General features: G+C 26.5%; 6 protein-coding genes and 1 long non-coding RNA gene across 13 annotated transcripts in view; 2 read left to right on the forward strand and 5 right to left on the reverse strand.

Moving 5' to 3' along the window:
- The window catches only part of LOC126895106 (uncharacterized), a 2555-nt gene extending 355 nt beyond the window's left edge, over positions 1-2200 (reverse strand). Inside the window, exon 1 of the long non-coding RNA XR_007701592.1 lies at positions 1961-2200. This is a non-coding gene — a long non-coding RNA (uncharacterized LOC126895106). The remainder of the gene's footprint in view (positions 1-1960) is intronic.
- An 8693-nt stretch (positions 2201-10893) lies between these two features.
- LOC126895096 (uncharacterized) lies at positions 10894-14104 on the forward strand. 2 transcript variants are annotated; one of them, XM_050666588.1, is made up of 3 exons: positions 10894-11788; positions 13312-13834; positions 13905-14104. In XM_050666588.1, the coding sequence occupies exons 1-3, from the start codon at positions 10905-10907 to the stop codon at positions 13932-13934; spliced, it is 1437 nt and encodes a 478-aa protein (XP_050522545.1). In that variant the 5' UTR covers positions 10894-10904; the 3' UTR covers positions 13935-14104. The 2 variants fall into 2 exon arrangements, with proteins under 2 accessions (XP_050522545.1, XP_050522544.1); XM_050666587.1 differs by having other exon boundaries at positions 13312-14104.
- A 14378-nt stretch (positions 14105-28482) lies between these two features.
- On the reverse strand, positions 28483-29944 carry LOC126895103 (sentrin-specific protease 1-like). Its single transcript, XM_050666602.1, has 4 exons — positions 29921-29944; positions 29660-29792; positions 29460-29564; positions 28483-29187 (listed from the first exon to the last, which is right to left on the reverse strand). The coding sequence occupies exon 4, from the start codon at positions 29180-29182 to the stop codon at positions 28601-28603; it is 582 nt and encodes a 193-aa protein (XP_050522559.1). The 5' UTR covers positions 29183-29187; positions 29460-29564; positions 29660-29792; positions 29921-29944; the 3' UTR covers positions 28483-28600.
- Positions 29945-38593: 8649 nt separating this feature from the next.
- On the reverse strand, positions 38594-44026 carry LOC126895095 (early endosome antigen 1). 5 transcript variants are annotated; one of them, XM_050666584.1, is made up of 15 exons: positions 43785-44026; positions 43620-43707; positions 42738-42848; positions 42452-42622; positions 42156-42397; positions 41385-41550; positions 41249-41314; positions 40995-41107; positions 40785-40930; positions 40430-40523; positions 40161-40315; positions 39674-39788; positions 39364-39516; positions 39208-39285; positions 38594-39096 (listed from the first exon to the last, which is right to left on the reverse strand). In XM_050666584.1, the coding sequence occupies exons 2-15, from the start codon at positions 43666-43668 to the stop codon at positions 38929-38931; spliced, it is 1827 nt and encodes a 608-aa protein (XP_050522541.1). In that variant the 5' UTR covers positions 43669-43707; positions 43785-44026; the 3' UTR covers positions 38594-38928. The 5 variants fall into 5 exon arrangements, with proteins under 5 accessions (XP_050522541.1, XP_050522538.1, XP_050522539.1 ...); XM_050666581.1 differs by having other exon boundaries at positions 40995-41188; XM_050666582.1 differs by having other exon boundaries at positions 40995-41188; positions 43620-43724.
- A 3786-nt stretch (positions 44027-47812) lies between these two features.
- On the reverse strand, positions 47813-49717 carry LOC126905301 (coiled-coil-helix-coiled-coil-helix domain-containing protein 2). Its single transcript, XM_050685268.1, has 4 exons — positions 49499-49717; positions 48318-48462; positions 48023-48254; positions 47813-47959 (listed from the first exon to the last, which is right to left on the reverse strand). Exons 1-4 carry the CDS (start codon positions 49537-49539, stop codon positions 47949-47951), a joined length of 429 nt encoding a protein of 142 aa, XP_050541225.1. The 5' UTR covers positions 49540-49717; the 3' UTR covers positions 47813-47948.
- Positions 49718-49942: 225 nt separating this feature from the next.
- On the forward strand, positions 49943-52658 carry LOC126904584 (transmembrane protein 120 homolog). The gene is made up of 7 exons (XM_050684124.1): positions 49943-50291; positions 50554-50672; positions 50742-50909; positions 50969-51279; positions 51555-51778; positions 52250-52360; positions 52427-52658. Exons 1-7 carry the CDS (start codon positions 50220-50222, stop codon positions 52484-52486), a joined length of 1065 nt encoding a protein of 354 aa, XP_050540081.1. The 5' UTR covers positions 49943-50219; the 3' UTR covers positions 52487-52658.
- Positions 52659-52760: 102 nt separating this feature from the next.
- Positions 52761-60095, reverse strand: LOC126903505 (obg-like ATPase 1). Of its 2 annotated transcripts, none has more exons than XM_050682898.1 (10): positions 59947-60095; positions 59687-59876; positions 59225-59285; positions 54780-54907; positions 54112-54287; positions 53954-54031; positions 53654-53892; positions 53371-53467; positions 53137-53259; positions 52761-53066 (listed from the first exon to the last, which is right to left on the reverse strand). In XM_050682898.1, the coding sequence occupies exons 2-10, from the start codon at positions 59865-59867 to the stop codon at positions 52956-52958; spliced, it is 1194 nt and encodes a 397-aa protein (XP_050538855.1). In that variant the 5' UTR covers positions 59868-59876; positions 59947-60095; the 3' UTR covers positions 52761-52955. The 2 variants fall into 2 exon arrangements, with proteins under 2 accessions (XP_050538855.1, XP_050538065.1); XM_050682108.1 differs by having other exon boundaries at positions 59687-59880; positions 59947-60090.
- Positions 60096-72089: the final 11994 nt, after the last annotated feature.

Below are 72089 nucleotides of genomic sequence, written 5' to 3' on the forward strand. Positions count from 1 at the left end.
AATATTGTTGAGTTATACAGAGTGAATTTTTTATCATAACCCACTCAATTATTTATAGAATAAATATATTCAAATATTTTTTTTTTGGTTATCTTTAATTACACATTATTCTTGAATTATTAACTATGTAATACTTTTTAAGTTCATCCCTTATGCCTTGTAAGGGGGTCAACTTTGTTTTTATTTTGCATTGTTATTATCAATGGTAGTAATGCACATTGTTGTGAGTTCATAAATACAATAACTGACTGTATAAAAAGTCTATCTATTGATAGTCATAATTGATAATAAACAATACGTGATTGACAGCAATGTCATAAAAACCATTTAGCTACCTGTATTTGTAATCGCTTGTGTATTATACATGTACATTATCTCAAACATTTGAAACTTTAAATGTTTATCTAATAAACGAATAAAGTTACATTAAAAATTTAAACGTCATTTACTATATATATTTTTTTCTAACTCAAACAGAATTAAGAAAAAATTCAGTGCCACAGATGTGAAAGACCCAAATGTTACCGTTTCAGAAACCGTACGTCGCATTCGTCACTTAATAAAAATGGAAATTTAACTAGTTCAACTCTTAAAGTTATTTTTCTCGACTTCAAAGAAACAAAAAAATTTAAATATGTTTCACTTTTTATACTATGTCAATTAGATTGATATAATATTTATGAAAATCAGTGTAATTCCCTTATAATAAATAAAATACAAAACCTAGAATTTTAACACAAAAATTGCATATTTTTGAATACGGTAGCTATTTTCATCATGAAGACAAAATAAACTCAGAAATTTTTTTTTTATTATTAAAGTATATTACATAAGCTTTAATTTAAGATATATATAAAAGTGTCAGTATTTCCGGGACACATTCAAAAATTAAGTTGAAAAAGTTCTACTTTCTATATGCATTTTTATGTTTTGAACCCCCCTTGTATTAAGGGAAATGGTCTGATTTATAAAGAAGTATATCGAATGAATAAAGTGTATAAATATTATTTCTTATAGAAAAATTGTAATGATCCATACATTTTTCAAAAAGTTATAACATTTTTAAGTTAAAAATGTAAAATATAAAATCGAGAATTTTAACACAAAAATAGCATAAGGTAGCCAAAATAAAGTCCGATTTTTTTTTTTTTTTTTATATATATAATAAAGTATATTACATTATCTTTAAGTTAAGATATATATAAAAGTGTCCGTATTTCCGGAACACTTTCAAAAGTTAAGTTGAAAAAGTTGTCATTTTAAATCCCCCCCTGTGGGCAGGTAATGGGTTACATTTATTAAAAAAATACACTCAATGATAGGTAAAGACGTCAAACATCTATAAAAAAAAAAAGTTATATTGGTTTGTTCATTTAAAAAAATTATAAGTTTTAAGTAAAAAAATTTCGAAAATTAGCGATTTTTAAATTTGTAATTTTTTTGGAGGTTCCCCCATTTACGGGAAACGAGGGAAATATTTTCAATTTTTAAGGGTAATGTCTTCGACTACATACGATTTGTGATCTTTTGACGTATCGTTGAAAGAAATCGGTTCGGTGAGAGCTGAGAAAAAGTGGTAACAAACACAAAAAAAAAAGTAAAACTTAGTAAAATTAATACCTTCTCAGCTTCGCATTTCGAAGCTAAAAAATGTTTAAATATATTTATTCTGTAAGTAATTGAGTGGATTATGATAAAAAAATCACCCTGTATAAACTCTACAATAATATAATTCAAATAATTTTTTTATTATTTATAAGAATACATTATGGGAAGTTAAGCTTTATTCGAGTCATTTTACTCGCTATTTTGCTATTAGCTCAGACCAAATGAAATAAAAATTATACATATTTTTATCTCATATGTTTTATTAATTTTGTATTCATGTCCAAAAGGTCTGGAACAATCACACCAATTGCACGGCCTCCGCTGGCATTGCTCTTATTGAATAATAACTTACCAAGTAACTTCTCATGATCGACAACTGCATTGATGCAACATAAGAAATAAATATAGTAAAATAATAGACTAATTATAAATTTCATTATTTTAATTATTAATGCTGTCTATGATAAAATTAATAATTTTATTTTTTTTTAAAAAGAAGAAGGAAAACAAATTTGGAATTTTGATTTAATGGAAGCATGCAAAATTGAATTATGATTAGTGTGTTTTATTTTGTATTACACTATTTTTTATATATAAAATACAAACCAGTACAGAAAAATGGCAAATTATGTAGAAAACTGCTGTTTAAAAAACCTATGTCATAAATTTAGTTTGTTAGCAGAAAACAGTTAAATTGTTTAGGATAATTATTAAAATAAATATGCATCATTTTTAAGAACAAATATTTTTTTTTAATTTTAAAATGGTTCCATTAATACCAGAGGCACATGTCTCTGGTGTTCTAAAATAATCTTCCCAAGTTTTATAAAAATTTCAATAAAAGTTAAAACCAGCAGAAGAACAATACAACCATTGAAATTATTTAAGTCCTGCGATTAACAGCCCTACCAAATCAAACTTACAAGCGAGGTGGATACATTAATGTTAACACTTGCTATCCTCAACGTATAAAATGTTTATTAAAAATATTACATCATCACTTATTTTGACCACCAAGAGTTCTTACTACTCGAGTGAAAGGTCATATTATTTCAATAAACATACAAAATATATTAAAATGTATATATTTTTTTACTCATAAGTTAATATATTAATTAATATAGTAATGAAGAACTAATTTTGTCAATAATCACATAATGAGGTAGCACTAATTGTTGCTTACAGATTACCGATATGTATCATGACTTTTAAAGTGTATTTTAACATGGCAAAAATAATAATTTTTATAATAAAAATGATTGAAAATTTCCAATCATTATTTTTTTCTCCTCTATTTATTAAGTCTATATATTGTAGTTTATTTTTCCACGCAGTCAGCTACTGATTTACTTAAGGAAGCAGTTATAATACATATTAATGTGTACTCTTTATTGCAATATATATATGTAATTAAATAATATATGTAATAAAACAATGAATTTGTTCCTCAAACGAATATTGACAGTATTAATGATTAATTTAATGTCAAAGTTTTTCAATGTATTGTGAATATGAAGGTAGATAATTCCACATAAGTACGACTATATTTATGATTAATGTCTGAAAAAAATGTTTATTCTAACAATTAATATTTTTGAAAACATTTCAATGTTTCCTCAAAGTTCAAATAGATATATGACAAAGTATATAGAATGGAATAGATTTAACTGACAAATCTTATAACTTTTGATCTACAACTCACATTTCGTTGTAACTTTTCTTATGATTTGTGCGTTCTTAGACTATATTAAAATCAATATTTTTATTATTTGTTTTTAATAATACAACATTTTTTTTTTTTTCAAATTAACCTGTTTTTAGAACTTTTCTTACGAAAATGACTAATGATTCAATAATAATTATAAAAACAACAATTATTGAGTATAACTTTTTTTACATTGAGTGGGTATATGATGCAGGTGGAATATGCGTAATAAATATACAATAAATATCAGTAAGAGCTGTAAATATTAAAATGTTTTTTAAAGTAACGAAAAAGATAAAATAAATATTTTTGTTTAAGTGTACATACATTTAGAACGTGATTGCTAATATTATTATCATTTACAAGTTCAATTTACTTATTCTTGCTAGGAAAATATATAATATTTTAAATAGTATATTAAAATTTTTGGTAAATTAATCAAGTATGTTAGAATAGAAATTAATATGTTTTACTACTACAAGGGTGGTTTTAAGTAAAATTTTTAGAAGGGAGATTTGTACATAATAACAATACAAATTAGACCTATTAGAATATTTTGATGACTAAATCCGCTAATGTAATATTAATATCGTGTTCATGTAATAAGTTTTTCAGTAAAATGAAATATTTAATAATTTTAAGTAGTCATTAAATTTACCAAGGAAATGTTTTCGGCACAATTTACTACTTTATTTTATGTAGTTAAAAGTAATTTACGCGATTAATAATCACCTGAAAATATTAAATAAAAATATTTTAGCTTAGTTAATTTATGATACGTATACGATATCGATATTATCAAGAAGGGATTATATTTAAATCCTATATTTACATGGATACCACCGAAAGAAATGAAATTGAAATGATGACTTAACTACACCTTAATTAACTTTTAATTTTCAATTGTGTAGTATTCGTACACGCTTTTCTTTTGCAGTTATTTACTAAATTTTCTCTTTTAATTTGAGAGCCAAAAAAAATCATTATAAAAAAGATAGCCTTTTATAATAATAAATTTATATAATTATACACAACCAAGATTTTGACTAAAAATCCGCTTATGCAATGCCGGTGCAAGGTCAGAGCATATGCCCTATATATGTGCATATACCGTGTACCAATTGTATCGTGTAATAATTTTTACTGAAAATATCTATCACACTTTAACCTCCTCACTTTTAACACAAGGGCTCGCAATTATGATTTACCCGGGCCCTGAAAAACCTAACGTCGACATTACACTTATGATAGTAGTAGCACAAATAAAATTGTAATTATGTAATTTATACTTTTGTTCGGTCATTTATTTGATTTATTAACCTTTTATCATAATTAAACACGAGACTCCATCTCAATACTATAATCTACTTTAATTTATTCACAAATACTCTGCGTTTCTCAAAATTTTTTACAAAAAATAATATTTTACAGAAGTTTAAGTGTACAAAATGGAAAACCCTTTTCTAATTCAATTGAAATATATATATAAAAAAAATTAGTATCCTGAAAAGCAGAAAGACTTTCTGTTTTAAGGGCTCTATTGTCAATTCATTTTTCATTTGCTTTTTTATGCCACAAACATTGCTTGTTAAAAATCATTTTTGAAGAACTACGAAAACTAAGCAAAAAAATACAAATTTTTATAATTATAATATAATAAAATCTATTAATGTTGTTACGTGACAAAAAAGTATCTTTGTACATTTTATTATAAATATTTGATATTTATAAATATTTTATTATAAATATTATATTAAACAACAGTAGCACAGTAGGGCCGTGGCACAGTATGAGCGTGACATAGTTGGGACTAGTATAGATGATATCTGACAGTGATTAAAATCACTATCATAAAAAACGCTTCGATGCAAATCTGTAGATAGTATTTAATTTAAAAAAATTGGTGGATTATTGAAAAACAAAATTCTAACTCAAAAATAATAACGGAAAAATTGCGAAAAAATCATTGCTACAGGAAAAGATTTTCCGGAACATTTTCAAAACTTAAGTTGAAAAAGTTAAATTTTTGTACAGAATTTTCTATTTTAAATTCCCCCTGTGGACAGATAAAGAGTCAGATTTTCAAAAAATTTATATCAAATTTCGAAAGGAAAATATCCAAAGTTTCAATATAAAAAAGAATTATTTTAAATTGTTTATATTAAAAATAGTTTAGGCAATTTTTAGAAAAAAAAAATGACATGTCAAAATTTACCGATTCTAAAAATTGTCATTTTTGGGGGATTTTCACTATTTACGGCGAACGAGGGGAAAATTTTCAATTTTTGAGGGTAATGTCTTCAACTAGATACGATTTTTAATCTTTTGACATATCGTTAAGAAAAATCGATCCAATGAGAGCTAAGAAAAAGTAGTAACAGACCCCAAAAAAAAAATAAACGCATCATAGTAAAATTAATACCTTCTCACTTCGCATCTAAGCTAAAATAAAAAAAAGTAATTTTACTTTAAATACTAACATGTATAATTAATTATATATTAAATTTAAGTGAAATTCACTTTTTATTAACATTATCTGCTATTGAACATCATTTTATTAACTACGTAAATATCCAGTTTAGCAAACTATTAATTTTAATATTTGATGTCATAAATACTAGAGCTTTAAATGTGATATTAATTTCTCTTGATATAATTGTCTGCCTTGAAATTATATTATTAATTATTAATATTTAATTCTATTTTTATTTATAATATTACTTATCACCTAAAAAATTATTAATTAAATGTCCACTGTCTCAAAAGCAAACACACTCAATGTATAATTTAATTTCGCTCAATACCTTAAGAAATGTTGAATCAGGTATAAAATCATTCAATCCAAAAATAAATAAAAAGATGGTTTTTTAGTTATTCTAAATTTCATGTAAATGTATATGTCATTCAGACAGGTGATTAAAATAAAATATTAAATTTATTGAATTCAATTTATATGGAACAAATTCAAAATTGAATAATGTATGACTGTCTGCTCTCAAAAGTAGATCAAATTGAAAAAATGATAACTAAAGTCTATCAATGAATAATATACCAGCAACAGATTTCAATGTTGATAGTCATGATAATGTGATTTTTGTCCATTTGGCCAATAAAGAATGAACTTATGTTTCAAAATGTTAAAAATTTACTTTCAAACGATTCTTATGTTCCTTTAGTAGTATATAGAATTTTATATTATACTAAAATTGATTTATTGTTTTCATAATAGAATATAAAATTTTGGAAAGGATTCATTATTTCTGTTACATACAATTAAATGTATTATATATGAATCCTAAAATATTATATATACCAATGTGGATAGGGGACACTTACATATACTAATGCCACAATGACGTTGTTATAATCAAATAATAAATAATGAAAAATCATTACACTCATCGGCTAATAATAATTTTGAATATTGAAAGGATAAATCGAAGTCGAATGCAAGTAGCTACCAACGTGTACAATATGCTGTGAACGGTACTATGATGTATCTCAGAAAATATAGACCCAACGGCGATGTACTGAGCGCACAAAGGTGCAATGGTAATATTTTACTTTTTACAACAAAATTAATACAAAACTACTGACTCGAAAGCACCATAGAGCTTATGGCTGAAAATGCGCTAAGATGGCGGCGACAATGCAGACATAGAGAAAAGACCGACAACAACTCGATGTAGCACAATGATAGCCTAAATAATTACAACACAAATTCTCAACAGCACATTCGACCGATATGTATCCAACACATTGTTTGTTTTTATCTGCGAATAAAAATCATATTCTACAATATTTTATCAGTACCAGTGACAGTTTACTTAAGGAAATAGGTGAATCTAAAAGATTATTAAGATCATTTAATGAAAGAAGATGGACATACTTTAAAACATGAGGAGAAACTACACCACAGAATATTGGAAGGACGAATAGGAGGTAAGAGAGGCAGAGGACGTCCTAGAACAACGATAATCAAAAAAGTTATTAAAGATGCCGGACTGAAACCTACAGGGAACTGAAGAGAATAGCTAGTAACAGAGAAGAGTGGAAGTAATATGGAAGAATTCTTTAAAACCAACCTTAGGGCTGATTACTAAAGAAGAAGATAAATATTAAATTAAAGCCAATAAAAAATCTAGCCATGTATAGGAGCTCAATATTTTCTACATACAAAACTTTAATAGTTCCATAATATAAATCATACATGAGAGTCTTCGATATTTCCAACACCGCAAAGCCTATATACATAGGCTTATTGAATACTAGATCATCCTTATGAAGGCGTACTGCGTAATAATTTTTAGTGTAAACAGTGTAAACTATAACTACAGTTATAGTTTGGTAGATTAATAAGTTTACTATACCTTAATAATTGCTTATGAGCTCCATTTTAATTCTTAATCGTACATTCCCCACAGTTTTTCCAAAAAAAAAGTAGTGATTTCGAGCATTAAATTTAATTTTTAATTTTTATAATATTTGTACGTACAGAATACTAAATTGTTCATCAGTTCATAAAAATCCTTTTCAGACACGTTTTTGGCTAACGAACATATTCGTGTATTCAACGTTATATAGCTTGCTATCCAAGGAATTTAATTGAATTCTATTACTCTGTTTACTTTTTCTAACTCCAGTCCTGTCTGTAATGCCTGTTTCAGAGAATTGTAATGAACAATGTAATTTTTCTTATGTTCTAAGGTAGTCAAAAGCTTTGGAAACATAGAACCCTTAGTTACATCTTTAACTAGAAAATACGGTAAATCGTTATGATTATTATGTAAATATTTAGGATATGAAACGACAACTTCTAATATCATTCTTTTTTTCGAATCAATTGCTGTTTTTTCCAAGAGTTTTAAAAACTGCTGGAACATTCAAATTTTTTTCACTCCACTTGAAACTATTTTTAGGTAGGTACATGACCCATCTATATATCTATAGCAAAATTATTGTTATAAATAAAGAAAATTTATAAATAAAGCAATAAAACTTACAGATTTGTAGGATCTAGATAAATTATCTAGCCATTATGTTTACTAACATCATAGTGAGGAAGTCCAAAATGATTAACTTTTGTATATCTGTGTACTGTTATCGTCAAACCTTATCATATGCCTTGATCTAACATCATCAACATATCATAATCATGCAAAAGTACGAAGTCTACTATTGTATGTTTCAACATACATTCAAACAATATGCCTGGTGCAATGTAATAATAATTAGGATCACAATTTATATGTTTTCAGACATAGATCTCTAAATGATTCAAATACGTCACACAACAATAGTACTTCTACACTCAAAACCTAAATATTCCTCTTGTTCCAAAATAAGTTAAGTGAAACCTTCATTAAAAGAGTCGTGTATAGAACTTGACATAAACAAATTTGCCAATGTAGTTTTAAAGGATGTATCTTCTTTGGCTTCAGCTTTGTTAGGAATGACATACGTAGACTCTAGTTTTAAACTATAATTAATAGAGCTATCGGCTAAGAGTCGCTGCAGCAATTCAATTAGTTCAGGCTTTGCTTCCTCCAAAAACTAATTAAATCCCAGTTTTAATTTTTTTTTAACCCTCCAAATACTTGTTATATCAAATTAAAACTACTAACATTTCAACTATCGAAACTAAATTTCTTTGACTTTTCCTCCCTAGATTCTGCTTGTAAGCAAAGATTATGTTTTTCTTCACCACCCCAACAGTAGTCCCGTGTTTTCTTTTTTCACCTGATAAATTGCAATGTTGCAGAATTTGTTCTAGTTTGTTTTTATTTAAATCTTGTCAATTAGTGTTGTGTACATTAGGCGTTAAGTATTTCTTGATAGTTGTGTATTTGATAACCTCCACCAGTCAACCGGTCCTTTAAACGGTATTTATTATCCTATTCTCATCAGCTGACCGTACACTGTGCACCTATCAATATTATTGTATTTCCCCCCAATGAACTTGTTCGAAGTTAGCATCACCACCACCCGGCATCATCAGCACAGGGCACTAAACGATGTCATAATGACTGGATTTCGATAGTTTTATCGTCAATACTAACGAGTGTGACGATGGACAGCTGATAATCACGACCGGATAACGTGCTATTTCAAAGTCAATGAATAGTGCGCTTTTACGGACCGTGTCAACTTATTATAATAAACTCATAATTATTATTAATAACTTAATAATAATTGAACTTAATAACTTAAACTTTTTTTTTATTTATTGTGATAAATAAAATTGTTTAATTAATCTATAAACTATATTTTATTATATTACCAATACATATTAATAATATGATAAAAATAATATGTATTATTAAGAGTAAAATTTATAAATTATCGGATTTTTTTTATATGATCATTATAATCCACCAATCAAATTACTTTACCCACTTTTTTTGCCTAGTAAGAATAAAGGGGACCGAGTTATAGTTATTAAATTTTGGCCCCCATGTAAAAAAATAGTTCCGACGCCCCTGTTTCTATCAATAAGTAATTGGCTTATAATTTATTGAAAACCAAGGTTTTTACAAAAATTTAAGATAATGTTTTTATATTATTAAGTTTTGCACATATGAGTTCAATCAAGTCACTGGATAATAATTGATTTTTATCTCTATCCAAGTTAATCATATCATTTAAGACCGAAGGCTCTTTTTCAATTATTCAATCTCTTGAATTGTACGCATATATTGTTGATAAGTTTGCAACTATTGTTTTGGTGAAAAAATCTGAAATTTTATTTATATATTCACTTGCCATGGCATTGTAACTAGTATCGTTCAAATCAATAAATGATATTTGAAAAGGGTATATCTCCAATAATCTTTAAATGAATTTAAAGATATCATTAACAAATTTTTCAATAAGCAATTGATTATTTTTTGTCGCGATATAATTGGTTGCTTTTCTTATTGTACTCAATACAAAAGACAAACATATTAGTGGATTTATTAATTAGATTGTAAAGTTGAATCACGCAATACAAAATGAGCTTGTATTATTTCTCTTTTGCTCATTTTTACAAATAAATATTAGCGAAATTAACATATCAATGAAATTATGAAGTATTTCAGTATATCTGCAACGCATGAGTTTTGACAAATATTTACGTTTAATCAAATAATTATCTCTATAAACTTGTAATCAGGATATAAATTATCAGGATATAAATTATAAAATAGGAGTTCATTCTGCTTTTGGAATAATTAACCATTTTTTTTAAAATTAAACACTATCAACAAAATTGCATCAAAACGTTTTTTATGATTGTGATTTTAATCACTGTCGGATATCATCTATACTATGCCAACTATGCCACGACTCCACTATGATACCGTTTTTGTTAAACATTAAACGGAGTTTTCTTTTTCTTTCACAGTTTGTAAGTGGTTTTTCTTAAATCATTATATGACTATCTATAATATAATATTAATACATGAATATTAATTTATCCAAACACACTTGTGTGTTAACTATTTATACTGCTTCTATATAAAAATTTTTTTCATCGCTATTTAAATAATTTATATTTTATATATAAAATTATACTTAATTATCCATTTTATATTTTCAAATCTATGACATAATGAACATGAAATTCTTTTTTTATGTCTTATTTTCACTTATGATTTTGAATAATCACTATTTTGTTCATTGTAAAATTAAACCATCTGAATACAAAATATATGTTATTAATGTGTTGAATCATCTTTGTAATCAGCAAGGATGGAAATTAATGCCACATATATTGGTTAATACTGGAAATTTACGTGGATATCCAATACATACAGTTTTAAATAATGAAACGACAAGAAAAGATTACATACAAGTATTGCATCTAATAATTTATTCAATCAATTATAGGTATACTGAAATACTTTGGTACTTTAATACAATGATTACGTATATTATAGATAAATGCAATTTTTATTTAAAAGAATTAAACACGACAAATTTTAATAATTGTACTATTCTACTGTATGATACAGTAAAAAATTCTGCAAATATGTTTAGCAAACTGTTTAATGCCATGATGTTCATAAGCCAAATAAATTTAAAAAACATTAAAATTAATATGGAATCTCCATCAACAATAATAGACTATATTAAACCATTTAATGAATTTACTAATTTAAAATTGAATAAAAATTCATCTGAACTATTGGGATCTAGTGATCATGATATTTTACAAGAGTTTAAAAATGTAATAAGCTTTTTTAAAAATATTAAAGAGATCAACATTATACAGAAACTTATAAATGGTCTTAGTATGTTTTTATTTATAAATAAAAATCATGTTCCACAATATTTGCAAATAATGTATGAAGAAGAAGCTTTGAATAAATTTAAAAAGTCTAACCTTGATGATAGCATTATTAAAAATTTACTGATAAATTTTTATGATCAAACGATAAAAAATGATTATGAAAATATTGGCTTTGTTGAACTATTGGATCCTAACAAAACCAAGTAAGATTCAATGAAATATTAATAATGAAAATATTAATGAAATAAATTTTTAATGTGATAATGAGGTAGGGAAGAACAGGTTAATTATGAGGTTGAGTCAAGATGATTTTGTTGGGATTAAAAAATAGTAATTCCTGTGCATTTTTTTTTTAAATATTAAAAATAAACCCAGTACATTGGGGTCGCGGCATAAGTGGGACAAGTATAAATAATATTTGACAGTTAAAATCACTATCATAAAAACCCCCCTCGTATTAAGGGAAATGGTCTGATTTATAAAGAAGTATATCGAATGAATAAAGTGTATAAATATTATTTCTTATAGAAAAATTGTAATGATCCATACATTTTTCAAAAAGTTATAACATTTTAAAGTTAAAAATGTAAAATATAAAATCGAGAATTTTAACACAAAAATAGCATGAGGTAGCCATTTTCACCGTGAAGACAAAATAAAGTCCGAAATTTTTTTTTTTATATATAATAAAGTATATTACATTATCTTTAAGTTAAGATATATATAAAAGTGTTCGTATTTCTGGAACACTTTCAAAAGTTAAGTTGAAAAAGTTGTCATTTTAAATCCCCCCCTGTGGGCAGGTAATGGGTTACATTTATTAAAAAAATACACTCAATGATAGGAAAAGACGTCAAACATCTATAAAAAAAAAAAGTTATATTGGTTTTTTCATTTAAAAAAGTTATAATTTTTAAGTAAAAAAATTTCGAAAATTTGCGATTTTTAAATTTGTAATATTTTTGGAGATTCCCCCATTTACGGGAAACGAGGGAAATATTTTCAATTTTTATGGGTAATGTCTTCATACATACGATTTGTGATCTTTTGACGTATCGTTGAAAGAAATCCGTTCGGTGAGAGCTGAGAAACAGTGATAACAGACAAAAAAAATACACATCATAGTAAAATCAATACCTTCTCAGCTTCGCATCGAAGCTAAAAAGAGTAAAATTAATACCATCTCAGTTTCACATTGAAGCTAAAAGTTGTGCATAACTAGACATTTCTCTGTAGTACTATTTCTTTCACCAAGATATACATATGTAAATAACTTCCAATACACTGGAACAAAAGGCATTATCAATCAGTCATATTTTTAATTAGATCATTATTTAATATATAAACTAGTTAATTATGTCTGTTGTTATTTGAAAAATTAAAGTTGACACCTTTAAAATATATAAGTGATAAACATAAAAATGATTTTATGATTGATAATTAAGAGAAACATTGAACAAAAAGAAACTAACAAAAAAAATATTATAATTATTTTTATATTTCGATTATTTAAATGATTTGTGATAAGTGAATCATTCTGTATATTAGTTTTAAAATGTAAAAAAATCACCATATTCAACAATTGAAAAAAAACTTTTCAGAAGACATAAAACTGACTTAAAATTAGTACTTTATTCCAATAATGGAGACTATTATACGATTAAAATCAATTATTTTAAGTAATAATTATATAATTAAATGAAACATATTGTCTTAATGTTATTAGGTTCAGAACTCCTGATGAAGATATTGTTATATTTTTAAGCTCAATTATTAAAAAAAATGGTTGGAACAATCTAAATCACATAACTATTAAAGAAAAAGATAATTGTATAAAAATAAGTGACATAGTAAGCTATGTATCTCTAAATAACTATATCATTATACGTAAATATTTGTCAAAATTAATGCGTTGCAGATACACTGAAATACTCCATAATTTTGATGACATGTTGAACTCGCTAATATTTATTTGTAAAGTTGAGCAAAATAATAATAATACAATTTCATTTATTCATTGCGTGATTCAAATTTATGATATAATTAATAGATCTACTATTATGTTTGATCGATTATCTTTTGCATTGAGTACTATAAGAAGAGCAACCAATCATTTTAGAACAAAAAATCATCAATTGGTTGTTGAAAAATTAGTTGATGATCTTTCTAAATTCTTTAAAGGATTATTGATGATTTACCATTCTCAAATAGTTTTTATTGATTTAAACGATACTTATGATATAGTCATGGCAAGTAACTATTTTAATACAATTTCAAATTTTCGTTCCGTAGTTATATTTCCAAATTTATTAACATTAGATCATTACAATGCAAAAGATTGCTGGATAGAAAAAAACCTTTCGGTTTTGGACGATAATATTATTTTGGAAAGAGGTGTAAATCTAATATCATCCAGTGAACTAATTGAACTCATATGTGCAAAACTTAATCGTTTTTATGAAAATGTCATCTTAAATGATTGTGAAAATCTTGGTTTTTAATAAATTATATGCTAATTATTTATTGATACAAACATTTTTTGTATAATACATAGATTAATTATTCAGATGGCTAAATTTAGCTAAATAATATCTTATTTAATTAGTGTACTTTTATTATTTTGAATATACTTCAAAGTAAAATTTCAGAAATTGTATAATAATAATAATGTTAATATTTTAGAATCTTGTTTTAGCTTGAATGACTATTCAGTTACTTTGAGTCGGTTCCTTTATAACGAATGTACCAGACGCTTCGTCAGCACTGTTGCCCATTAAGTCTGCGGTTTTAAATTTTAAAATTACTTTCTTCTTCTTCTTCTTCCTCGCCTTAATCCCAACTTCATGGGGTCGGCCACCCTTATCCTAAATTCCCACTTGACACGATTTCCTACATCATCTACGCTCACATCTCTTTCTTAGTCTTCCTCTACCTGTTCTTCCTTCAACATTCATTGCTACAACTATTCTTACAGCTTCCGATTCTTCTCTCCTCATAACATAATCAAACCATCTATGTCCATTTTCTCTCATCTTATCCAAGATTGACGCTACACCTATATTCTTTCTTATATATTCTTTTCATATCCTATCTTCTCTAGAACTTCACTCATCTATATAAGTATTCTCATCTTTGTTACACTCATTCTCTGTTCTACTTTCTTGTCCACTGTCCAAAATTCTCAACCATACATCATAGCTGGTCTCACTACTCTTTTATAGAGCTTATCTTTCAGCTTCATTGGAATTCTTTTATCGCATAACACACCAGACGCTTCTCTCCACTTCAATCACCTGTACTTAATCCTATGTCTTACATCCTCGTCAATACCACCGCTCTTTTGCACAACTGATCCTAAATATTTCAAACTTTCCACCTCTCCAATCACGTCCACGCCTATTGTCACTGGTCTCCTTATTTCACCTACCTCGTATTCTCCTTTATCAAACTCGTACTCTATATACTCTGTCTTACTTCTACTTATTTTTAAACCCTTTCCTTCAAGAACTGATCTCCGCACCTCTAGCCTTTGATTAATTTCCTCCCTGTTTTCTCCTATTAACACTATATCGTCAGCAAACAACATGCACCACAGCACCTCTCCTTGTATTTCTCTAGTAATTTCATCCATCACTATAGAGAATAAGTAAGGGCTTAAAGCAGAACCTTGGTGCAATCCTATTCTTACCCGAAAACACTCTGATACTCCTCCTACGCTTTTTACCCTGGTACATTTGCCATCATATATATCATCTATTATATTAATGTACCTTTTCGGGACTCCTTTTCTCATTAATGACCATTTTAAAACCTTTCTTGGTACTTTATTATATGCTTTCTCCAAATCTATAAATACCATACACAGCTTTTTCTGCTTTTCCCTAAACTTTTCTATTAGTTGTCTCACAAAAAATAATGGCTCCATTGTTGACTTACCAGGCATATATCCAAACTGGTATCTAGATAACGATATCTCATTTCTTATCCTCTTATCTATTACCTTTTACCAAATTTTCATACTATGACTCACAAGCTTTATGCCTCTATAATTTCCACACTCCTGTATATCGCTTTTACCTTTATTTATTGGTACCACAATACTATTTTTCCATTCATTTGGAATTTTCACTTCTAATAAGATTTTATTTAAAAGTTCCTTCAACCATCTTATGCCAATACCGACTTATATTTTTCATACTTCTACTGGCAAATAATCTGGTCCTACTGCTTTATTCTTTTTCATTAATTCCACAGCCTCCCATACTTCTTTCTTACTAATTAAATCTACCAGTCCCTCATTCCACGAGATATCCTCTAATGTCTCTTTTAGGTACTTCTCATTCATTAATTTTTCAAAATACTCTTTTCACCTTTTTTTCACATCATTATCACTCGAGAGTACCTTATTATAAACACTTTTTATACACCTTATATAATGATAATCTTTAGACCTTTTCTTTCTTATCTTTGCAAGTTTATAGATTTCTTTCTCGCCTTCCTTTGTTCCTAGCCTATCATACAACTCATCATACCTCTTAAACTTCGCCTTACTTACTGCACATTTGGCTTCTTTGCACAAGCGTTTATACTCCATGTAGTCTTCTCTCCTTTTGCTCTTCTGCCATACTTTGAATTGCTTTTTCTTACTTTCTAGAATTTTTTGAACGTCCTCATACCACCACCAGGTTTCCTTGTTTCCTGGCATTCTACTCCTACTCTCACCAACAATCTCCTTTGCAGTACTTTTTAAACAACTAGCAAATCTATTCCACACATCATTTATGTCTCTCTCGACATTCCACACCGTCCTCTCTTTTACCATCTTTACAAACTCTTTTTCATTTTACCCTTTCAATTTCCACCACCGGATCTTCGATTTTTCCCTTGTGTTTCTATTATTTTTGTTTATTCTCTTTCCGGTACACCACAACTCCATTATCATCAGTCTATGTTGTGTAGTTACACTCTCGCCTGGTATAACTTAACAATTTTTTATTCGCTTTACGCTCTCTCTCTCTTCCACAGAAAATAATCGATCTGTGATCTATTCCTCCTACTTTTATATGTTATATAATGTTCTTCCCTCTTTCTAAAATAAGTATTAACCATAGCAAAATTATACGATACTGCGAAATCCGGGATTCTTTCTCCAGCCTCATTCTTCCCACTAAAACCATACCTTCCATGTACTCTTTCATATCATCTCCTCTCATTAACTACATGTCCATTCATATCTACACCTATCACCACATCCTCATTACCAGATATCTCTTGTATCACCTCATCCATCTCTCTCCAAAATACTGCCTTGTCTATTTCATCACATCCTATTTGTGGTGCATAGGCACTTATTACACTCAGCACTATTTCTTCGAATATCAATTTTACAACCATAATTCTGTCACTTTTCCTAGCTACTTCTACTACTTTACTTTTCATCTCCTCATCCAATATTATCCCTACACGGTGTAGGGATAATATACAAAGAATGGCGTAGGCTACATCATTCTTTGTACTAGACTTACCTGAGTATATTATATTATAACCCTCGATTTCTCTCCTCTCCACTTAGTTTCTTGCACACAACAAATGTTAACTTTTCTCCTTTTCAATACTTCTACTATTCCCCATTTCTACCAGTTAATGTTCTAACATTCCAAGTACCTATTCTTACTTTGTATCTATCTTTCTCCCTTATACACGAGTCCAGCTAAGAATTAAGTGGTGATATCCCTACACCGTTGACACTACAAGCATTGGGTACACCTGTACACATGACTGGTGAAACAGCTACCGCACAAGTTGTCCGGCTGGTATCAAACACTTTATTCCTTAAAGTTTAGTTACACATTATTCTTGAATTATAACCTATGTAATACTTTTTAAGTTCATCCCTTATTCATCCCTTATGCAGGCAAAAAACATGCACCACGGCACCTCTCCTTGTATTTCTCTAGTAATTTCATCCATCGCTATAGAAAATAAGTAAGGGCTTAAAGCAAAACCTTGATGCACTCCTACTCTTACCCAAAAGAGCTTTCTATAAGCTTTCTCCAAATCTATAAATACCATACACAGCTTTTTCTGCTTTTCCCTAAACTTTTCTATTAGTTGCCTCACACAAAATAATGGCTCCATTGTTGACATACCAGACATAAATCCAAACTGGTTTTTAGATACTGATGTCTCATTTCTTATTCTCTTATCTATTACCTTTTCCCAAATTTTCATACTGTGACACATAAGCTTTATGTCTCTATAATTTCCACGCTCCTGTATGTCACGTTTACCTTTAAATATCGGGATCACAATACTATTCCTCCATTTATCTGGAGTTTTCCTTTCTAATAAGATTTTATTTAAAAGTATCATCAACCACCTTATGCCAACATCGCCTATTATTTTCCATACTTCTACTGGCTCTTCATCTGGTCCCATTGCTTTATTCTTTTTCATTGATGCCACAACCTCTTTCTCTCTATTCCTCCCACTCTTAAAAGTTATATAATGTTTATACCTCTTTCTAAAATAATTATTAACTACAGCAAGATCATACGATACTGCGAAATCCAGGATTCTTTCTCCAGCCTCATTCTTCCTACTAAAACCTTACCCTCCATATACTCTTTCCTATCCTCTCTTCTCATTATCGACATGTCCTTTCATATCTCCACCTATCACCGCATTCTCTTTGCCAGTTACCCCTTGCATCACCTCGTCCATCTCTCTCCAAAACACTTACTTGTGTTAATGTTCCAACATTCCAAGTACCTATTCTTACTTTATATCTATCTATCTCCCTTATACACGAGTCCAATCTAGAGTTAAGTGGTGAAATTCCTCCACCGTTGACACTACAAAAGTTGGGTAGACTTGTACACATGACTGGTGAAATAGCTACCACACAAGTTATCCGGCTGGTATCAAATACTTAATTCCTTAGGCCTTCTCCATTTTTAACTACTTTCTGTTGTTCCCACGTACATCCAAGATGGGACAATCCGCCTAAGTTTTGTTCAGGATTCCTCATACTTTTTTAGTAATAAATTTTACGCTGGTTGTCGACCTGACGCAACCTGATTAGTCGCCTCTTACTACTGGCAGAAGAGCCGTGGAAGTATTCTTATCTCCTAACCACAGGGATAAATTTTAAAATTACTTTAATTTTCGAAAATACAGTGCTAAATTATAATATAAAAAATACCATACAGCCGACCGCGGTGCTCGATAATTTGTTTTTTTTTTTCGGAGTTTCTATAAAGAAATTTCACTTCAATTATAAAAACAGTGTATATAAATATTAGAGCACAATTAATTTTAAAACACTAAGAGGCAGTCTAAATATTAAAATCTCAACATTTCTCTGTCAGCAATGTTGTCCTGTATCCAAGTCCCAGTTAGCGCTAAATAATTGAATTTATAATCGTGAATGTTACAAAAAATCAAATTTAATTTAGTGCATAGTCTTTTTATGTTTTGATAATAGGCGGTTAACTTGAGATAAACATTTTTATTTATATCATTCCTTTTATAATTATTACAATAATTATTTACAGTTTGAAAGTTATTGTTTGATTTAACAACATTATAAATACTATGATATACATTAATAAAATCACTACAGATGGATGTTTTTTTATACCGAGGTGGAGAATCTCTTAAATACTTTATATCTATGAATTATCGCCAATTAGACGTTTAAGTTTTAACTCTTCGCGTCAATTTTTCATCACAATCCTCTGGGTGGCTGTGCAATCCATAGTTATAAAAAGTTGGTACTATCATAAAATATAAGGTGTGGATTAAAAGAATTATTTATAATTGATAAATCAAGAAATATTTGAAACAAAAAACAAACTAAAATAGTTACAATAATAATTTTAAAAAAACTAGCTAAATAGTTTATATATACTATAGTATATACATAAAGTTATGAAACGGTAGCACAGTGATACATAACTTGAAATGACTCATCCTTACAAAAGAATCCACAAGTATCTCTTCCACTGTCTTTAAAATTTTTGCTACTTCGCTCACGTCTAACCACTTAAAGTTACCACACAACATATGTTGAGATATATTCCAACCATATAAATTATTGACATCTAAATATATAATTTTAGATGTTCATTATTTAATATCATAATGAGGCGTCTTTTCATAGTTGGCCATGGCATGTTTCAACACTGAAGTTATTATTCTTCCCCGTATTCCCTTTTCAATAAAAAGTTGATGTTCATAATCGTTCACGAGGTTTAGTGAAACGCCCAAATGCAGCAACATAGTGTCAAAATATAGGGATCAAGACGAGTGCGGGGATCTACAAATCGAAGCTAAAGAAGCTCTAAAATATTTAATGATAGCTATTTTAAAGAGTTAGGAGGAGATTTGGAAAAATCTGTACCAGTTGGTGGAGGAGCATCCTTGGGGTATACCGTACCGTATAGTGATGAAGAAAACAGTCGATAGAAGACCTATACCAGAACTCACATTGACCTTGTGGTTATAGAGTATTCGATTGGCATATATCTGAGGATCAAGACGAAATAGAGAAAGTGTCGGAGAACGAAATCAAGAAGTAGGCACAAGTTCTACCATTGAATAAAGCGCCCGTTCCGAACGGCATACAGAACTTTATAGTAAGGGCGATGTGCACTAAGAAGCCAAGGGAAGTGGCAAAAGTTTTTAATAGTTGCCTCAGGAGAAGGTGCTTTCCAGATAAATGGAAAGAATCCAGACTGGTCCTGATAGGAAGAAGAATAAGGCGTTAGAGCTGCCATCTTCCTATAGATCACTGAGCCTAGTTAACACCATTGGAAAGCTGTTTGAAAAGGTGGTGAAGAAAAGACTGGAAAAGCACCTCGCACAACCTTTATTTCAAATCGTAGAAAATCAGTATGGATTCATGAGGGTAAGATCCACAATCGATGCCCTAGAGAGAGAGAAGGATATAGTCCATAAGGCGAATGATGGCCCACTGAGACGTAGGAAACTATGTAGATTGGTGTCATTAGATATTTTAAATACAATAAATTCCGCCCCTGAGAGAAGAGAGGTGAAGCTCTAGGGAGGAAGAAGGTACCCTCCTACCTAAAGATAGTATTACGTGCATAGTTTAAAAGCAGAAAACTCCACACGGACTAGGATAAAATAGATGTGCTATGCGATGTTCCTCATGGGTCCAATATTGGACCATTGATGTGGAACATATTCTCTGACGAGTTACTGGACATAGCACTGCCAGAAGGATTCCACATGTTAGCATTCGCATACGACCTTGCCATTATAGTCACTGCCTCCAGTAGTATTATATTGGAGGAGGAAATGAACTTTATGCTATTACGCGTAAGTAGATGGATGTCGGGTAACGGATTGTGGTTATCTTGTGGCAAAACAGAGGCGATTATATTAACAAAGAAACGTAGATGTATTATATATATCTAGCCCACGGCCGAAGTAGTTTGAGGCAAGCAATATGGTCAGAAGAAACATACCTACGCAGATGATGGAAAAAATAACGTTATGGGATGGTGGCAGGTAGAATGAGAATGTGGAAATAACGAGACGAATCATTTTTAATGTAGGACAATGGGTGAAACGTTGCCACGGAGTGGTTAATTTTCACCTGACTCAATTTTTATAGGGCCATGGATGCTTTCAGACGTATCTCCACGAGTACAAGAGAGTGGACAGTTTAAAATACGTATCCTGTGGCACAATTGGACACCGCAGAATACATATTCTTCCACTGTGAACGCTAGTACAGGATACTAATGACATTTGAGGCAAATTTGGGTGCGCAAGTCACGCCGGACGTCATTGGAGAAATCATACTGAGGAATAGGCAACATTGGGATTTGATACAGAGGTACATGGAGGACATAATGGAGACGAAAAAATGCGAGGAAAGGCGGAGGCAGAACGGTATATGACTCCAAGGTGGCGATCTGCATAAACGACCTAAGAATAACAGATAAATGGACAACTCTGAGTGTAAGGCACAAACGTGGAATTATCATCCTAATTAGAATAAGTTAAATAATGTACAGTACACTTAAGTTAAGGAATTTATATAAAAATATGAATGTTTAGAATAAGATATATGTAAATGGAGTTATTTAAATAAACGATGGCATTTCGGGGGAAAGCAAAGAAAAGGCAGAACTCCTCCGAGGTTTCGATTCAAAAAAAGTAACTCTTCAAACAGCTATAACTAAGAAGTGACAGTCGTACGAGCTGAGATTATGAAAATATAGGTTAACAAATTTGAGGGTTGTTAATTTTAAATTAAAATTGTTACAAAGCGTTTTTCTAAAACTACCTTAAACGAATATAAATTTTTTTTTTAATATTAATTACAATATATTTAACATAGTTATTAAATGCGCTAGATGGGCGTCGAACATAGAAATGACGTAGTTAGGGTGCCTTGGCCATAAAGTTATGCCAAAGATAATCAGGGAATCTTTGAAAATATTCAAAGAGGTAAGTGAACTACTTATTTGTCAGTCACAAGCTTTGTACTGTAATTATGAAAATTAAATATTTTACGATATACTAGTATCTTAAAAGAATCTTAATGGTTTATGGGTATTGCTACTTTAGATTAGGAGTAGTTCTGAAAATCTTGTGACATTGTTTACATATTTGACTAGCTTATAAAAAACCCCAGTAAAGTGGGGTCGTGACATATTTGGGTCTAGTATATCCAACAGAGATAAAATCACTATCATAAAAAACGCTTCGATACAAATCTGTAGATAATGTTTAATTTTAAAAATTGGTGAATTATTCCAAAAACAAAATTCTGATCTCCTATTTCCTTATTTATATCCTGAATTCAAGTTTTACAATTTATAAGTGTAATATATATATATATATATTATTAATATATAAAAATAAATAGTACTTATTAAAAAAAAATTATAATGATCCATACATTTTTCAAAAAGTTATAGCATTATAAATTTAAAAATATAAAAAAGAATTTTTTTACAAAAATCGTATTTTTTTCATTAACTTTGATGACTGTTTTCAACATGAAAACAAATTAAAGTACGTTTTTTTTTTTAATAGTAATGTATATTACATAAGCTTTAATTTAAGATATATATAAAAGTGTCATAGTTTCTGGAACACTTTAAAAAATTAATTTTAAAAAGTTCTACTTTCTATATGAATTTATTAGTTTTGAACACCCTCTGTATATAAGTAAATGGTCCGATTTAAAAAAAAAGTATGACAAATGAAAGATGTATATAAATACTACTCCTCATGAAAAAATTGTATTGATCCATACATATATAAATATAAAGTTAAATATGCAAAATATATAATCGAGAATTTTCACACAAAAATACTATTCGGTAGCTATTTTTACCGTGAAGACAAAATAAAGTCTGATATATTTTTTTTTTTCATAATAAAGATTAATAATAATTTTTTTCAATTTTTGAGGGTAATTTCTTTGACTAGATAGAATTTGTGATCTTTTGACGTATCATTGAAAAAAATCGGTTCGGTGAGAGCTGAAAAATAGTAGTAAGCTTCGATGCAAATCCATGGATAATGTTTAATTTTTAGAAGGAATTGTTGAATTATTCCACAGTAATTTTACTGGTCATTTTCTTAAATATCATTTTAGCTTCGATGCGAAGCTGAGAAGGTATTAATTTTACTATGATGTGGTTTTTTTTTTTTGTGTGTTTATTACCACTTTTTCTCAGCTCTCACCGAACCGATTTCTTTCAGCGATACGTCAAAAGAACACAAATCATATCTAGTCAAAGACATTTCCCTCAAAAAATGAAAAAAATAATAAAAAAATACGAGTTTGTAAAAAAATTTGTTTTTGCATTTTTAACTTTATTATGCAATAACTTTTTGAAAAATGTAAGGATCAATACAATTTTTTCATGAAAAGTAGTATTTATTTACATCTTCCATTCGACATACTTTTTTTTTTAATCGGACCATTTTTCTATATACGAGGTGGGTTTAAATCTAAAAAATACACTTAGAAAGTAGAACTTTTTCAACTATATTTTGAAAGTGTTCCGGAAATACTTCAGTATAATTTTATTTTTTTAACTTATAGTACGTAACATAAGTTTTGATTTAACATATTTTTGAACACACTACACAGATAACTCCAAACATTTTTTTCCTGGTTTCAATATTTACAAAACAAACCACCCAAATGGTACGGCACATGCGGGTTCTGCAATTCTAATCTTATTCTTAATACAACACCACCTCCTACCAAGTTTACTATTACACACTGTCCAAGCAACAAATATCTCAATTTCAATAAATCATACTCCTATAATTATTTCAGCAATATACTGTCCTCCTTGACCAAACATATCTCAGCTCCACTTAGAGCAGCTTATTTCCTCATTAGGAGGTAAGTTCATCGCTGGAGGAGATTTTAATACCAAGCACCCTTTATGGGGTAGTTGCATTGAAACCCTAGAGGGAAGCTATTTTACAATTCTATTCTATCTTACGGTTTTTCAACTATTTCACCACCTGGTCCTACTTACTCATAGGAATAGACTACCTGACTTACTTGATTTTTTTATATCATCAATCCCGGATCATATAAATCACTCTATTCATAATATAAGTGACCTATCATCTGATCATTCACCCGTTTTGTTAAAGATTGAGGAACTTCTAACTCAATCTCCTCCTCGTCCCTCCCTTTCTTAAGGTCCTATAAATTGGAATCAATAATCCTCAACCTTAGAAAATAGTACAAACTTAAAAATCCCTCTCAAATCATGCAACGATTCCGCAGCCCAACAATTAGTCAGCTCAATTCAATCAGCTGTTTATGAGTGTTCTTATACTTCCAATCAAAATTCCGACTTAAAATTAAAATCTTTTCTTTTACCTTCCAATATAAAAATGCTGAAAAACGTACGGCCCGCGCCAGTTGGCAAAGAACTAGACTTCCCTCAGTCAAGTCTACTTTCAATAATCTATCTAACTCCATAAAAAAATTAATCCAAAAATATAAAAAGAACCTCTTTGACACAAAATTCAAATCACTCAACTATCAGGGCGGTTCATTATGGAAAACCACTAAAAACATGCTTAAACTGAAAGATTTTTCATGGCCTATTAAAAAATAGATGGATCGCTTGCCTTATCAGATCTTGACAAATCCAATCTTGTTGGTGAACACCTTTAGAATATTTTCATACCTCACCCTAATATTATTCCTAGCAATTCTCAATTAATTAAAATGAATAATTTTTTAGATTCTCCAATAACTATGTCTCTCCTTACTAAACATGTCTCTCCAAATGAAATTGTAAATGTGATTCAAAAATTAAAGTCCAATAAATCACCTGGGTATGACTTGATATCAAACAAGATTTTAAAACATCTCCCTAAAAAACAATTATTTTAATAACTTTCATATTTAACTCCATGTTAAGACTTTCACATAATACGATGTGATAATTACAATATTTAATCGATAACAAACGATTTTTTGTTTTAATCAAATTATTAATAAAAATTTTAAAACTACCCTGATCTCTAAAAATTATAATTTTATTTATTTATTAACCTAAATTTATTTGTCAGATTCAATTTGGGAAAGACGAAATGATACTTTTGCCCTCCTATATGTTAACTGAGGGACAACTTCCCCTCCTGTTACCCGGATTCCGGTGCTACTAGTGTGTGTATTTTGTCATGTTGTGAAATATGTGACAATACTTCATTTTTAAATAAACTTCTAATTTCGAGTTGAGGTTAGAAGTTAGAAAAAGTTATATCCGACAAAAATAATTTTATTTTTATACTGTACAAAATAACAAGTAAACTTTTTTAACACCAAAATATGTTCAAGCACCAAATAAATACCAATAAACGATAATAAAACAAATACTAATAAATAATAATTATACATATATGAATTCACGTACGTATTATCCGTGAATAAACTATATAAATTCAAAGAATAATTGTATAAGATTTATTTGTAAATAGAGTTAGTTAAATTTTTTTTTTTTTTCAATCATGATTATTTATTATGTGTTTTACGCGATTAATGTTCGCCTTTGCAATATGTCTTACTAGTTGTATTTCTAAAAGTATAAAACCAAAAAATGATGATGCTGGATTTAAACAAATTATTACAAACGAAGGATGTTAAAATATAAGTAGTATTTACTTATTTAAAAATCCAGATAAACGTTACCAATCAAAACAGTTATAGATGGTATTAATAAGCATGATGCTTCATTAGTATTAAGTAAACTTTTTGAAAATATGCTAAAGGAATTACATAATATTTATAAAATAGTGTCATCTAGACGCATGGCGTTTTCAAATAACAAATCTAAATTGACTAATTTCGAGCATTTAATCAAATGTATTTCTACGTTTAACCCATTAAATATTTCCAATGCGAGAATATTGTACTCGAAATTTTGGAAAAATCATTAATAATATTAACTATTGAACTGTCAACAATAATGAATTCATAATTTCAAATAACACTTTAAATTATGAACTAATAAACATTACATTTGAAAGAATTATTAAATTTGTTGAAACAGACATAGAATTAACAGACGATAAGATGAGCCAAACTTACGATGAACCATGCATAATTGAGTGTAATTTGAGATTATCAGAACTTTATAACTATTTTATATCTGATGTTCCGGGTCACTCAATCACTACTTATTATTTATGATTTGATATTAGTAGCGTAATTAAGGTTTCGTCTTGTAGAGGATATACATAAAAATATTTTTCACTTTATCTATAAACCAATAAAATTGTATCTTCACAATATAATTATTTTTTTCGTGATGTATGTGTCAATCATATCCCTTTACAATTACACCAGTGTTTGATATAACAACTTATAAAAACAATTTTTATGTCAACGTTTCTTTTATAAAATATATAATCAAAACCCAGTACAGTGGTTCTCTCCAAAAACTATTACTTGTACCAGAGAAAACGAGAAAACCTCTACAGCCCAATACAATAGAATCAAATCCCAGTACCTACGCACCAATGTTTGACACATTACAGACTGGGCTTAATATACCGCTTATAATTATAACTTTTAATTTATTTTCAATAATTGATCTCCCCTAAAATTCATTTTAATAATGCTACCTTTAGAGTATAATTTTTTTTACAAAAAAGTTTATGGAGATTTTTTTGTAGATATAATATTTTTCTATAAAAATTTTGTCTACAAACAATTTTTGAAAAATTGTTATTTAGCCTATAAAAATCAATGTGCAAATATCTATTTTTATCGTTGAAACTATTAACTTGATTTATTTTATAAACACATAGATATGTGTGTAATCGCATCTGTTTCTTAATAAAAAAAAAAATTAAAACCATTGATCTTGAAATTTACTATTAAATTGTGATAATTTTCAACACTTACCAAAACCACAACTTAAAACACATGGAAAAAATGAATGTTAACCTCCGTGATGTGGAAGCAAGACTACAATAAATATTGTCATGATGTATAATGTAAATCATTAATATCATAATGTACTATTTAAGGCTTCAATAATAAATCACACAAAATTATATGTATACCAATATAAATATAAGATATATATATATATATACATTTTAAATGTTTAAATATACTAATGAAATTTCGTAGAAAAAACATACATTAATTATATAAAAGAAACAGGAAATAATAAACAATATGTAATTATAATGTGTTAGACATAATGTAATAAATAAATGTGTAAGATGTTATAGAACAAACAGTAGAACATTATGAAATTTAGATCATTATTGACGATGATTAAATAAATAATATGTAATAAATTATAATTAATAAAGAAATAATGGTAGCGTCGGTGATCACTTCTTGCCTTTGAAATACCATCAAAATTAATATAAAAATCCCAAAATAATGAGTATTCTGGCTTAGTTGTTACTCTGATAGTGGTCAGAATGCTCTCACTTGCTCAGATGCGGTCAGATATTCACAGAGGCACTCACTACGCTCAATAATTTCACACCTTCATAACGAAATATATGCGAGAAGTGATCCGCTGTCTCTACAACTATATTTAAACAGGAACACAATATTTATTGTGTTCCAATACCAATCAAGGTAAAAAACTAATAATAGGCACACAGAAAAATCAAGTGATCGTCAATAATAAGAAATATACCCAGTGGTGTATTTTGAGGGGTGGCCTCCATGTCTGGACACCCCCCGACTTAAAAAAAATGCCTAATATATTGGTATTAACTTTTTTTATAATATACTATATTTATTTACTATAAAATAAATGGTATTTTAAATAAATAACAAAATTGAAGATAATTTGATAGGATTCGACGATACGTATTTATCTACATTTTATCAGAGATTTCTAGAAATTATTTGGATTTCATTGGGTCATTTAGATAACAAAAATACCCGTAGCAAAAATATAATAACAACGGAAATATTCTGAACTTGTAGTTCATTTTTAAATTTATTTTATAGTTTATCAGTTTAGAGAATTATAAACAAATAAGTTTAGTTACCCCTGTTCAATATACCGCATTCATAAAAAATACAGAAAAGAATTTTTTATAATTAAAGTAGTATTTAAAAAATATACAAAAGTTATGAAATTCTTTATGAATCGTCATTTAGTAAAATTAAAATTAAGTTGTTAAGATAGTAGATACGCTTGTTAATTTAAAAATTTATAATTGGCTGACTTTTTAACTTAATTGTATCCATAACTGTATATTATAATATTTGTATATTCACATAACAAGAACATTAAATTATTTCAGTTAAGATAAATTTATATTAAATTTGAATTTCTTAAATGAAATGTTACAAAGAAAAATAAGATTAAAATAAAATAAAAAAACAACAATTAAACATAGAAAAAGTAAAAAAATATTTGGTGGTATACAAATAAAAATTTCAATTTATAATGAATATTAAGAAAATTGATATAAAATACAAAAATAAAATTTCATTCATAAAAATATTAATTGAATAGCTCGCCAGCAATAATTTCATTTTTGTGTCTTAATCTTATAAAAGGCATAAAATTTGCATTTATTGGTGTTGTATCTCCTCGAGACATTTTTTCTGCCAGCTCAACAGTAAATGGCCCACAATCATGTCCATTGGTTTGGCGAGATGTCTCACCTATTTGTAATGTCCATGTAGAAGCTTTTCCTTTTTTGTCCATCTCCCATTCAATTAAGAAATTTTTTAATACCATTGGATAAGGACCCTCATACGACTTAAGACTATCATATGATGTCACAGTCTTTTCAGGTATATTAACCACTGTCAATATCCAATGACTCTCATATACATTCATGGGCACAAAAAGTAATTTTATTGTGTGAATATCTTTTTTTATCCATCTTCTTACAGCTGGATAACCTCCTCGAAGATACGCTACAATAAAATCAGTGACAACTGCATAAACTTCACCTTCTGACCGTGTTACTATCATTTTAATGTACTCATTAATTGTGTCTGAAGTATACCATGATGTGGGCGATTTAAATGAAGGTGCATTATACTGATCAAGAGATTTTGTGTTCTGATCTTGCATTACTTCTGCAAGTGTAACCATATTTAAACATTTTTCATAAAATTAATAAAAGACTTTGTTGAACAGTTTACTATTATTTAGGTTTATTTAAGGTTTTGGAATATGAAATTAAACACGTATAATTACTTTTGTTTAAAACGTCCATGGACCCCCTTAATGACACGCCTCTGCAGAAGTTATATTAATTTAACTCGTATTATTATAATTAATTATGTTTAATAAATAATCTTTTTTTATTTAATTTTACATAAAATAAATAGATTAAATAACTAATTACCTTTTTCTTTCTCTGGTACTTTTATTACTTCAATAGTGGACAGAGCAAGTAAATTTACGTCATTCGGCGTATTTAAGGTCAAAGGATTAGAACTAACTTTTGGCTCTAAAATAATTTATGTTTAAAAATATTACATATTTGTTTCAAAAATCAAAACTTCATATTTTTTAAAAATGAATTATATTTTAAAAGTTGTATACTTTTTATGACTTTTTCATCTTCTTCGGATGAATTTCTTTTTAAATTTGGTCGAGCAGTAGTATTAGAAGATATCTCAAAAAGTTGTTTTTTTATTTCGGATTTTTTGCGTTCCAAATTTTTCTTATGAAAACTCTTAACGGATCAAAAAAATATATTTAATTATATGATAAATTTATTTAAGAAATCTGCTTTAAGTCCAAAAAATGGTTTAGGGTATACCCTAAAATCTTTTTATTGAAATAAAGCATAATAAAATATACCTTTTCTAACAAATCAGCTGATATTAATAGCGTATTGTCTTTTGAAATTGCTATATTATTTTTTTCTGTTGAATTTGAAATTTCATTTTTANTTTTTTTTTTCTGTTGAATTTAAAATTTCATTTTTATATTTTTCAGATTTTTCATTCTGAAAAAGTGTTCCGAATTCTCTTTGCTGCATCATATTCTAGGTAACCAAAGAGATATTTAAATAAACAAATAAACTATACTTAATATTATATTATTATCTTCGATAAAAATTGAATTTCCCATAAAAATCTAATAGAAAAAATAGCAGAATAATATTAAACATTATGTTACTGCATTTATATTAAGGGGGTTGATAGTTTATTTTATATTTTTGAATCAGACAAACCCCAATAACATAGCTAAATCGAATAAATATATTAATATAATTATAGTTACCAATTTTTCTGGAATAATTTTATCATTTTTATTCGTTTTTCGATACGTGCGTTTTTTTTTAATAATGGAATTTTNCGTTTTTCGATACGTGCGTTTTTTTGGAATAATGGAATTTTTTATAGGATAAATATTTTTATTAATAATTGCTGCAAATTGAATATCATTTTAATAATTATTAATTAAATAATCAATTTCGAAAAAGGTTTTTAATATTAAAATAGTTAAATTAAAGTAAAGCGACTGAATTATTGTTATATATGAATAAGAGAACTTATTATTCATTTTTCTTATATTTTATATTAAAAAACTTTTTCTCTATTCGAAATAGTTAGTTTAATTATTAATCTTAATAGTGTTTACAGATAATTCTTCCATCTTTAGTTGACTTTTTTGATATTTGTCCTTTATTTGTATTATTTAAAACACAATTGGAATGCATGAAACGACGATTCCATATTTCTTCAACTCTGCGTATGACCTTATGTAAGTTTGATTCATTTGTTTGACCAAAAATATTTTTTTCACTTGCCATATCAATAACTAATTAAATAAATCTTAATAATTACACAAGACGATAGTTTATTTTTCACGGGAAAAAACGAAGTGAACTGAAATGTCGATAAAATCAACATTTACATCTAATTGTCAAGGAAACTTAATTGTAAAAATTCATTAAAAAAATGTATAAGCCAATTATAAATAAATTTAGTATAAACAATACTTATTTATTTTAATTGTATTATTGGTCAAAGAATACAATATTTTAAGAATTATCAAAATATACAGAGTGATTTTTTTATCATAACCCACTGAATTACTTATAGAATAATAATAATTTAAAATTTTTTTTTTATTACTATCTTTAGATACACATTATTCTTGAATTATTAACTATGTAATACTTTTTAAGTTCATCCCTTATGCCTTGGAAGGGTGTCAACTTTGTTTTTTTAAATGGTAACACATATTTTTAATTTAATAAAATATTTGAGTTTTTAATTTAATGGTAAATGGNAATTTAATAAAATGTTTGAGTTTTTAATTCAATAGTAAATGGCATTTGAATTTTTAATGAAACTTAATTTGTTTATTAGATATAAACATTTAAAGTTTCAAATTTTTGAGTTAATATATAGGTATAATACACAAGGGATTACAAATACAGGTAGCTAATTGGTTTTTTATGATATTGCTATCACAGTCACGCATTGTTTATTATCAATTATGACTATCAATAGATATACTTTTTGCATTGTCAGTTAGTGTATTTATAAACTCACAACAATGTACCTTACTATCATTGATAATAACAATGCTGTGTACCTGCTAATATTGATGTCATAAAAATCCAATTAGCTACCTGTATTTGTAATCCCTAGTGTATTATACGTGTATAATTTTTTATACGTGTATATTTTTTGACAATAACGGCTATCTTTGTAACTTCAATATATATCAAGAAAATGACAAATTATCCAAGAAAATCAAGGAAATTTTAGAGAAATATTAAGATACAGAGCTCAAGGAGATGACCGTTTAAAATCATTTTTGGAAGCTGAAGAAACAATAAAATATAAAAGTGAAACACTTCAAAATGAAATAATTGAATCCTGTAATAAAATTATTTTAAATAAAATCGTAACAAACATAAATTCCCAAAGATGTTTCAAAATACTTGTTGATGAAACGGCCGACATTGGTGGAAGCGAACAAGTAACTTTGTGTGTTCGATATTTAGATGTTGAAAATATGATTACCAAGGAAGAATTCTTCAGTTTGTGCCTTATCATTAAAAATTTTGCCCATGTGTATTGCTATTTCCATTTAGTTATTAACAAAAAACATCATGCCATGCAATTATAATCAACATAAAAATTAATAAGTTGAATATATAATATAGTTTAACAATTTAATTAATAATTGAATTAATGACATAATAATTCCGATAAAAGAAAATAACAGGAGATTTTAATTAATTTTAACGACTTTAACAAATCGAAAATAACTTTAGGGTTTAACTACCTTATAGGTTTAATTATTATTACATAATATGGACTTGGTATTACATCTTCAATCTGAAGATGAAAAAGATATTTGTGTGTATATTTATTTGAAAAATTCTTAATTTGTCAAAACGTAGTCGAAGAATCAACAATATCTATTGATGTAATTAACTTTATGAAGAAAAGTAATAGAGCTTTTCCGAACTTAGCCATTGCTCCTAGGATTTTTTTATGAGTCCCAATAACTTAATATACTACAGAACGCAGAATAAATACAAGAAATTAAAATTGAGTGTTGAAAATTACGTTGTTTATGGATTTTCCATAATACGCAAATTGTAAATTTTGTAAATTCTATAAGTAGCGTTAAAATTATTTCTCCATCATAAAATTTTCACCAGACGTTTTAATTTCCTAAAGGAAAGTACTATGTAAATTTGAAAAAAATTCGTTCAGTCACTTTTGTGTAATGAGATGATAAAGTTGGCTATTTTCAGCAAACCTTGCATGTTCAAGACCGTAAAACGATACAAAAAAAATTATAAATCGATTCAAATATGATATGGGTTAAAAGAACATTACTAAAGGTTTCTGAAAAGAAAAAAAAAATTTTTAATTAAACAATTTTTTGTCCTTCAAATTTTGCTATTAAAATACTGCAAAATTTAAAAAATTTAAATCAAAATTTCGATGTTCAAAAAAATTCAAAATTTATAAACTTAAGAATGAAATTGAAGTACTATTTAATATGAGTAAAACAGTGCTAGTTTCACAGTGATAGCTTTTTTAAATGTGATGTTATAGGCTCTAGAGCATAGGCTGTTTTTCCATGTTTTTAATATAAAAAATGCACTATCTGGTAAAAAAACAATAATAAAAAAAAAAATATTATTTTTGTTGTCAATGACCTTTAAGAAGTCTATGATATAAATTTCATACATTTCTGAACTATACCAGCACACACATTAGGTGATTTCAAATGGAATGACCCTATAATAAAAGTAGTAGCTCAAACAAACACACAACCAAAATTATTATTTATTTAATTCTTTCCTTTTTGAGTCACCACAATATACTTCGAATTTTTTGTAAATTTATAATGCATACTTCTTGCATTTATTGAAGATCATAAAATGAAGAAGAAGAGAGCAAAAGTAACAATTTTTGTGCCTTGCTATATGTAACCCATCTAAATATGCAAGAAGTGTCACGACATTTTACAATTATCTGTTTATTACTCGATTGTGTTTACATTAAGTTTTTATCAATGTAATTTTTATACATATTTCTAGGAATAGTTTAAAAAATTAATATGAATAATATATATTTAATTTGATGACTAACAGACAATAATTTATAGACTAGTAAATAATGAATGGTGTATTAGGGTGAACGTAAGCTATATTGTAGGTTTCTTTTTAATAATATTTAAAAGTGCCACCCTCTATTTTTTAAAAAAGATATCTACAAAAATTGATTAAAAAAATGAAGGCCTATATTCACCGTTGAAACTATTAACTTAATTTATTTTATAAACCGTTCACTACAGAAAAAAAATGTTCACATAGAAATTGTTTTAAATTAAATATTCTATATATTTTTTACCTAACATTTTTTTTCTAACATTTACTGTTCACAATGTACGTTAAATAGTTTGTAAAATTATAGTAAAAACAAATTAAAATAAATAATATTAACTTAAATATTAATCTTCTTCTTTTTCCTCGCCTTAATCACAACTACTCGGGGTCGGCCATCCTTATCCAAAACTACCACTTTACACAAATTCCCACATTACTTACGCTCACATTAGCCGTCCCCATATCGCCTTCAATTACATCCCTTTATTTATTTTTTGGCGTTCCTCTACCCCTTCTTCATTAAAAATTCATTTCTATAACTGTTCTTACAGCTTCCGATTTTTCTCTCCTCATAACATGACTAAACTATCCAAGTCTATTTTCTCTCATCTTATCTATCTCATCCTTATCTTATCTTATAGACTTACATATTATAAAATTCTAAAAACTGTATGACAAATAAAAAAACGTATTAAAAATAAACTAAATATTTAAAAATTGTCTCGTTTTTAGAAGTCTTGACATAAAATGCTTTTATTGCAATTAGGAAAACTACGGCAATATTCTGCAGCAATCTGTAATAGATATTGTTTTTGTGCTTCATCTTTTATTAAAATACTATTATATTCTTTGATGATCTTCACATCCCTCTGCCAAATTATTTACAATTGTTTTACCTTTCCAATATTGATTATAAAAATGATCATTAATACATTTTATTGTTAGGTGTTCGATACAATAAGTAAATTATTTACAAAATATAGTACTTAGAGATAAATATTAAGCAAAAAACAAATTATTAATAAAAATAATAAAACACTTCTTTAGACTTCCTCCAAAATAAAATTTCTGACTATGCTACTGATTTACCAATCAATAAATAATTGCACTGTATTTTCTTGTTGTTCAAAATTTGAACATACTCTTATGATAATATTATGGAATAAAAGTTTATTAAAATAAGTACTATATTTTTAAGAAGAACTTTATAGCTTTTTTTTATTAATAATTTTTATAATTTTCAAATGTAAAAAAATATTCCCTCCACTGCACAAAAAATCATCTTGTTTTATAATAAATATCAATTAAAAATTTTACAATAACGACAAATAATTATTTTATTGTGGTATTAAAAATATGTTAATCAATTAAATTATTTTTAAAAAAAGGTATTTAATAATAGAACAATAATAATTGTAATGATTGTCAAAAATATATTTTAAGCAAAATAAAAAGTATATATTGATTAACAAATATGACTGAGTAAAAAATGTATAATTTAGAGATGTCTATATATTATAGTGCCCTGTTTTTTGCTTCCCTATTTTAACTGTATTTACTAAACGTAACCAGTTTTTAGCTTCGATGCAAAGCTGAGAAGGTATTATATTACTATGATGTGTTTATTTTTTTTGTCTGTGAACACTCAATTTCAGCTCTCACCGAACCGATATCTTTCAACGATACGTCAAAAGATCACAAATCGTATCTAGTCGAAGACATTACCCTTAAAAATTGAAAAAATTTCCCCCGTTCCCCGTAAATGGGGGAAACCTCCAAAAAAATTACAAATTTAAAAATCGCTAATTTTCGAAATTTTTCCAATTTTTTTTACTAAAATGTGCCGTAACTTTTTCAAAAATGAACATATAAATATAATTCTTTTTTATATAAAAAGCTTGATGTCTTTACTTATCATTTGGTATATTTTTTTTGTAAATCTGACCCTTTATCTGTCCACAGGGGGGGATTTAAAATGACAACTTTTTTACAAAAAATTAACTTTTTCAACTTAACTTTTGAAAATGTTCCGGAAGGTCTGACACTTTTATATATATCTTAAATTAAAGCTAATGTAATATACTTTAATTTGAAAAAAAAAATTTTACCCCTGGACTTGTCTTCATGGTGAAAATGGCTACCAAATGCTATTTTTTTGTGAAAAATCTCGATTTTATTTTTTATATTTTTAACTTTATAATGATATAACTTATTGAAAAGTGTATGGATCAACACAATATTTTTATGAGAAATAATATTTTTTAATAATCCCTTTTTTATTCGACATACTTTATCTTAATCGGGATATTAATAAGGAACTAGCAGATCATGTAGCTTTTTGAATAATACATCATTTTTTTAAAATTAAACACTATCTAAAGATTTGCATCGAAGCGTTTTATTTTGATAGTGATTTTAATCACTGTCAGATATCATTATACTTGATCCAACTATGCCATGTCACCATTGTGCCGCGACCCCCCTGTGCTGATTTTTAGCTTCGATGCGAAGTTGAGAAGATATTAAATTTACCATGATGTGTTTTTTTTATGTTGCCACTTTTTCTCAGCTCTCACTCNTTATGTCTGTTGCCACTTTTTCTCAGCTCTCACTGGACCGATTTCTTTCAACAATACGTCAAAAGATCACAAATCGTAACTAGTTGAAGACATTACCCTTAAAAATTAAAAAATTTTCCCTCGTTCCCCGCAAATGGGGGAAATATCCAAAAAAATTACATTTTTAAAATCGGTAAATTTTGTCTTTTTTTTCACTTTTTTTTCTTAAAACTTCCATAACTTTTTCAAAAATAAACAAATCAACATCTTTTTTTTTATACTAAAACCTTAGATATTTTCCTTTCATTTGATATCATTTTTTTGAAAATCTAACACTTAACCTGCTCATTGGGGGGGATTTATAATAGCAACTTTTTTACAAAAACTAACTTTTTCAACTTAATTTTTGAAAATGTTCCGGAAATACTGCGTCCTTTAAACATATATCAAATTAAAGCTTATTTTATGTACTATAAAATGAAAAAAAAAAATTTATCCCGACACGTTCTCTTCTGCATGTAAACGGCTGCCGTAGTTAAAAAAACGCTATTTTTGTATTAAAATTTTCGATTTAAATTTTCAACTTAAAAATGCTATAACTTTTCGAAAAATGTAATTATCAGCACAAATTTTTTTTTTATAAATACATTATAAGTACATCTTTCATTTGACATACTTTTTATTAAAATTGGACAATTTCCCCATATATAGGGGGCGTTCAAAACTTGAAACATTGTATAAAAAATAGAACTTTTTCAACTGAACTTTTAATTGTGTTCGGAAATACTGCGTCCTTTAAACATATATAAAATTAAAGCTTATTTTATGTACTATAAAATGAAAAAAAAAAATTTGTCCCGACGACCTATCTTCTATGCGCAAATGGCTACCGTAGTGAAAAATATGCTATTTTAACAAANTTGTCCCGACGACCTATCTTCTATGCGCAAATGGCTACCGTAGTCAAAAATATGCTATTTTAACAAATTTTTTTTTTGAAATTAAACACTATCTACAGATTTGCATCGAAGCGTTTTTTATGATAGTGATTTTAATCACTGTCAGATATCATCTATACTGGACCCAACTATGGCACCACCCCACTGTGCTGGGTTTTTTACTTTTGTCTTTGTTAAATTTGTGACCAAAACACACTTATCATTATCAAATCCTACGACGTATGTGAATATATTTATATTTTTGAAAAATATGGGTGTTTTTATATATTATTTAATTGAAAAAAAAACAATTTTTATTATGGACTTATGGAATTAAAAATATTAATTTTTATTATAAATTGATAAAAAAATATCGATTTTTTATACAAAGGGGCCAAATTTTAATAAGCTAGGAAGTTTAAATTGTTAATAAATTAAAACGTATACTTCTTAATAGAATAAATTGAATACATTTTACATTATCAAATACTATTAATACAACATAATTAACCCATCAAAATAAATTATTATAGATTTCATAAAGTTAAACTACCAATTTTAATAACGGTCTTAAACTCTATTGTGTTGCCACAAATTAAATTGGTATATTATTTACCGAGTTATAATAAAAATTCACAAATATAATATAAATATAAAAATATCGCCTCGATTATTTGTAGAATACATTTATTTAACGATAAAATCAATACACATTTCCCATCATTACATGCGTCCTTTTTTGTAAATTAGACTTTATTATAGTTTTTTGGTTTCAATCAATGTTAAAAAAATTATTAAATACGTCTATCAATCATGAAGTATTTTTTATGTTCATCCTTTATACAGTGACGCAACTGAAGAAAAAATTAAGGGGTGCTAAAATTGTGTAAGGTTCACAAACCCATGGGGATAAAGCCCTCTACACACCTAATCCAAAAATAATTTCAGTGACAAATTAAAAAATCATTAATAATTTCTAGGATTAATCTATAAACTAAAAATAATACACCACAATAGAAAATTGCATTTCAAAAATTTTAAATAAAAACATTAACAAATTAGATATAGTCATACAATAGTTTTTAATTGAACACATTGAAATTTAGAGTTTTAAAAGATGCTTTATAAATTAGGTAATAAAATGGTTAAAATATTAATCAAATACATACAGCATCGGATTAATAATGTAAATCTATTTTGAATATAATCAATATGTTTATCTACACATAGAATGTAGATTATTCAATTATTTATACATGTTTTAATCACAATTTAGAAGATACTAAATAAAATTATATATTTAAGAATGAAAATTTTTGAAAAATCTTTTAAGAAAGCCTTATAAAATAGTTTAAAATCACATGGTATTTAACCAATAAAATAAAAATAAAAGACAATTAGTCTTTAATTAGGAATAATAAATTACAACTGCGTGTATAACACAAATACATTTCAGAAGGCACAAGGTATTGAGCAGAGATAACTATAATTTTTTTTATAAAATTATTAAACTATAAACATTATAATGCTGCTCAACCCACTGCAGTTTCCAAAATCCACAAAAATTAATTTAACCAAGTCACAACATTTTATAAACATTAAAATTAAAACACATTGGAGAATAAAAAATTTTATGATTCATAATTAGTACTAAAAACAAATATGATAATAACAACTAAAATCTAATATCACCATTTGGGTAAACTATCAAAGATTTCTTAATTAATTAGATTGATGAGGAGCTTCGGTACTGAAATAAGGTGCTGAATCTCTTACTAAAAGTGTGTGACAAACTCTGCATACTTGGGAATTTCTCATATTAGGGCCACTTTTTACTATTCTAGACAAACATGATGGACAAAATATTCTTCCACAATGGCGGCAATGATCCTATAAAATGATAATTATAACTAATTTCAATTAAAATATTAAAAAATTTAATTAAACAAATAATTGTAAAACTAAAATATAAAATTTGAGAAGAATATAAATGTTACAAACTTTTCGAATTTTAGGATCAACAAATAAAACTCCACAATCATGACAGTCATTGATATCTTCTTCGTGTTCCCATCGAACCTTAAAAATATAATTATGTAAAACTATAATTTATAAAATTAAAATTAAATAGAAATTTTGTTTTTAAATAGTACTAACAGAAGTGCCTGATTCTCGAATTCTTTCAAGTTCTTGTTGAAGTGATTGTGACAGTCGAACAAAATCTCTTTGTACTTCTTCACTATTAGTTAAATCAGATTGGAGGGCCATAATTTTATTGCGTTGTTCAATTACAGTTGTTTCTAGTTCAGTCTACAAAAAGTGTACATAAAAAAAAATGTTGAAATAAAATAATTAACACCAACTTAATTAATCAGTAAAATATATTATACTATTTCAATCATAATCTATCATATCATATCATATCTAAATCATATACTGTAACAATAGAATTTAATGAAAAATTTACCTTCTTTTTGGTAACGTGTTCTAGTTGAGTGCGGCAACTTATGAGTTCTTTTTCATATCTATTAGTAGTTTTAATTTCATCAGAGAAACGACTTCTTTCGTCTAATAACTGCTTTCTAACAACAAATAATTAAAAATATAAATATTTTATTTAACTAAATTCTGAGATAACATGAATCAATATTTACAACAAATTTTCTTTCTGTATTTTATTGACTATAGAACTTCTTGTATTATTGTAATTATAGAAAAAAAAATTACTTATACAGTAATAATGCTATTACTGTATCGTGTAAAACTCAAAGACATGATTTTTAAATGAAACCAAATGTAAATGTATTATAGAATACCTTAGTATTAAAATTGCAAGTAATATAAATAGTTATTAGTAAAATATAAAAAAGATGCTAGTTAATTTCAAATAACATTTTTCAATTGAGATACAAGAACAAAATTAAAATATCTGTAAACAACAAATGACAACATACTCAAGAAAAGAAACAGTTGAATTTAAACTCTGCACTTGGCTTTCAGTTATAGCAGCACTATTTTTTATTCTGTTCATTTCTTCTTCAATGGATTCCTTAACAATTGACATTGCAATTAACTCTTCATTACGTTTTAGGAGATATTCTTGAAGTTCCTAAGACAAGAGATAATTAACAATGTTAATATATATGTATAAATATATAATATTCAGATATATTTTTAGATATATCTTCAGTTAATTCAATGAAAAATAACTATTAACACATACTCCAACAGAACTAGGCAAGTTTATATCCTCATTTTGTAACTGGATTGAAAATTTCATATGTTTATCTTTCAAATTATGATTTTCTTCTTCTAACCTAATGTTAAAATATGAAATTTAGTAATTTAACTAACTTTATTTTTAATTTTGAACCAAATACAAACTGAACTGTACAAAACTATGAATAATTAAAACTTACACAAATATAAAAACCGATAAAACAATGTTTTTTGTCAAATTTGAATATTTATTATTTAGTTAGATATTTCAACTAACCAAATGAGCAAATTTAAAATTGTTAATTGACATGCAAGTTAAAAAAGTTGTGTAATAATGATAAAATTACAAAAAATTTTACTTTATTATATGTTGCTTCATCTTAGCACCATTTTCAGTACATTGTTTAAGTTCATTTTGAAATTCATTCACAGTTTGTTCATACTGCAGTTTAAGGTCACTTAAAACTTCATGTGACTGATCAGAGAAATGTTTCAGCTCTTGTACCTGACATTTGAATACATAGATATCATATCATAGATTTAAAAGTACTAAAAATTAATGCTACAACTTTATTCTTATGTTCTTCCAATTTTTCATTCCATTTTTCTTCCATTTGTTTACGGTAAATAGTCTCTTTATCGTGTTCATCTTTTAATTTTTCCATTGCAAGTAGCTTTTTATCTAAATCATTTATGTGTTCTTGTAACTCATTATTAGAAATTTTAAAAATAGAACATTGATTGCAATTTGACGAAGAGTTTACTAAAATTTTATAGAATATTTAAAACTAATAAATATAATGAAAAAATTAAAATTAATTACCAATCACAGAATTCAAGCAGGTAGAATCATTGGTTTCTGAGACACTAGATTTATCTTGAAAATTACCTAAGACATGAAATTTTAAAACATTTCCATTTTAACTAGAACTGTAAAACAAAGTTGTTTTGAAATTTACCACATAAATTTGTTTGTTCTAATGTTACTTCTTTGGATTTATTTAACTTTGCTTTATAGTAATTAACATCTGAATCCATTTGTCTTAGTTTTTCTTTTAAAGCTTCAATTTGATCTTTCAATGGATCAACTAAAGTTTTGTATACGGTATCTTCATCATCTTGAGACTAAAAAAATATACTTAATATAAATTTAAATAAAAAAATTAAACATACAGAATAGTTGCTTATTTATCTCTTATACTATATTCTAAGAACCATATTATAAAGTATTATGTTTTTAATTTTATTGATTTTATAAATTTTAATTTAGTATATATCATTTTTTTATTTACAAAATTTTAGTGATATTCGAAAATTCAAAAAATTGAACCAAAATGTTTCTTTATAAAATGGTTTGAAAATAAAACTAGTATATTCATATTTTGCCTGAAAATGATTAAACATATTAATGTTTGGTTATAATTCAATTAAATATTTGGATTGAGATTGGTTATAAAATTAAAAGTTTTTTTCAGGTTTAGTTCTACTCAAAAAATCAGGGTTTGTTACATCACTTCAAAAGTAAGGAGAATGAGCTAAATGTAAATTAATGTGTAAATTGTAATTTTTTTTTTTTTTATATTTAGCAAATTTTATTTTACATTAGTTGTGGTCCTTATATATTTTGCTATCATATTAAATGTAAGTTTGAAATAAAAACTTTTGTATTTACCCCACCCACTTCACTATGTATTATATACTATATATAAATTCTCTTATTTTATTCTTACTTTTCTAGAATCATCAGATTCTGTGCTAGAAGCCAAATTTGTCATCTTACGAGCAATAGCTGATAAAACTGTTCCTGGCACATTAAGTATTTGTTGTTGTGTTGATTCACCCAAAATGTTATTGCCTTGTTGACCAATAAGCATTTGATTTCGACAATTTTTTAATTCATTCTCTAACTTTTCATTCATAGTTTTATACATTTTCATTTCATTTTCTCGTCGTCTAGATTCATCAAGAGTTTCTAAAACATAACCTGTTATACCTTTTACATTTATTGATATTAATTGAAACTTACCAGCAAGTACTTTTTGCAATGATGATATTTCTTCATTATATTGTCTTGTTTTTTCTTCTAATCGGCCTTCCATTTCTAACTTAGTAACAGTATGTTGACTTTGTGATTCATCTAATTCATCTTGTAATTTTTTTAATTCAGCTGATATATTAGTCATTTGTCTTAATTCCTCTGTTAAATTTTATTATATAAATATTTATCATTGGAATTCAACAAAAAAACATCACAAGTGATAAGCCATATATAGATATATACAAATGTAAAGCAACAAAGCATTACTGTTCACCTTCTTTTTGCAGAATAAACCCTTTCATTTTGGCACGCTGCAAACCGAATTCTCTTTTCTCCATTTGTAATTCATCAATCTGTTTAAGAAGCGAGTTCAGAGACAAAGGACCTGTCAATATAAAAGCGTGCAACACCAACATAAGCATATTTATTGAACACAAAATAAGAAAACAAATTTTTGTTTTGTTAATAAAAGCAAAGTGACCATTATATACACAAAAAATATAATTTTTACAACAAAATAAATTAAATCAATGTCAAATAACATTTGAAAATCATCATGCAATATGTGGAATTGTACGGATTTAAATCAAACTGTGCAACAAACAAAATTTTATGTTAACATTGATAAAGGTTTCATACAGAACAAATATTCTTATTTAAAATTATTGTTAACACTTCATTAAAGAAAGGTAAATAATAAATCTATTTATAATGACAAATTCTTCTCATTTACACTTCTAAATAAACTAATAGATATATTTTGGTAAATTTAAAAAAATATAGAAAAATGCATAATGATTGTATTTTATTAACTATAATTATTGAAACTTTACGATTAAATATAAACATCCAATTTTACAATGTAGTGTAATTGGAATTGAGTTCGATCTTAAAAAAATACTGTTAACTGATTCATTGAAAATTATCGATAAACAAATATTTTGAGAAATAATAGATAATATCAACTTTTTAATTAAAATTTAAGAACTTAAAATAGAAAATTAGGTTAAAATAATCTAATAATTGTACATATATAAAAGTTAAGGATACTTTTCTTTACTACAGATAATTTGTATATACATAATTTATAAAATTATGATAAACATTTTTGTATAAAATTATATTAATTATAATTATTATCATATTATGCAATTACCACGATTACTTTCTGAGGACTGCTCATTTTTAGTGATTTCATTCTCCATAATTGAATAACAATAGAATGATCAAATATCCAATGACAACTAAAATATATTAATTACTATCATATGAGTAAATATAATTAGTCTATAAAAAAAAAAATTAAAATTTTTATCCATACATTTTTATTCCAGTGTTCTATTTGATGAAACTTCTTGATTATATATGATAATGTGACAACTTTTATCAGCCACGTAAAGACAACTCGGAGTATTAAATAATAGTTTTACATACATATCATAACATAGTCTAGAACACTGTTATTACAAATTATACATAATTAACACTCATACTAAACTTAACAGAAAGAGTAAACAAACTGTGATCAAGAACTAATATATTTTTCAACAAGTTTCAATATGATAAGAAAACTTATAATGATAATAAACAAGTTAAGATTCAAAGTTTGGAAAAATCATAATCAAATCTCTTATCATAGATCATTGATCATAGACTGATTAATTTTGAGAAGGGGCTAAATCGTCTAGCCTTAGCTAGACGTCTTAGTCTAGGTTTATTCTAAATAGTTAATAATAATAATAATGTTATTAATGTTCTTACAAGGGAGGTGTTATGTAACAGATTTATTGATTGATATTAGGCCATGGTGTAGTAGACAAATATATAAAAAAAAATTTTGAATTAAAAAGATTTGTCTTTTCTTTTCGAATTAAAAAGAATCTTTTTAATTCAAATAGAAATTTATAACAAAAAAAAAATCATTTTTTTTTATAACATTTTTTTTTCTCATAATCCATCTAAGTATTATTTTCAGTAAAAATATATTTATTATGTTATGGTATGCGCTATAAATTACGAAGAGGAGTCCATGTTTTTCTAGTCCATGGGGTATATAAAATTGTCTCCATAGCTTAAACATTTTTCAATAATTTTTGCACCCCCTGAGAAATTTTCCTACGGCCATCCTACGACCTAGGTTGGGTTTCATCATTTAGGTAAACAAAAGGATTGCCTTAGATGATTAGTTTTTGTAGTTTTTAGTATTATCCACACATCAATGTTTAAAGCACAGTATTTATTACCCAGGTAATATTTAGCAGTAGTAAAAGGTATCAAATGAACTATCCCATACGATTTTTATTGTGTTCTTTATGTCCACTTCGATAACTGTCCTAATGGGACTTGTTTAAGCTTAATTAAAGATTTCATAGCAAAATTATTTTCTTCTTTTTCGAACTATATTAGTAAGAAGATGGTTACAGTTGTAATTCAAATTTTTTTTATTAGATAAAATATAGATTTATTTCAATAGTGATAAAAAGTGATTAAAACTTAGTACTTATCTTAAACACTTATATTATGCTAGTTGTATTCAATTTACAGATGTCAATTTAAAGTTTTGATAATCAAATATAATTAAATTCATAACAATAATAGTCACTTTAAATAATAAAACAACTGTTAAATAATTGTTTTAAAGTATTAGACAGACGCAAATTTAACAAAATTTTTTGTACATAAAATTCAGTTATATTAAAGGGGTCATAGTTTCTGTGGTTGAAACACAGCTCCCCAAAATGCACCTTTAAATCAATTTATGTTTTAAGGGTACTAGCTGTAATTAATAGGTCGAATGCCAACCATTTTTAATAATATATAGACACATTTTGAAAAAAATTTCATCCGTAGGCCACATTCTTAACGTTTAGCTTAACGCCTTAACTTTATAAACATTAAGGACCGATATAGATAAACCAAGAATTAAATTCTACAATAATAACCTATAATCACATGTCAATTTTTATAAAGCACTATATTTTGCATACAGTCTATAGTTTTTCCATTTTTGATACTGCAGCAATTATTTTTTTCATCATTGGCAATAATAGTAAAACTATTAAATGTTATTTTTTTATAAGATGACTGATTTCAGCCTTCTAATTGTGGCCCATCTAAATAAACATAGCTAAACAATTTTTCACTATCTAAAGAAAAAAAAATGTGATGAATTTTAGGTCACTTTAGATATTCTTCGGGTTATTTGTTGTAATGGTCAATTAAAATTCCGCACAAGTTTATTAATTTGAGTGGTATAATTTTTAATTTTGAAACAACTCAAGAGTTCAAGAGGACAAAAGTTAATTACATTAGCATTCAAATGAACTAGACCACCATGCACATTGTGACTTATCATATGATCTTGATAATGTACATATTGATTGATAATTTAAGTCGAATAGATACTAAGAATTTTTATTGATTATAATAAAAAAATAATATCATTTGTTTAGGAGTTAAAAACGCCTCACAAATGTCACAAAAATATAAAATAACATACGAGTAGTTACATGTTAATGACTATAAAATAAAAATACTATGACATTTCGACTTATTTTTCTTTTAGAATATTTTAAAACTATTTTTAGAATTACTAAATTTAAAAAGCTTATTCCAAAAATAGTTTTACATTTCAAAAAAAATTTGACTTGAGATAATTTATCTTTGATTTACAGAAATATGGGTGGAAGAAAATGGATCAAATTGATAAAGATAAATAAGTTGAATTAAAACATTTTAATAATGTCTATGAATTTTTTAAATAATATTTAAAATTATAGTTACATTATAAATTTTTTCAAAAATACTAGAAAGATGTTCATTTAGTTATTGGTCACATCCTAATGACTATCCTCAGTATTACTTAATATTTTAACCCACAAGTATTCCAAATTGGATAATTTTGTTAATTTGTGGTAATGACATACCTTACTGCCAGTACTAAAAACTCCGTTGTTGATTTATTAATATGCGCCAAGCAATTAAAAAACTGTTCAATTACAAAACTCTGCCAGATTGTCTTGTTTAGTTTAGTAGGTTTATTTGAAATTGATTAATATAATAAAAAAATTTAAATAGGTGAAATTATTGATTTTACTTTAAGATTTTAGAATTAAATTTCATATTTATAACTCTGTACCTTAGAAATAAATTATAATTTTTAGATTATTACATTTTAAAATACGAAATTAAATTTTATATAGATGTAATTCTACCAAGTTATGTTACGATAGCTCCTTTTATATATTATCAGAGTTATAAAAGTTGAAAACTTAACATACTTTTGTAGTTAGTGCTAAACAAATGTAACTCGAGATAATACACATAAAAAATTAATTTTGTAGTTTTTTAATGTATACCAACGATACTAGCAAATTAACTTTGATTATAATTTATGCACCAATTTAAATAAAATAATATTTTTCTGTTTTAATGCTTTCCTGAAAAATTGATTAATTTTACTTGTGTTGGTCCAATTTTGAAGTAGATATAAGTGAATTATAAAAAAATATTATTTTATTTAAATATACTAGGGTTATTTTTATTTATAGACAAAGATAATTTTAGTCTAACCCCTCAACATTTTTCATATACAATTTATTTCTGTATTATGTGCTGATATAATCAATAACAAATTTCCTTCAGTTTTTCAATATATTTAAAAGTTATTTTTAAAAGTCTTTATATAAGGAAAAACGTCTGATTGAATTGAAGTTTTATTTGGTTCATTTTTACATGTATATAACCAGATTTTCTGATTAAAAAAAATAATAACCACTTATATATATAAAATTATTCTGTTGCATATACTGATAATTACTTTCATTGATAGAATTCAACTTCAAAAATCACTAATTTACCATAATATTTACGAATTAGTATGATTTATCCTGTGACATATTGCAGTAATCAGATTATAATATTATTTTAAACAAGTTCAAAGGAAGTTTCTCAACATAGGTGTCATTAAAGTTTTATATTTTTGATATAAAATCAAATTTTTAAAATAATATTCTAGATAAAAATGTTTTTTCTATAAGTATATACTTTAAAGATATTAATATATCCATTAATATTTGTTTTTTACTTTACTAAGGAATTTTGGACAAATTTATGAAGTATCAATATAATTTAATTNATTGCGTTTTAAAAATAAAAGTTGCATTAACTCTGTTTAAAAAAAAAGTGACTTAGTCGGTTTTTTCCCTGTACCCTTCAATTCATAATTTTTAACAACACCATAGAATTTATGTTATAGTTAATAACAAATTTATGTTAATTAGTTTTGATTTTGTTTTAACTTTTATTAAATATATAAGAAATAGGTAATACTTAAAAATATAAAACAAATTTTTTTCTAACATTTATTTTTATTAACTATAAAAAAGAATGATGGTAAATTTTATCAATGAATAAGTTGTGAATAATCAACATTTTATAGCTGTTTTTTATTGCCACTACTAAAATATATTTTCATGAGAGTAATCTACAACAAGCCTGAAAACCAAAAAATTTAAATTATGGAGGGATATAATTTTTATTAAAGCACAATTAACATACCGTTAGCTTCCTTGCATTGACGAATAGCTTCATTAAATCCAGAACAAAGAGAGATGTCATCAGTGTTTTGAGCGCACTGTAAAAACTGTTTAATTTCAAAAGCACAAGCTCCTCCTTGTTGATTACTTTGGTCAACTGGCATACTTTGGATTGGTTGCACTTGTTGCGGTACTTCATCATGGGAACTTCCACCACTGAACAAACCAGTAACTGCATGTCCAACAGTGTGGCCCTATGTAATTTAAATGTTTATATAGAGTCAAAAGTGTGTTATTTTATTTCAATAAATACATACAATAGCAGATCCAACAGCTACACCACCAGCTGTAGCTGCCATTTGGGCGAATAAACCCGGTTGTTGAGGAGCTGGTGCACCAACTTGAGTAGGCTGTTGTTGTGGTGCAACACTTCTTGGGGCTGTTTTTGCAGGAACTGAGGATCTGTAAAATTTGGTAAATGTGAAAAATAAATAGAATAATACAGGTTATTACTTAATAGGAATAACATAAAATTATTAATTTTACATTATAAGTAAAATATTTTTAATAGAATTGCCAATATTTAATCTTTAAATGTTTAAAAGTTATTATTAAACAGTCATTTCATTAACCCATCAACGCCTGGCGTCCCCATATGGTGACATTCGTATTGCTATTTTTATCGCGCGTTCTTAGAATAATAATTTAATAGGTAAAAGCCGAGTGTACCCATATGGTGACACTCAATATCTCAGAAATCGTATTTTCAAAAAATTTAAAAATAATTTTTTTTTATTTTTGTGTTGTATATTAATCTGTTTTTAGTAAAAAAAATAGAAAGTTTGAAAAAAAATAATTCTCGGCGTTGATGGGTTAATTAGAACATTTTATAAAACTTGAAATTGACAACTATGCATGTTGTCATATTAAATTATTAATTGATATTATCATTTAGTCGCTCTTTTTTTAAATTTTTAAAAGGTTTGGTTATGAAAACCAAACCTTCTATTGTTATGTATGCAACTTATCAACAATACAGCAAAATTTGATGAAGAAATTATGAAATATTGAACTTTTAATTTAAACTTATAACATTACACAATATTGTGCAAGATATTGAATAAATATTAAAGACACAAAAAAATAAGTACCTTTGCCAAAATTGAATGTAATTAAATGAAATAAAAATTATTAGATTTCATAAGTTGGAGTTATGATGATATATTTTAATTGAAAATTAATAATTAAGTTAGCACGAAATTTAAATGGTAAAATACTAATTCAGGTTTTAAAATGAATACTTTTTAATAAATTAAAATGATATTAATTCATCTGAACCGATTCGAAATGCAGTATCATTAATTTAAAACTAAACGAAAAATTTATAACTATACTTATAAGATCTTTTATAAATCATAAAATGTTATAATTTTATCTTAATTCAATTTATATTAATCTCATATTTAATGCTAGGTTAGTAAAAATTATTTTTTTTTACCTTCTTGGTGCAGGAGATGGTGAACGTCCACGTCTAGCCATAATGGAATAAATATGTAACTTTTACTTACTTGAAATTTTAAAGTTAATTTTAATAAGTCAATTGAAGTAATCGAACTTCACAAAAATTAAATAGCAAATTGCAATTAATGACTTGACAATAGTGTGCGATAGTGTAAATATACTGAATTATGGTTCTGTTATAATGACATTTAACAGAGAGCTTCAGTACCTATATATTTTTAAACAGCTGTAATAAACTAATGACGTCATCTTTGTGTATTATTATTACACATAATTCTAGAAATTTCTTATCCTTGGAATTGCAACATTATGAATGTCCAGTGATAGTCCATAAAAGATATATATATATATACAACATAATTTGTATTCTCTTTGGTTTTACATTATAAATGCGCGCTTATTAAGTTCGTTATCAAATAAGTTATCATATACACATTTAAAGTCAAAAGTAGAGAGCTTTTAATGTATTTTAACGTGCTCCTGTTTAAGTGTGTAGGACTCAAGTAGCGATTTTATTCTTTCATAATAATGAGCTCAATTGTGAGCTACAAATATTATGTCGTTTTATGATCTACACTTTAGTCATCCACAAACTCCATCTACCTACGATTATTTTTTATTAACACCTTTAACCTTGACTGCTACGCATCTAAACTTTGACCCATCTAAGAATATTTAGAAAGTCTATAAACTCAACAATGGAGTGTGCTGATATAGATGAATGTGTACAAAATTGGGAATCAATTGCTGGAGAATATAAAGCTTTAGAAGTATGTTAAATAGTATTGAATGTATTTTTAGATCAAATAAGTTAAATATCATAATTCCATATCTTAAATTATTTTTGTATATTTGTGTTTTAAAAAAAATTATTCATTTTTTTGTTTGAACTATCAAAACATTAAATTTAGTATTTTCTATAGAGTACTATTGCCTAATTTAGTATAATTGAAAATTACATTAATATTAATGTATATTATAGTTTATAATGAGATTGATATTAATAACCAGCTGACATAATTCAATTTTTAGAATGTCAACAAAGAATATCTGGCCAAAGTAGAAGAAGTCGGAGATCTTCAAGGGCAATGTGTTAAGCAAGTAGCTCATCAGAAATATAGATTAAATGTTATCGCAAAATCTTTAAAAAGGTAGTATTACATATGAATTGATATTATCAAAATTATTAGAAAATTTTTATACAATTATATATTCTTTAGGTTAGAAAAAGATGAGAGACAAGACATAGTGCAAAGATTATGGAAAGATGTAAATCAACGTCGCCAACAATTAGCAGACATTGAGCAAACTTTGCCTAAACCTAATGGAAGATACTTGAAAATCATTCTTGGTAGTGTAAATGTATCTATTTTGAATAAAGAAGATAAGTAAGTAATATATTATATGGAGTATAATAAAGTTATTAATATACAATATTTATCAATAGGTTTCGTTATAAAGATGAATATGAGAAGTTCAAGCTAGTTTTAAGCATAATTGGTTTTTTTTTATCCCTTTTAAACTTATTAACCAAAAGGCGTGCATTAGAACTAACATTTTTATTTTTGTTAGTCTGGTATTATTGCACATTAACCATACGAGAAAGTATATTAAAAGTAAATGGATCTAAAATAAAAGGTTGGTGGCGTGTGCATCATTTTATATCTACAGTCGCTTCAGCAGTTCTTTTAGTATGGCCTAGTTCTGAAACATGGTATATTTTTAGACCTCAATTCATGATTTTTAATGTTCTTATAAGTAAGTTGTTTGTTTCAACAAATATTTTGAAGTATTTTTTAGTATATAAAAAATGAATAAAAGTTTACTTAATTACCAAATTATTTTTATCATTAATGAAACTAAATAGCATTCATTAATTAAATTAGCACACTATTTAAGACATGTGTTTCAAATTTTTTTAATGGAAAAAGTTTCACTATTTTATTATTAAAAATTATATTTTTACATTAAATACCACCAGAATAATAAATTTAACTTCAATAAGTATTATTAAATAATATATTTTATTTCAGGTATAGTTCAATCATTCCAATTTGTCTATCAACAAGGGGTTTTATATAGACTCAAAGCACTGGGTGAACGACATAATATGGATATAACAATTGAAGGTTTTCATTCATGGATGTGGAGGGGTCTCAGTTTTTTACTGCCATTTTTATATTTAGGATACATATTTCAGTTATACAACGCGTATACATTATATAAACTCTGTAGCCATCCAAATGCTACTTGGCAGGTAAAAGATTTCTCTTAATCTTTTATAAAATTATTAATTTATATTTTAATAAACTTGTATTAAAAGCCATTTAATAATACAAATAAATTATTCTCTACTCATGACTTTTGAAGAATGATACAATTTTTTATCGTAATAGTCAAATGATTCAGTTTTCCTTTTTTCACTATTCAATTGGAATATATTAAACAGATAATAGAAAATAATTTTGAAGAACTTTGTTTTTTCTGTAACAATAAAATTTCATAGAAACTAAAGTGGATAAATTTCTATGTTAAAAGTTTCTGTTATTTAAAGATTTTTTTTTATGAAATTATGCTAAGTTTATTATTAGCCAAGTTAATAAGTCAAATTGTTTGATATATATAAAATATTAGAAAAATTTCATTTTTAAAATAAAAATAATTGATATTTATAGAATAAATACAAATTTTTGACACATTGTTTAATTTTGTTTTTAAAAAATTTTAGGTTCCAGTGTTATCAGGACTTTTTTTTTCATTGTTCCTGGGAAATACAATAACTACTTCAATGGTCATTCCACAAAAACTAAAGGAAGTAAAAATAAGGAGGATCATCAAGGTACATTACTAGCTCAATATTTTTATTTCTTTTAATTGATATTGTATTTATTTTTATTAAATATAGACTTATACCAGAAAAATGTCTGGTAATCGACTTGGAGTTGACTCCAACAAGAGTGACTGAAACTGATATAAAATAATTGAGCTGTTGTTGAAACTTGAAATCATTGTTTTCTTAAATCTATCTTTAAGTAGTTCATTATTGTTGTTAAAAGTATACTTTAATTGGTGTATCACTTAAAACTTAAAAATTATTTTTAATAAATAGTCAAAATTACTATTTAAAATTTTATAGACTATTAAAATTTTGTTAGTAATAGTTTTTTTACTTTGTGGCATTTACTTTTTTTTTCTTTACTTATAAATTTGGTAAAATTTACAATTGAAAATATAACCAATTGTTGAACAATTATATTTAAACTAAAACTTAATTTAATTTTAATCAATTATCTAATATAATGTACACATTTTTTAACTCTGAACTTATATTTAAATTGTCTAAATTAATAGACACTTAAATGAAAAAAAAAACATATTTTTTGTTAATAATAGAGAATTATATTATTGTTTGTAAAATATTAATTATTATCAATTCATTTTTTCTTTGCATCCTTCAAACCAGCTCCAGCATTAAATTTGAAAAATATAATATCGCCATCTTCAACAACATAATTTCTACCCTGTTGACGATATTTTCCAGCAGCCTTGAAAAATTATGGTTAGAAATAATTATTAATAATTCAAGCTTGCAATTATAATCTGTTAATAACTAACCTTGCAAGCAGCTTCAGACCCTTCATTTTTAAAATCTTCAAATTTCATTACTTCAGCCATTATAAAACCTTTTTCAAAATCTGTATGAATACGACCCGCTGCTTGAGGTGCTTTAAAACCTTTCTATAAAAAAAAAAGTTAAATAAAATATACAATAATAACAAAATAATATATGTGTTAATACATTAATATATATAAAAACAAATTATAATTACTATTTAGAAAATTATTTACTTGTATAGTCCATGCTTTAACTTCATCAGGACCCGCAGTAAAGAAGTATTGCAATTGTAGTGCTTTATAACCTTGAACAATTATTTTATCTAGAGCACTAAAATGTATTAAAAATTTATTTAATAAAAGTAAATACATAATATGTAATACAAAATTAATTTTCAAATTAAATTTTTTCATAGATGATTTTCTAACAAAATTACATTGACTGTACTATTTATTAAAACTTATTATTGTGACCCTTCAATCAAGTATCCTACGTTATTTTATGTAAAATAACTACCTTGTAGCTTGTACTTCTTCTAAATACTTCTTACGTTCTGGTTCTTCCATTTCAATAATTTTATTCTCAAACACACCACTAAAAGGTATTATCATTGCTCCAGGGTCATTTTTATCAACCCATTCTTTAATTTTAATCAACCATTTATTTTTCTTTCTAATATAATCTTTTTCAGAAAGGTTCACCAAATAAATAACTGGTTTTGTAGTAATAAACATGTGCTTATTAAGAAATTCTATCTAAAAAGTAAAAGAGTATTGACATATGACTATAAGTCTTTATAAAAATTTTTATAATTACATCAAGAGCACTCCAATCTCCAAATCGAATGTGTTTCTTCTCATCAACTAACACAGTTTTGATTTTCAAAAAAGTGTCCTATAAGTGTATAAAAATTGCATCAATAATTATGTTAAGAATAATTTTGAAGTACTTTATTTTGTATAAAAAAACCTTACATATTCAGGTTTTAATTTTTTATCTCCACCTCGTATAGCTAACTTTTCAAGTTTTTCTAAGTTAGCATTAAAATATTCCTCATCTTTCAAACGTAACTCTTCATTAATAACCTCCATATCTTTGATTGGATTAACTTCTCCTTCAACATGAATTACATCTTCAGCTTCAAATGCACCTGATTTAAATAATTTTTTTGAGGTTTAATTAAAATTTTCATTTTAAGTTAAAAATAATATATTATTAAATACTTTTAATTTATATGCCATTTTTTTTACGAAATTTCACAATAAAAAATACAAAAATCATGTATATGATTTTTGGAAACATAAAGCGATGTTAAAATTGTAAAACCCTGTGATAATAAATCAGTTTTTTCATATATTTCAGCACAAGACATCTGAGATTATAATTATTTCGTTAATAGGCCATCATCTACTCTATTATAATAATATACATTATCTATTTATATAATAAAAAAATGTCCGTTTTTTGTAATTATAAATTTTGTACGCAGTCTATAAACATATGCTTTGAAATAATAACTAAACATATTTCTACAAATAAACACATTTTCTTTTTCTATATATATTAAATGTAGAAAATTAAAAAGAAATTTTAATATATGTTAAATTTTATTTTTGATGAATTATTATTTGGTCATACTCACGACATAAATGAAATAAGGCGTCGCACGCTTTTATATGAGACAAAAAGGCGTTTCCTAAACCTTGGCCTTCAGCAGCACCTTTTACTAATCCAGCAATATCTACGATGTTCAAAAATGCTGGAACCTTGCTGAAACAAAAAAAAAGCGATCTCCTCTTAAATTAAAATCCCGTTAATTTTAAAACTCATATAGATTATATAGAGGCGAACGAGAAAATTACAAGTCTCATCAACCCATTGATTGGATTTTTGTCCTCTGGAATTACACATTAGCTACCGAGATTTACCAATAAATCAAATACCTGGGTCTTCCCAACTATATATGATGGGAACTAGATACATTTCGAAGGTTGAATGAAACATGGAATTTTTCAGACAAGTCTCTCACCTAGGGAACCTTATTAATAGAGGGTACAGTTTTGGCTCCCTTTTCCTTTTTACCTGACCGGCCCTTAAGGCACTTATTAGTTATTATTGGACAAGGTAAATGCGTCAATACTCGTAACCGACTATATTTTTGGCACCATACATTAATTTGTAAACATTGCCGTAATCTAATTACTAATCATTCAACTTCTGTTGATGAAAAATCCCCTGTTAAATTAACTCTTAATGTTAAAAATCGAGAAAAATAAATCGAAAAATAATTTCCTGGTACACACAAAGTAATAATGATCAGAAATTATTTCAGATTTTATACTATCTTCGATATCCATTATGTGGTTACTGTATTATGGTTACTTTTTTTTTTATTATTAAGTACAACATCGGCTGCAATGGCCATTAGTTACAATTAAATTTTAAAAATATTATATTGTTATTTTACAATTTAAATTTCATCATTTTTTGAGTTTTTCTTAGGAATCTAATTATTCTTCTATTTTTTTCCGGGTATAGTGTAATTTATAATTCAATTTATTACCAAGAACAAAATAATAGTTGTAAATTTTGGGATGTACAAACGCGATTCGTTATTAAATGAATATAGATGGGAGTTTATTTTTCATATGAAAGGTTTGGTATAAAAACCAGATAAGTCCAACTTTTTTAGAATATAATTTTTTTAATAATTTTGAATAAATATGTTTATTCTGCGAAATGCGGTGCAAAAACGAGTTCTATATTGCTATTAATTATGGAGATATTTAATTTATGAAACATATTTTACTATTGATTTTATTCAAATTTTCTTTTATAAAATAGTGTCCCCCAAAATAATTAAAAGAGAACGATTTTATCTGGTTGTTGCACCAATGTGATTTAAGGTAGTCATTTTTATATATATATTCGTAAAAAAGGTCTTTACCTGTAAGTAAAGTAACCTTATTTGCGATAAAAAACATATGACGTCCTTTTTTATGCTCAATATTTCATATCAAGAAAATTGTTCGACATTAAATAGGCCTCAAAAAATGGAACTTAGCCCCCCGTAGATATAAAGTTCTAGTTACGCCCAAGCCCTTTACATGTAAGAGCGATAATATAACATTGAGTAAGACTTTTCCGTTTTAACCCTGACCAAGCACACATGAAATAATTGTTCTTTGTATACAGTTTGCAGTGATGCAAAACTATTAATACGGTAGTTTTGAAACGTTTTTTAATAATATTGATATTAATAGAAGACTTTAATTCATGCCGGTTAATTTAATTTAAATTTTTAAAGATAACCCTCCCTAACTGATATTATGCATTATCATTTAGAATATACACCTTCGCTAATCCTTATAATTTTAATTCGTTATTTCTCAAAATTAATAAATTCCCTGTTTACCAAATAAATAATCAACAGAAATTTAATTAGTAATATAGTTTGTACAAATAATTAATATTTTTAGACAGTTCATACATGACTTCAAGAAAAATTATAACGAATCTCTTCCAATTACAATCAAAATAACAAATGCAGTAAAAATAAAAAAATAAACTTCATACTAATTAGTAATAATATGAATAACGCACTATAATTTTAAGGTATTAATTTTATTATGATGTATTTTTTTTTTGTGTGTGTGTCTGGTACTACTTTTTCTCAGCTCCCACCGAACCGATTTCTTTCAACGATATGTCAAAAGATCACAAATCGTATCTAATATATAATTTTTTTTATATAGATGCATGTCTTTAATTATCATTTAGTATACTTTTTTTTATAAATCTGGCCCTTTACTTGCCACAGGAGGAAATTCAAAATGACAACTTTTTCGCAAAAAATTAACATTTTCAACTTAATTTTTGAAAATATTTCGGGAATACTGATACTTTTATATATATATATTTAATTAAAGCTAATGTAATATACATTATGGAAAAAAAAAATGTCGTACTTTATTTTGTCTTCACGATGAAAATGGCTATCAAATGCTATTTTTGTGTGTAATTCTCCATTTTATATTTTACATGTTTAGTTTTATATTTATATAACTTTTTAAAAAAATTATGGATCAATACAATTTTTTCATGAGAAGTAATATTTATATCTTTACATTCAACATACTTTTTTTTTTAAATCGGACCATTTACCTATATACAGGGAGGGTTAATATTAAAAAATATATATAGAATGCAGAGTTTTTCAACTTAATTTTTAGAAGTTTTCTGGAAATACTCACACTTTTATATATATCTTAAATTAAAGCTTATGTAATATACTTAAATATTAAATATTAATATGAAAAAATTCTCTTTTATATTTTTAACTTTATAATGCTTTATAATGCTTTTAACTTTATAAAACTTTTTGAGAAATATATGGATCATTATAATTTTTTTATAATAAGTACTATTTAAATTTATATATTATTAATATATATATATTCATATATTACACTTATAAATCATAAAACTGGTAATCAGAATATAAATAAGGAAATAGGAAATCATGTAGCTTTTGAAATAATCCTTCAATTTTTTAAAATTAAAAATTATCTACAGATTTGCATTGAAATGTTTTTTATGATAGTGATTTTAATCACTGTCAGATATCATCTATACTGGACCCAACTATGCCACGACCCCACTGTGCTGGGTTTTTATCTGATCAACCAATCGAGTTTTAAAGTTGTTTAAAGATTTAGGTTTAAAACACAATCTAATTTGGTTTTCAACACCAAAGTTAAGAATAATCTGTTTCAATGTCCTATAAATTATTTTAAGGTAGTTATTAAGTAATTTTGTTCACATTGGTTATTCAACAGCGTCCAATAGTAAACTGGCGTTGAATATAAAAGTATACGTCTATTAATAGATATGAATTATTAAAGATAAGTATTATATATGATGGATAATATCAAATTGCACCTGTGATACTAACTAAAAATAAGGGTTCCCATTAAAAAAAATTAAATTTAGGTATTATATTAACAGATAATGAAAAATCAAAATTATATAAGTACACATGATTTCATATCAAACAATATTTTCCTTTATGAAAATTTAAAATAGTCAATAGTTTTCAAGAAAATGAGTGTTTTTAATACATCATTCTGAATATTCACTGGCATTTGGCCTGCTTTTCAAAAACATTATGCAGTAGTGTGTTTATATAAGGGGCTACCTGGGCTAGCAGTCTCAGGGCACAGCAAAACGGTTGCACCTTTATTTTAAGGGACGTCTTAAGCGGTAAACTCTGGTAAAAAAGTATGCAATGTAATTTATAATTTATGTTTTTATGTTTATGTACATTCTAGGCAAGACATTTTTTTTTATTTAAAAATATTTGGGGAGCATCAAATATAAATTCTCCAGAGTGATAAAACTCCAAATATACCACCGATTCATATTCAATGAGTAATTTTCCTAAGCTTGTCATTGACACAATTTTTTTTATAAATAAAAAAATTCTAAAAATAGTTATTTTAAAAAATGAAATTTTTTTTTTGTATTTTTAAAAATAAACAATAAAATATATGATTTAAACATAATCTAAAAATGCAAAAATTAAAAAAAAAAAATTCATAAAAATTGAATTGTATCAAAATTTATAGGAGTTGTCATTTAAATCTGTTTCAGTCTTCATGTGTAAATTTTGAAAAAACTATGGCGATGGGTTCAGACCCTTTAAGACCTTCTCAGATATGACCTTGTATTCACTGTAGACTTACAATAAAGGAAAGAAGTTAAGAAATGACAAAAATACAGCAAATTTTACTTTACCACAATAGTCCAAATATAATGTCCATGATATTTTGCAAGGCATTTACTTTAATAAAATGTTGTAATTTTTAAGAGAATTGTTTTATTTTATTACAATATAATAATTATTGAATTATAATTTAAATGTGTATACAGAAATAGTATTTTTGTTTACACGTTAAATTTTAAGTTAAAATTTTTTTACATTTCAATAATCAGTACCTTAAAATTGTTATTTTATTATTATCATATTATATATAACTACATTTTTTTAATAAAAGGATATCACATGAAATCTATATTATTACTTACCTTGCTGGTTTAAAATATTCAACTAAATAATCAAATCGTGAATCAGGTACAGGTACACGACTTGCTGAAATAAAAATAAAAATAATCTAATTATTAATCATATAGTTTGTATTTATTTTGATTACACATTTGAAAAAAATAATCTAAGAATTAAGAATTTTAATAATTATTCGATATTAATTTTATCAACAAATCTAAAATTAAATATATTAAATCGAAAACTACTAAAAAAGTTAAAAAAAAAAACGTTTTATTAATTATTTCAAACACTTAAAGAATAAATAAATAATAAATATTTAAAGAATGAAAAAAACAGTCAAACTTCATTTATAATATAGAGTACTTTGAATTACTAACACAATATTTATAATAATTTTTAGCCGTATAAAACAAACACTAATTAATTAAATTATGCAATTATTAATAGTTCAGGAATTCAATTTCAATTAATAAAATACTTATTTTCATTTGGATCAATGGTACAAAATGGAAAGTTTTCAGCAGCTGCTTCACTCTTAGTTAGAACATTAAAAAATGTTGATTTTCCCACATTTGGAATACCAACAATGCCAACTTTTAAATTGGTTCCTACACGACCAATAAGTGGTTTTCTTTCAGGTTCTTCGACCTTTTTTGGTGGCATTTTGACTATCTAACTAAAACATGTTTCATATTTTTAAATGACATTTAATTGAAACTAGTAGGCATATGTGATTACTTACATTTTATAAAAACACTTAAGCTTATAATGTATTCTCACTATTATAATTTTATACTTTAATTTAATTTACTTAATTAAAATGTGGTTTACTTAAACACATTTTTATCCGGTATATCGTGTAATCACTTTTAACAATAAAATAACATTGATAACAACTGTAATGATAAAACATATGTACATATTTTAACACGTGCCGGATGAATATTTAAGGTTAGCCTGTCAAATTACCTAAATTAAGAAAATTTAATTAATTTCAAAACAAATAATTCTGTACATTTCATAATTTGTGACAACACAAAATATTACTATTTTATGTGTTCTTATTATTTTTTATCAATCAAGGTATGATGTCAACTTTAAATTTTAGATTCCTTTGATGTCTAAAATGATAGATAGCGTTTTATGTATTTGAAAAATAATCTGCAATATTAAAGATAAAAAAAAAATCATCTGTAAATGCATTGGTCTTACGTTAGTGAAATTCTAAGGCGCTACCTTTTATCAGTTATTATCAGTTAAAAAAATTGCAGACTAGAACTTAGTCATATAATTAAATAGATAATTAACTATGAATAAACGTGCTCTAATAAAAATTCTAACTATCTCTAATCCATTTGATTTTCTTACAATGAGATCTTCGAGATATCTCTAATATTGTGATGTTCTTGAATATTTGTTCCCCATATCTTCACACTTTTTTGTTTAACTTATATATTATTTGACCTAACTATAAAAATTTTCATTTTTGTTGACCAATATCCTTTGAAAATTGTAGGTGTTTTAAGTTTATTGTGTTCAATAATCGATTGTTTACGTGATAATAGTGTAATGACTGTTTTTAGATCTTCAGTTGAACTTCATTACTATACTTTATACTATTATGATTTTGATGTTTAATGTGTATTATTCACGTTGAACTATATTTTTTAGAAAAACGATCAAGGGCGTCACCAAGAGTCGTTATCGAATCCCATACTTGCACAAGATAATAATCGACCAAATGACTATAAACTCGTATATAATTTGTTCACCGCTCGTATAATGTGTGCTTTTCGTGGAATCTCCTATTCGGCTCTAGCACTGACCATTAATAGATGTTTAAGAATAGTACAATTTAACAACATTATTATTGTTATTTTCGATTCGATGTTGTTGGAATAATATAGGACACCGCAACAAGGTGCGTATTATAATATGATAATGTGATAGGAACTGTGCAAGTCCTAAGTGTAATGCGCTGGGGTTAAACGACGAATATAGCAGCAGCGCGCCTCCACCTTCTTGGCGGCCACGCGGAGTTCACATTGGTAATAACAGTGATTTTTCGTTCATTGGATCGGTTCCACCGTCAATTTCCCGAATTAATATTACTGCATTACAACTATGATTATTGTTATAAAAAAACATTTCCAGAGATACACCCTAAGGACAAATGTGTACTATTATATACGTGTAGAAAAATTGCCTGGGGACAGCCGTCTGTGCCGCTTATGTTTGTAAACGTGTAGTTAAAATATTATCGCGACTTGGAAATATTTAAATGCTACGGATAATTCAACAGCCGCGCCATGATGATCACTCGTATGAACAGAAAAAAATATATGAATATAACCTAATACATAGATATGTTCATCGATATGGGAATCAAAATTGATATCTCTTCCCTACACTACATTTATTACTGTTATTTTCGAATGTTTTTTCTCTTCCCCATTCATTATTAATGTCGGGTCACAAGCGGCAGAGATAAAGTTTTCTGATCATTTTATTGGCGTCAGACGTTCTATTATTCGTATAATAACTGGTCAATTTTATTATTAAGAGCCTTCACCGGCTGATGGATTTCCTGGAAAACGTGTTCTATCATCGTTTGGTTATTTACATAAATATGTTTTTTGTTTGTCTGTTTTATTTCATCACTTGCAAATACTAAGCTACTCACAACCACTTCCCTTAGCTAATAATCTGGTTATAACTATTGCACTTTATTTTCCGTATAGTGTTTTATTTGATTTTATACATTTCTCAAAGTTACATCCAATTTAATTTAATTTTTTCAATTTAATTTTATTTCATTATTATTGTCGACACATTAGTGTCGACAATAATAATGAAAAAAAATACTTAAAACCAAACGTGATAGGAGAAATTATCTATCAGAGGTTTAAAATTTATTTGCTTAGTGATTTTTACAATAATTTACTATAAAATAAATGTTTTCAAAATATTATAGCCAATTTGATAAATTTTATTATAAATCAAAAATCCTCATGGTACAAACGAATGTTTTAAACTGTAGTGAGCATTTGTACATTCTAGTCAATTTAGTTTAGTTTTTACTTTTATTGATTTTTTTTTCATAACAACTTTAACAATATATATTACAAGGATTTGATAATTTCTCGTGGGAATTCCCATAGAAGAAATCGGTAAATAAAAACAAAAATCTATAATACTACATATATATATATATTTTTTTTTTTGAACCCTATAATTTTTAATAGAAATTACACCAGAAGGTCAGAGCTGTAAGACGATTATTTGTATAATAATTATAGGTAAACCTAAACAAGAGAATTTTAATATCATTAATGAGTGTTGAAGTAAATTTTTCTTTTTATTGTTTTCAATTTATAAGTTGAACAAATATAAAATGTAATGTTTCTATGTTGAAATACGTGTACATTTATATCTATGTATAGTGATAAAAATTGCAAGTCTTCCAAATGTACTATATATATTAGTATTGCGTATATTGCATTCGATGAATGGATAATTCGTAATTGCAAACCACGTGTTAAGGAGTTGTACAAATCCGATACTTTTATTGATACAGACCATTTCTCGTGTATTGATCGATTATTCAATATGAATAACACGAATAAAAAATAACATCTCGGTAACTACTGTAACAATTACGCATTCCAAAGGGGTTCAATTGTATTTCGAAAAGAAGAAATCATTTAAAGATCAAATTGTAGGAAATTGATAAATTATCGCTCTATAGTAGCGAACCGTTGACAGATCCGGTCCGGGGTGTCCTGCTGTACAAACGTTTCGCCTTGTATGTCTTTGTGTATTTTGAAAAAGAGACCGCATGACTGCTGAAGAATAAGAGCATTTATCGTTTAAACGGGACGTCGGCAATTGGGAGTAGAGCAAAAGAAATAAAAGACTCGACGAATTTTGGCTGCTGCCGACCTTTGGCATTTGCCGACGTCAGCATTTTGTGTACCTTTACGGTCGTCAATAATCACCCTCGTTGTTCCATACTATGATATACTTATTTTTTATTTTATTATTCATTTGTACCGAGATTTCTGACCAAAACAAGTGCACATTATGTGTATTGTGTAAGTGAACAATTCAATATCAATTGGCTCTTCTCAGCAACTGCGCGACTTTAGGTTGTATTTTCACGCTCATTTTAGATAGTGAATTAACAATTGTCTCTTTTTTCCACGTTAACTTGCTCAAGTAAAATAATGTCTTTTTACTAAAATTATTATATTGAAGACCAGTTGGTTTAGCTGTGAATTAATCTCGGTAGGATATACATAATTTTTCAAAATTCTCCCTGTAGAAAATAAAATTGTTTCTTCTAAAAAAACAGTTATATTTTTTTCTTGATTTTTCTAAACAAATATTTATGTTATTCTACATGATTTATTCTTGGAATGGAATTCACGTCTTTATCGTCTCTTGATTTTGTTCCTAAATTATATTTCGGATTATTTTAAAATTCCTTCCATCAAACGTTTGACAAATATCATAATTATGAGTGAAAAAATATATCTAATATCATATTAACCATTCACATTTTCTTTCTGGGAAAGATCTGCCATTAGTCCATTTTTAAGAAAAAGAGTTAAAAAATGTAGTAATTATAATTATGTTTGATTAAAATTAATATATAAATAATAACCAAATTAAATAGTATCAAACAAATAGAATTTTACAAGCTATATGGTTTTTAAATGTTATCAATAAATATTATTTTGCGCTAGTATTTTTAGTGTTTATTTGGATCTCTTATGTATATTTTTTTTAAATAACTCATCATCATTTTATCTATATTTAACCAAAGGTAATATTCTAAAATTATATCTTAAATTTTTTTAGCATAGAATCTACACCCTGGGCGGTCACAAATTAGTTATGGACTATTACAATACATTTCAAGACCAACCGCACTACTACACATGTAATAATTCTTGTACACATTTTTAAGTATATCTACACAGGACCGATGAAGACATATAATTTCGCGACGGGTGTTGGACCGAATGACGTTATAAACTATAGGATATCTTTTTAAAACATCTTCTAAAGAAACTATTTTTTAAAAATGAATTGCTAATAATATTTTTTTTTAGCTTCATTTTACCTTTCGGCTTTACATCTATTAGTTTATTATTTATGTTAGTTTATTAAAAAACGGCACTTGTAACAATTTGAACATTTGTGATATACGAATTTTAACTGCTATATTAATGTTAATAATAGTAATGATATATATATATAATTCTATTGATTTTAATAATTAAATAGGGCAATAACAAGTGAAAGGTCTAAAAAAATTAATTTTTTTTTTTTTGTGAACATAATACTAATAATCTGGTTTATCATAAATCATATTTATGTATAGAAAAAAATAATAATGTTGAAAACAAAAAAACGCTTGTTTTTAAAGTCAACTTTGTTCAGATAAATTGTTTTTTTTATTTTCTTGTAAAATTAAGTTTTTGTGATTTGTCCCATGTCAGTGTTTCAACTATAGTTTTTGAAACAAAAGTTAAAGCGTTGAATCTTCCAACTGTTGATGTTTACTGTTTGATAGGTTTTGTATTGGTAGTTTGTCTAACTTAAAAACTTAAATAATTTCTGACATTTATGTAGGATCATACTTAAGGAGAGATCAGCAGGGTCTATGCCCTGGGCTTTGCATTTTTTTTTATAGTAGTTCTTAGCACTCGCGAAAAAAATAATGTAGACGTTTTCAAAATGATTTTTTTGGCAAATCCTTACATCAGCTCTGTGCTGAGGTATATTTAAATGAAATCGCACGAGTTCACGTGCCTTTCCATTTGACAGTAGCGTGTTGTGAACATTTCCAAAGTAGCCCAACTTAGTATTGGTTTAATTTTAATAGGAAAAGTTGGTAAATTTCTCTATGGCCGGTCCTGAAGCGATCACAAATTTTCTTGCAGCATATTACTTATCAATGATTAAATAATGCACACGGTTTTTTCATAAAATTATAATTATAATTATAAAATTAAGTAAAAATTGTATACGGTGTACACGCTTACAATATTTATGTACAATTTAAAAGTATGATAATAATTTCCATTCTTCGCGCAGTCTCCTGTTTGTATAAGTCATGTCCCCTTTGAAGTCTCTTTAATCATATTACACAGTACGTATACGTGTATGTACAGATAGGAAAATAATGGAGGGTTACGCGCACGTTACGGGGAACGGCCCCTGTCCGCCCTGGGGACGGCTCGGACTCCTCCTTCGTATTTCCATAACGATAATACACCCAAATCGCCACTATGTGTACAAACGCCTGGTACACAACGTGTATGTGGTCATCACAAACACGTTTAGTATGGGGGCCTATCATAATGTATGGGTTTTTTTTTTTTTATCTGTTATGTTCAACGCTGGTCCGTTACATATGAGACACGCGCATAATATTTATTATGTATTTTATTTTACATTATGATTCAAAAGCCTTAAAAACCAGGTGTTCAATTCCTGGCACGAGTTCTATTGCGTTGAACGGCAGAAAAAGTTTTCTTATAAAATGTAATACTGAATTTTCGTATAATAATTACGATTGAGTTTTAGAAGCAATTTACAGTTTTAAGTTTGTATGTTCAAATAAGTTGACGTTAAAAGTCCTTATAGTGAACATTTTATATAAATTTATTTTTATTTCATGTGGCAAATTTTTATTGATACGATTATTTAATAATTATTGTGTTTATATTAAAACTCGAAAAAAAAGTTTTGCTTTATAAATACTTTGAGCAATAACATAAATATATTTAATCTATCATAAATAAAATTATTCTTTTTTTTTTTTAATTAATTGAATTTTATGTTTATTTATTTTTCCGTTGCCAAACAGTGTCGATAATATGAGTTACATATTTAGTGAAATGAAATAAGATTCAAATTTTTGGAAAACAAATTGTTTATTAATTTCATATTGTGTGAGATAAAAATAATTTTTAAATATTTTCAGTTTTATATTTTGATATCTAACTTGCTTTTCACTATAAAAACAATACTATGTTATTGCGAAAACAAAAGTATATATACCACCAATGGGTACTTAATGATCAATTTCATTGAAAGGAATTGCATAACCTCTATAATTTACATGATCGTATGATTTCACAAACTAAATTACACGTTTATTTTGGATAAAACTGATAAAAAAACGTTATGAGATTTAATTCAATTCTTTCCCTGTTCATATAAATATGAAGTATGACTGTTAGTATTTTACGATGAGCTGTAATAATATAATAGCAGAATATGAATTGCGTATAACTGTTTATTATTCACAGACGGTACAAATTTTGAAATAAAAGTTTTACAAAAATAGCAACATTGAACATAAGTTTTTTTTGTAAATTAGATAGTTTCTACAGAAAATGAAATTACTCAGAAGCTACATTGATAAACACACAACACAATTCATTTTAATAAACATCTTATAATTGTTATAAATAAATAATTGAAAATAATTATATGTTTAATGTATAATACAATTTAACATTTAATTACTATAGATAGCATCAATTAATAACTTTAACTTTTTTATATTCGCACCAATCCTCATTTGTTCGACAAATTTATTACAAAACCGAATATTTAATGTATTATGATGTTTTTTTGATGAAAAACACTTGGATTAAATCTTATGGAAACCCATAAGTCAAATTATTTATTAATTTAACTTAAATTTTAGTTCAAACTTTAAATATATTTACAATTTAAGATTAATTTGCAAAGTGACTGATATAATAATGTTTTTCTAGTTGTCTTTTAAGTATACATTTATTAGATTTTTAAAAAGCTAACCTAGTTACATTTAAAGTAACACAATAGCCTTTCATACTGTGAATATTAATAAAAAAAACATTAGAGACTTTTGATGGGATAAAAAAAATACATTTTTACAACTCAATTAAACAAAATGCTTAAATAAGAAGTATGTAAAAATTAATTAAATTACTTTCTAAATTAAAATTATTTATTAGTTGTTGATGGTTCGAGATAGCATATTATTTATAAACCATTCAAAGAAAATTTGATTTATTGATTGATGAAAAATATGTAAATTAATAAATAGGCTCAAATAAACGCGTTCCGAAGTAAACAACATAATGGCCAAATGAAAAGTTTTCTTCTTTTCTGTTAATAAATATTAAATTATTCATAGAAATATTATTTGATTATTGAATTGTACAGTTTTGCGTGGCTTAAATGTAAAACATTAACATAATAGAATTCAGACATGTGTTACAATAGTAAAAATAACATTTGGCCTTTAAAATAAACCTTTCGTGCAGTACACGTGGACAATATAGTAGAACACTGAGATGTTGACAACCATATAATTACGTTCGTTTTTATTGTGATTATTTGTATTCATCAAAAAGAGCCTATTACTGGATCGTGCTCCAAAATCTAGCCCACTAGTAATTTAGTATACTGTCGTCAAAAATAATAGAGTCGGAGATGTCCTCAAACACACGTTGCCGGGATCCTTCTGCGCTGGTTCTGTTTTTATAAAGGCCGGAAATGCCCGGTGGCAAATTGAAACACGATGTAACAAAGTCGTCAACGAGTAAAAAAAAAAAATGTTTCCATTCTCCTTTTTTGAATTCTGATCCATCGTATGACCGGCGTCGGTGGCATACGGACTATTATGTAACACAATTTTGGTTCAGCCCCCGCGACATTGTTAGGAACCGAAAAAGGGCGGAAACAGGCGTACACAAAGACAACCGGACACACTTCTTTATCGAGAAATGATTTTGCTGCAGCAGATCCCGTGCGCACGCGAGTGAACTTTGGTTAATCACAATAGACGTCCATAAATATTGGCCTATTAATCATATTAATTAATTGTTTCTACCACAATTATACTTATTAAATTACAAATAAAATAAACTTGTAAACGTGTATCTGACTGTATAATATAACTTATTTTTAAATACAATAATAATAAAATTCAATTAGTAATTTTATACCTTTTTAGAATTTCAATCATATAACTTTACAATACATTGTTTGGTGTATTGCGCCATTGTTAATCTGAATGAATGTTGAACAATTTTTCATAGTTCGATAGTTATAAACTAGATATACTTTTTACTTATTTCTCTTAAAAAAGTTGTTATAAACGGAATTACTATTTTTTTATCACAATTTCAGCTAAGAAAAAAAAATGTAATGTCATTATGCATACTATTTGTTAATTGTCCACTAATCGAACTATTCGATAGTTATTCAAAAACTATTCGAATAGTAAAAATATTCGATAGTTTATGCTAAAAATAAACTATTCGGTTGTATAAAAATAATTGGAATAGATATACTATAGTAATATTAGAAAATGCCCATCACTAATACAAATATATAACCACGATTATATACATACAGTGAAAACAGATATATTAAACAAAACATATATTTTTTGTTAAAATATTTAAAACAAATGAAAATTTTTTATAGAAAATTCATTTATTATTATATTTATGTTTTTTTTCTAAACATTGTTTTAGTAATTTCATCAATTTTTCACGAGAGTAAAATAAAGTGAGCTAAACAACTATTGATTTTACTGTCAATTATATCAAATCCCATCTTTGTGACATATCTGACTTAAGAAAACAATTTTTTTATACATTAGTGATTCATTTTTACATGAGTTGTAGTCGGGTCACTACCAGACATAATCTTTTATAAGCACTTATCCTTTTTTTGTGGACGTCAGCTCTTTTTGTTAAAATGTCCTCTTCTTTTTATTTTTGTAACCTAATTTATTTATTAATGTGTATTCCTAATGAAATAGGAAACAATAAAATAATTATTAACTAAGTTAAATAATAATAATTAATAATGTTTTAAATAGAGAATAATATTCTTAAGGGTTCAATATAATGTTATATTAACATATATAATATTCTTGAGTATTACATAAATATATTTTTTATATTACTTCATTGAAACAACAACAAAATCATAAATGAATTCACAACGATTTTTCACAACTTTTTTTATAATAATGAACAAACATAAATTTTATTGACTATGGAAAATTATTAGTCAAATATTGTTTTGAATGAAACGAGATATTAGATGGTTAACGAATCAGTTTTGAAAATCTGAAGGTTAATAATGTTACAATTTTTACGAATAAAACTTTTTATTGACGATATGTTAACATTGTTGTTGTAGCTTAACTGATATTTTGAGGACTTAAAATAGTTTTTTCGTTGTGCGTGAACTTATTAAATCAATAGAAAACATCATAAAGAGTTTGAAAAAATTAATGAAATCAGATCGCTATAATTTAAAACTTATAGTAAAAAAATATAGCCTTTTTGTTAGTCGCACGTTGTATAATTTTGATATTAACCGACAAAGGTAATATTTAATGGATCATATTTTAATACAATCTAAAACTAGACTTTTCATTATTTATCAGATTAATAAGCGGATCACGAGTGTTCCCTCCCTTTAAAATAAATTAAACTAATTTGAATAAATATTATGTTAAAATATGATTACATAATATAAGTTTCACATCGAAAAGAAATTCAAAAGAGTTAACAACATGAAAATATGGGTGTGGTCGCAGAAACTACAATGAAATGTATACAGCACTCAAAATATATAATTATTGTTATACCTAATGCAAATGTGATATTTTGTTTAGATGTTGAAGTTCTGTGCACAAATTATACATCCATTACAATGTTGCAGTATGTATATAAAGCGTATAATGGTATATGTTAACAGTTAATATGGAATAAAACTTAGCTACTAGTATTACGGCTTTTTTATTTTTATTAATCGTTCGAATTTTCCGGTACAGAAAGGCCGATCCTCCCACTCAGCAAGAGGTCAACTAAACTTGTAAACTAAGTAAGGTCAACTAGTTAACTCTAAAATTCCACGCCAAAAAATCACGATTGCTTAGTGAACATAATGAACACTTATTATATCTTACAATAATTTACATACGTCTTGGTAAAAAATTTGCGAGGATATAATTATGATACATTACAAGAACAATGAAATCCATTCATTAAAAACCACTAAATATCACCATTAATATATTTTGTATAGTAAAACTCAAATAATAAAAAAAATAATTTTTACTACAATCTATATAATTTGTATTTTAACCCAAACTAAAATTAACTTAATTTAACTGCAAATTATTTTATATTAAATCTAAATTGAATATATTTTTAATTTCTTTGAATTTAGAGATGTTTATAGCAAAGTATATCGAGAATAGTATAAAGTTACAATTGTAAACATTTCAAAATAAATAGTATTTATTGATTTAATTTACTAGGAATGTATTGAATATACGACTATGGAAAAGGATACGTTTATACTTTGTAAAACATAAATTCTGAATACTACATATCTACTAATATGTATTATGTTAAGTTATTTTTACTTTTAAACGAGATTGAAATTTCGGTTCTAACACTCACCACGAGTAAGACTTAATAATATATGTGAGTACAACATGTCTTTCTAATCCTTTTCATTCTCAAAACGGTGGCACACTTCCGGTTTAAGTATGTATGTGTTTTTTCTTTTAAAATATAATTCCTATTTAATCAACGGTTTTCTAGGTGCTCTTAAGCCTTTAAATATCGTATGTGTGTAATAAGCCCCCTGCAGACCCCAGGGTCACACCCCTTTAGATAACCTAAAAAATAAAAGGGTAACCGGAAACGCCAGTCCAAATTTTCCTAAACGCCATTTTTCCAACGACCGATATAAAAAAATAGTATAAAAAGAGAACGGTTAGTTCTCGTCGGACGGTGTAGTTTTACCCTATGGGCGTGGTTTTTGAAAAAATTTTGCTATTTCCCCATTATCATTAATATCATTGTTATTACTGTATAATACAAGTATTATTGTGTTTATTATGTTTTATGGGGGATCCGGTTCCCCTGGTATATATGTTCAAAAAAGGAGAACCTAAAGCATTATGCAATATGATTTTTACGAACCTTCTGTAGCCATCTGCTTTGAACTGCAACAAATCTAAAGACGTTTATTGCTTTTGCAAGGTGACGAATTTTTATTATTAACAGTTTGCCGAATCATCCAGTGATAAATTATAAACGAAATTGAATATAAATATCAGCATTAAAAAATATTTTACAATGCCAACCGCATTACCTATGTTTATTGCAAATCACCTAGTGGACAATAATTTTAAGTTGACTAGTATAAAGAATTTTAAAGTGTCATTAAAGATTGAACGTGAGTTTGTAAAAAAATAAAAATATTTTCTTATTTCTTATTATATTTTTTGGGGGTAAAATTATAGCATAACGCAATATACAAAAAAAAACCCAGCACAGGGGGGTCGCGGCACAGTGGTGACGTGGCATAGTTGGATCAAGTATAATGATATCTGACAGTGATTAAAATCACTATCAAAAAAAAACGCTTCGATGCAAATCTTTAGATAGTGTTTAATTTTAAAAAATTGATGTATTATTCAAAAAGCTACATGATCTGCTAGTTCCTTATTAATATCCCGATTAAGATAAAGTATGTCGAATAAAAAAGGGATTATTAAAAAATATTATTTCTCATAAAAAAATAATCTGGATCCATACACTTTTCAATATGTCATAGCATTAAAAAAGTTTAAAATGTAAAAAATAAAATCGAGAATTTTCACACAATAATAGCATTTGGTAGCCATTTTCATCGTGAAGATAAAATAAAGTCCGAAATTTTTTTTTGCATAATAAAGAACATTAAATTAGCTTTAATTTAAGATATATATAAAAGTGTCAGACCTTCCGGAACATTTTCAAGTTAAAAAAGTTAATTTTTTGTGAAAAAGTTGTC

This window comes from Daktulosphaira vitifoliae, unplaced genomic scaffold (assembly GCF_025091365.1).
Source record: "Daktulosphaira vitifoliae isolate Bord-2020 unplaced genomic scaffold, ASM2509136v1 Scaffold_1, whole genome shotgun sequence".
In the NCBI taxonomy this organism is placed as follows: Eukaryota; Metazoa; Arthropoda; class Insecta; order Hemiptera; family Phylloxeridae; genus Daktulosphaira; species Daktulosphaira vitifoliae.

What these genes read in the sequence shown, in the direction of transcription:
- LOC126905301 (XM_050685268.1), bottom strand. Translation starts at nt 49,539, where the DNA reads ATGGCTAGACGTGGACGTTCACCATCTCCTGCACCAAGAAG. An exon ending in CCATCTCCTGCACCAAGAAG is followed by an intron (nt 48,463 to 49,498) that starts GTAAAAAAAAAT and finishes CAAATTTTACAG; the next exon opens with ATCCTCAGTTCCTGCAAAAA. An exon ending in TAGCTGTTGGATCTGCTATT is followed by an intron (nt 48,255 to 48,317) that starts GTATGTATTTAT and finishes TAAATTACATAG; the next exon opens with GGCCACACTGTTGGACATGC.
- LOC126903505 (XM_050682898.1), bottom strand. Translation starts at nt 59,867, where the DNA reads ATGCCACCAAAAAAGGTCGAAGAACCTGAAAGAAAACCACTTATTGGT. An exon ending in GAATATTTTAAACCAGCAAG is followed by an intron (nt 54,908 to 59,224) that starts GTAAGTAATAAT and finishes TTTTTGTTTCAG; the next exon opens with CAAGGTTCCAGCATTTTTGA. An exon ending in CGCCTTATTTCATTTATGTC is followed by an intron (nt 54,288 to 54,779) that starts GTGAGTATGACC and finishes TATTTAAATCAG; the next exon opens with GTGCATTTGAAGCTGAAGAT.
- LOC126895103 (XM_050666602.1), bottom strand. Translation starts at nt 29,182, where the DNA reads ATGCAAGATCAGAACACAAAATCTCTTGATCAGTATAATGCACCTTCA.
- LOC126895096 (XM_050666587.1), top strand. Translation starts at nt 10,905, where the DNA reads ATGAACATGAAATTCTTTTTTTATGTCTTATTTTCACTTATGATTTTG. An exon ending in TTGGATCCTAACAAAACCAA is followed by an intron (nt 11,789 to 13,311) that starts GTAAGATTCAAT and finishes TAATGTTATTAG; the next exon opens with GTTCAGAACTCCTGATGAAG.
- LOC126895095 (XM_050666581.1), bottom strand. Translation starts at nt 43,668, where the DNA reads ATGGAGAATGAAATCACTAAAAATGAGCAGTCCTCAGAAAGTAATCGT. An exon ending in ATGAAGCAACATATAATAAA is followed by an intron (nt 40,524 to 40,784) that starts GTAAAATTTTTT and finishes TTTTAACATTAG; the next exon opens with GTTAGAAGAAGAAAATCATA. An exon ending in AACACGTTACCAAAAAGAAG is followed by an intron (nt 39,517 to 39,673) that starts GTAAATTTTTCA and finishes CACTTTTTGTAG; the next exon opens with ACTGAACTAGAAACAACTGT.
- LOC126904584 (XM_050684124.1), top strand. Translation starts at nt 50,220, where the DNA reads ATGGAGTGTGCTGATATAGATGAATGTGTACAAAATTGGGAATCAATT. An exon ending in ATCGCAAAATCTTTAAAAAG is followed by an intron (nt 50,673 to 50,741) that starts GTAGTATTACAT and finishes TATATTCTTTAG; the next exon opens with GTTAGAAAAAGATGAGAGAC. An exon ending in GATTTTTAATGTTCTTATAA is followed by an intron (nt 51,280 to 51,554) that starts GTAAGTTGTTTG and finishes ATTTTATTTCAG; the next exon opens with GTATAGTTCAATCATTCCAA.